Below are 72,089 nucleotides of genomic sequence, written 5' to 3'. Positions count from 1 at the left end.
AATTAGGGTAGTATGTTTTATTTATTAATTTGAGGGCGGTTAACACATGTACGCTCCATACATGTATATATACTTCCGAATGTATCTGTTTATCATTATCAATTCATTTTATGAACAATTCAAGATCTACAGAACCCTAATTACGTTCGAACATCACAAGGAATTCCAACATAGTGGTATCAGAGCCACAACGATCCTAACATCGCTTCGTTCTCAAATCAACTACATACACCAAGGATCAAACGAAGATGAATCAGTCACAGGGAATTCAAACCCAGATTCCAAAACTCAATGGACCAAATTATTATCACTGGCATATACAAATGAAAGTGTTACTCGAATCGCAAGAATTATGGAATATCGTCGAAGACGGGTATCAAGAGTTGGGAAATAATCCAACAAATGAAGCAAATACAGCGTACCGAGAATCAATCAAGAAGGATAAACGCGCTCTGCACATAATGTTTCAATCGGTAAATGATACCGTATTCGAAAGGATTGCCATGGCAAATACATCAAAGGAGGAGGCCTGGAACATTCTGTATAAATCATACAGGGGAGAAAACCGAGTAAAAACTGTAAGACTTCAAACTCTTAGATGTGAATTTGATGCGTTAAATATGAAAGATGGGGAATCTGTAGAAGAATATTTCAATAGGATAACTCTAATAGTGAATCAATTAAGGATGAATGAAGAAAAAATTAGTGAACAACGAATTGTAGAAAAAATTCTACGTAGCATGACTCGAAATTTTGAGTCGGTTGTTATCACTATAGAGGAAACTAAGAACTTAGAGAATGTCTCCACCGAAGAATTAATGGGAATTCTGCAATCACATGAATTACGAATGAAGAGATACGAAGATCCTCCGATTGAACATGCATTTCAGATTCAGAATGCAAGTCAAGATAAGTTTCGATCAAATCGGAATAGTGGAATAGGAAGAGGACGCGGAAAATTCAGGGATCGATACACGAATTCTGTCAGATGTTATAACTGTCAAAAACTAGGTCATATCGCCAAGTTTTGCAAACAAAAGGAGGACAGCGGAAGTGCAGATAACATGTTGATCCATCAAGAAGACGAACCGGGTGAAAAGGAAACGGATGATTCAATGTTCATGATTCTGAACATGGAAGAAACAGTGAATGATGATCATTGGTATTTGGACAGTGGTTGCAGTAACCACATGACAGGAAACCGAGACCTGTTCATCACAATAGATGAATCGATCAGAAAGGAGGTAAGAACGGGAGACGACAAAAGGTTAGAGGTTTTAGGCAGTGGAGAAATCATGATTACAATACAGGGGCAAAGCAAAAGAATACAAGATGTATTTTATGTCAAAGGTTTGAAACATAACCTTCTAAGCGTGGGACAACTCATACGAAAAGGTTACATGGTTAAATTTCTGAAAGATAAATGCATTATAAAGGATGTAAGGAACGAAACTTTGGGTATCATAAGAATGACAAGCAACAAGATGTTCCCCCTCAATCCGGGAAAGGATCTAACGTTAGCACTAACAATGACTATCAAGGAAACCTCTACACTATGGCATAAGAGGTATGGACATGTGAATCTAGATACACTAGCAGAAATGGGGAACAAGGAGTTGGTGTATGGTTTGCCAAAGATTTCGAGGGACATAAATATATGTGAAGGTTGTATATCCGGTAAGCAAGCAAGGAAAGTCTTTCCAAATAAAACAAGATGGCAAGCGTCTAAACCACTTCAACTCATTCATTCCGATATATGTGGTCCGATGAGAACGGAGTCAATCAGTGGATGCAGGTACTTCGTTACCTTCATCGATGATTATTCTAGGAAAACTTGGGTTTATTTTCTTAAACTCAAATCCGATGCATTGAGCTACTTTAAACAATTCAAAGCATTAACTGAAAATCAATCGGATCATAAGATAAAGACATTAAGAACAGATCGAGGAGGAGAATACTGTGGTAAATTATTTCAAGATTACTTGAAAGAGAATGGAATCCATCATCAACTCACCACCAGTTACACACCCCAACAAAACGGGGTAGCCGAAAGGAAAAATAGAACATTAATGGAGTTGAGTCGAAGTATGTTGAACATAAAGAACTTACCCAACAAATTCTGGGCAGAGGCAGTAGCTTGCACTACATATATATTAAATCGAACAGTCACAAAGACTAGACCAAATACAACTCCATTCGAAACATGGAATGGAAGGAAGCCAAATGTGGAGCACTTCAAAGTCTTCGGTAGTGTAGCCTATGTTCACATACCTAAACAAAAGTGGAGCAAATTAAATGATAAAACGGAGAAGATGATATTCGTTGGGTACAGTGGAAATAGTAAAGGGTACAAGCTGTTTAACCCTCTAACTAACAAAATCACTATAAGCAGGGATGTGATATTTGACGAAAATAAAAGGTGGGTCATCAAAAACGAACAAAACGAGACTCCATTTATGATAATAGAGGACAACACGAAACTAATGAATCAAGTTACAAGTGATCAGTTTCAAACCGAGGAGGATCATGAATCAAATTCTGCCCAACAAGAAAGCATTGTAGATAACATGAATGCAACCTCCGATATGTCTGGATCACAGCAGGAACAACCAAGTCAAGACAGTAACGAGTTAGATCTTACATCAGATCAAAATCAACTTGATGAAGAAACTTCCTCTACCGATTCTGAAAATGAAATCATTCGCACGAGAAGCATCAACAGTGTGTACAGAGACTCAAGGGAGTTAACTAATGAGGAGATACTACAAAAGTATAATGAAAATCAGGTAATAAACTTCGTACTCTATACTAGTACAGATCCTACAACATACGAAGAAGCTAGTAAAGATGAAAAATGGATTGACGCAATGAACAAGGAAATGGAGTCAATCTACAAAAATCAAACGTGGGATCTGGTTGATCCTCCGACAAATCAGAAACCCATAGGAGTCAAATGGATATACAAAACAAAGTATGATGAGAAAGGAAATGTAGATAAATACAAGGCCAGACTGGTGGTAAAAGGATACAAGCAGAAATTCGGAATCGACTACCAAGAAGTATTTGCACCAGTTATTAGATTTGAGACAGTGCGTCTAGTACTGGCCCTAGCAGCTCAAAATGACTGGTACTTGCACCAAATGGACGTAAAAACAGCATTTTTAAACGGGAACCTGAAGGAACAAGTGTATATAGATCAACCTCAAGGATATATCAAACCAGGAGAAGAAGCCAAGGTATGTCATCTAAAACGAGCTCTATACGGTCTAAAGCAGGCACCAAGAGCCTGGTACAGCAGGATAGATACATACTTCATACAGCATGAATTTAAAAAATGTACATACGAACATACATTGTACATCAGAGATGCCATCGACGGAAAACTGGTAATATGTCTATACGTGGACGACCTAATCATAGCCAGTAACTCTATGAAGTTAATAGCTGAGTTTAAAAATGAGATGAAGAAGGAATTTGAGATGACAGACATGGGAAAACTACATTACTTTCTTGGCATGGAAGTTTCGTATGAAGATGGCAATATAATCTTGTCACAAAAGAAATATATGAAAACTTTACTTGAGAAATATAGAATGAGTCAATGCAATACAGTTTCGACTCCGATGGAATACGGGTTGAAATTATCAAAGGAAGATCCGGAAGAATTCATAGATGAAAGCATGTATAGAAGCCTAGTAGGGAGTCTGATGTATCTGACAAACACTAGACCAGACATAATGTTTGCAGTAAGTAAAGTAAGTAGATTTATGGAAGCACCAAAACGAAGTCACTGGGAAGCAGCAAAGCGTATACTCAAATATGTGAAAGGAACTCTAGATCAAGGGGTTACATATTCTAAGGGTGGAAAGCAGAAACTGATAGGATTTAGTGATAGTGATTATGCAGGAAATGTGGATGACAGTAAAAGCACATCAGGATACATCTTTCATCTAGGATCAGGACCTGTATCGTGGCAATCAAAGAAACAAAAGGTAGTTGCTCTATCTTCAACAGAAGCAGAATATATGGCTCTTACCTTAGCCGGATGTCAAGCAATATGGCTCAAAGGAATACTAGATGAATTACAAAGAAAAAGCAATTATCCAATACCTATCTATTGTGATAATAAGTCCACCATATGTCTGGCCAAGGATCCAGTATACCACGGCAAGAGCAAGCATATACGTGTCAAATATCATTTCATAAGAGACTTGATTAAGAGAGACGATGTAACAATAATGTTCTGTGCAACCAAAGATCAATTAGCAGATATTATGACCAAAGCACTGCAGCCAAAGGATTTCTTACGTTTAAAGACTTTACTGCGCATGATGCTCTGATGATCTAGCTTACGGGAGGGTGTTAGACAAGTATGATCAAATATATATAAGCTAGATATAATACATATTTATGTTACATATTAGTTTAAGTATTAATTAGGGTAGTATGTTTTATTTATTAATTTGAGGGCGGTTAACACATGTACGCTCCATACATGTATATATACTTCCGAATGTATCTGTTTATCATTATCAATTCATTTTATGAACAATTCAAGATCTACAGAACCCTAATTACGTTCGAACATCACAAGGAATTCCAACACACCTAATAAACCCAACGCCTCACACGCACCTCGGAAAGTTGTGTATGTAACACCAGATACGGTACGCACATCGGAGTAGGACTTGCAACCCTTTTGATAACAAAGTAGCAGACGCAAATAGAAAATTTCACCAGCTGTGGGATGTATGTACACAAGGCGTCCAATTGCTGTAGGTCTTGCTTGGGCTCTGCGAAGCCATACTTTTGCTGATAACTCCCATCGGTATCTAGATGGATAATCGTTATAGGTAAGGTCCAATCCATCAGACTCAGACTCCTTATTGTTATTAGAAAACCATTCGGTTAAAGTTGTTTTTCCAAAAGACAGATTATTGATGACAGATTGCAATCTGCTTCTCTCTCTGAAAGTAACATTTTGCATATTCTCTAAGTGAACAGCCAAGACTTGGACCGAAGGACTGCGTTCATGAAGTGAGAAATCCAGAATTCTCCATGAGGCCTCATGTGGGCAAATAAACCGGCCATCTAGGAAATTCTTAATTTCATCAATTATAGGAGGTGCATCGGACGATGTAGATGGTGAATAACTTTCAGACCTACGAACTGCAAATCTAATACGATCAGCTCCTTTGGAGATGTATTTAAAGAGGTACTTAATCATCATGTTCCAACCACAATATTCAACATTAATGTGTGCGTTGAAGCGGCTACATAGACGTTTATTATATGGAACAACATAACCGCAATCAATATGGGGGCCGTTTCTTGAAACATGAAAGTTTTCAGCACGTCTTTTGTAATGAACATAGCCATCCTTGTCAAACTGTGTAGCAGCCTGAAACGACTTTGGAAAATGCTTTGAACATTTGCCTTCATGCATACAAGGAGCGTTAGGATTGAGCAAACCGCAGGGGCCATGAATCATGCATTCAGTAATTGTCTTATACAAAACAGGCTCGGAATTTGGATCTAGGAATTCAGCAGTAATGTAACTATCTACATCAGAAGCATCCCGTATTTTATTGGTTTCCGTAACCCACACTAAAGTGTGACAGTGTGGTAATCCCCTCTTTTGAAACTCAATAGTATATAAGTCTGTATTAGGGAAGAAATAAAGGGACATTAGGTAAGATAGAGGAAAGAAAGTTAGCTGGAATGTTAGAAATAAGAACTTACATGCTGCCACTTCTCCAAATGTTTGGTCTTCTTTTATAAATTTTATAAATTCTTTAACTTTCATTTGGAACACCCGAGCTATGATGTCTGGACGGTTTTGTGAAGATAGGCAGCCAATGCGATGCATATATCTTATAATTTCAGGCCACTTGACATTGCATGTGAATGTGATGAAGTATTGCGGATTGCCATGGACCCTACAAATTGCTAATGCGTCTTGATCATGGTTGTAAAACAAGGTTTCCAAGGCCGAGTACTCCCCGAGTAGTCGCTACAAGGTAGGATGCCGAGGCGACTTTCTTCGACTCCGCCTAATTACTCGGAGTCGGTCAAACATGGTCAACCTTGGCCAAAATTGGATCTAGTAGGCCAACTCGGGCCTAATTTGACTTAAATAATAATAAAACATAATTTATATGCCTATCATATTAAGAAACGAGTATCATTTTCACATATTTTGTTATAAATATTAGTAAATTTATGTTATTTGACATATATTTAATCTCCAAAAAGTAATTTCTTTATAATTTAACATGTCCGAGTACTCCCCGAGTACTCTCCGTCTAGACCGAGTACTCTCAACTCCCCGGTCGACCGACTAGGGAGCGCCTAGCGACTTTTACAACCATGGTCTTGATAATGCTTATACATGTAACGTGGCCCACCGGTAAATGAAGATGGCAAAAAGATCCGCTTTCCTATATCACGACATTCTGTATCACCTCGTGAGAGGGCATCATACAGACCAGCGATATATTCTGAACGAAATAGATCTTGATTTGCATTATAGTAATCGAGTCGGTTCTGTTCTATACATGTATAAGCGTCCACTAAATACTGCTGAAAAAGTCGCCCACCATTCAAAAGTAGAGAATAAACACCTGCACGATCAAGAATCTGGTAACTATAGTACATGTTAGCGGTCATTCTTTTGTCTTTGTCGGCTGTACGCAATTTGAGATTCGGAGACCAACCTTCCTCCCCCATGTTGAATTGAAAGATACAGATCTTGTAATCTATGAATTAGGGTTTCGAATTCTTTGAGAGAATAATATGATTGTATTCGAAATTGGTAATCAATAATGTTAATACAAGAGATATATATATATACATGGCATAATAAGAGTAACTGCCAAAACTTATGATAACCTAAAAATAACATAATAATTATCCGAATAATAAGACTTATACTATCTAATATATATTTATCTAGCTTATATTCTAATACCCTCCCGTAAGCTAGATAGCTGCAACATGAAGGAGTTCTTTGAAATGGTAGAAATCTTTGGGCTGCAAAGCCTTAGTGAGAATATCGGCCACTTGATCTTTCGTTGAGCAAAAACAGACTTCTACTTCATCATTCTTTATAAGATCTCTAATGAAATGATACTTAACTCTTATGTGCTTGCTCTTACCATGGTAAACAGGATCTTTCGCCAAACATATGGTGGATTTATTGTCACAATAGACTGTAGGTGGACAGTCCATATTGAAACACAGATCATTTAGTATCCCCTTCATCCAAAGAGCTTGACAACCGGCCATAGATAAAGCGATGTATTCAGCTTCCGTAGAAGAAAGTACCACGACCTTTTGTTTCTTTGATTGCCAAGCTATAGCTCCAGATCCTAGATTGAAAACATATCCTGATGTACTCTTACTATCGTCCACATTTCCTGCGTAGTCACTGTCACTAAAGCCGACTAATTTTCCTTTGCTTCCTTTTGAGTATGTTATACCTTCAGTTACTGTTCCTTTTATGTACCTTAGTATTCGTTTTGCCGCTTCCCAGTGACTCCTTTTGGGCCTCTCCATAAACCGACTGACTTTACAGACAGCAAACATGATATCCGGTCGTGTATTAGTTAAGTATATTAAACTTCCGACCAAACTTCGATATATATTTTCGTTTACTTCTTCCTCTTGATCATCTTTGGATAATCGTTGACCATATTCCATAGGGGTAGAAATCGCATTACACTGTTTCATGTTGAACTTATCTAATAAGTTATTTGCATATCTCTGTTGAGATATAAAGATGTTTCCATTTTCTTGTTGCACCTCCATACCCAAGAAGTAATGTAAATTCCCGAGATCGGTCATTTCAAATTCCCTCTTCATAGAGTTCTTTAATTGATCTATCATATTCAGTGAGTCACTTGCAATGATTAGGTCATCAACATATAGGCATACTACCATTCTCGAGTTATTTGATATTTTTATAAACAACGTATGCTCGTATATACTTCTTTTAAAACCATTGGATCTGAAATACTCATCGATCCTGCTATACCAGGCCTGTTTTAGTCCGTATAAAGCCTTTTTTAGAAGACAAACCTTTCGTTCTTCTCCTTTCTTGACATACCCCTCTGGTTGTTCTATAAAAACTTTCTCATTTAGTTTTCCGTTAAGAAATGCCGTTTTAACATCCATCTGATGTAGATGCCAACCGTGACGAGCAGCCAAGGCAAGAACAAGTCTTATAGTGTCAAATCTGATTACTGGGGCAAAAACTTCTTGGTAGTCCACTCCATATTTCTGGTTATAGCCTTTCACCACCAACCGAGCCTTATACTTGTCTACTTTTCCGTGTTCATTGTATTTTGTCTTAAATATCCATTTGACCCCGATTGCCTTTTGATTGCCTTTTGGTTCCACTAGTTCCCAAGTACCATTTTTATGTATAGATTCTATTTCTTTATCCATTGCCTCCTGCCATTTGATATCTTTTACGGCTTCCGCATATGTAGTAGGGTCAGCATCTGTGTAGAGGGCAAAGTTGGTAACATTAGTTGGCATAGTTGAATTCTGTTCGTATAGTTGTCTCACTTGGGCATCTGTCAACTGTGATGAATGCTGATATATATCTCTGATGTCACGTGTTCTTAATTCTTCATTTTCTGAAGTAGTAGAAGATGTGTCATCTTCCATGACATTATCATGTTCATCATTTGTTTCATTATATGGATGTGTCTCAGGTGGGCTTTGATCTAGAGTAACAATATCTTGTGGCATGTTCACAGCAGTTGGTTCTCGAGTTGCCTGTTCCACTTCTGGATCCGAATCATGTTCTTGATTCACTTGAATGACATTAGAATTCACCTTTGTAGCTACAGATTCCCAATCTTGACTCTCATCAAATGTAACATCTCTACTAATGATAGTTTTATTTGTGATTGGATTATAAAGTCTGTAAGCTTTACTATTTTCACTGTATCCAACAAAAATGGTTCTTTCTACTTTGTCATCCAGTTTCCCTCGCTGTTGCTTTGGTATATGGGCATAAGCTATGCTCCCAAAGATTCTGAGATGATCTACACTCGGTTTCGTTCCGCTCCATGCTTCTTGAGGAGTTATATCTTGAACGTTTTTCGTTGTTGTTCGATTTAATATATATGTTGCACAGGCTACGGCTTCAGCCCAAAACGAGTGAGGTAGTTGTTTCATTTTCATCATGCTTCGGCTGAGTTCCATCAGTGTTCTATTTTTACGTTCAGCCACCCCATTTTGCTGGGGTGTATAACTTGTGGTTAGTTGATGATGGATTCCACTTTCTTTGAGAAAGTTCTGAAAATCATAGCTGCAAAATTCTCCACCTCTATCGGTTCGAAGCGATTTTATTTTGTACTCTATTTGATTTTCAACTAATCTTTTAAAATTCTTGAAATGTGTAAGAGCTTCTGACTTTAGTTTTAAGAAATATACCCAAGTCCTTCGCGAGTAATCGTCTATAAATGTAATGAAGTATCTACAGCCGCCTATCGAATGTGTTCTCATGGGCCCACATATGTCTGAATGTACCAGTTGTAGAGGCTTCGTTGCATGCCATCTTGCAGTTCTGGGAAATGGCTTCCTGGTGTGTTTTCCAAATAGACATCCTTCGCATATGTTACTTGAGGAGTTTGATATTTTCGGTAAACCCTTCACTGTATTGTATTTACTCATCATATGTATAGTTTCGAAGTTAACATGTCCATATCTTCGATGCCATAATACTGAGGTATCTTGTATCATCATGCTATAGGCTTTTGGTATATCATCATATTCTAGATTTAACGGAAACATTTTGTTTCCGGTCATTTGAACTTTCCCTACATGCATACCCTTTTGATCCTTTATAGTACATTCATGGTTATGAAATTTGACTTCATATCCTTTCTGCACTAACTGACCAACACTTAGAAGATTATGTTTCAAACCTTCAACAAAAAATACATTCGGTACCCTCTTCTCTATCCCCTTGAATCTGATTGAAACGTCTCCACAGCCCAACACTTCTAATTTTTTGTTGTCCCCTGTCCTAACTTCTCTTCTCTCCGATTCGTCTAGTGTGACGAATAAACTTTTGTCACCAGTCATATGGTTGCTACATCCGCTATCTAAATACCAGCAACCATCCTTTGTTGTTTCTTCTATGTTAAAGATCATAAACATAGTTTCCTCATCCTCTTCCTTTTCATGCATAAGTACATTGTTGATCTTTTCCGTATCATCTCTTTTTTGACAGAATTTCGCTATATGTCCTAACCGTTGACAGTTAAAACATCTAATCTGTCCATTATATCTGCCTCTTCCTCTACCCCTTCCTCTTCCTGCATTTTCAGATCTAAGAGATCTTGAACGTTCCAGTCCTTGACTTTGAACTTGAAACGCTTGTTCCATTGGTGAATCATCATATTGCTTTAATCTTAATTCATGAGATTGTAAAATTCCTAATAATTCTTCTGTTGTAATGGTACTCAGATCTTTGGATTCTTCGATTGCGACCACAACTGATTCGTATTTTCGAGTGAGGCTTCTAAGTATTTTCTCTATTATTCGTAGTTCTGGGACATCCTCTTCGTTTAGTCTTAATTGATTTACTATGATTGTGGTCCGATTGATATATTCTTCTATTGACTCATTATCTTTCATCCGTAATGCATCAAATTCACATCGTAAAGTTTGAAGCCTTACCGTTTTAACCCTGCGTTCTCCCCTATATGCTTTATGAAGGATATTCCACGCTTCTTTGGATGTTTTACTTGTTGCCACACGTTCGAACACCGTTTCACTTACTGCCTGAAATATCATATGTAACGCCTTCTTATCTTTCCTGACTTTCTCTCTGTATATGTTCTGATCGTTTTCTGAAGCATTGGCAAGGATTTCACTATATCCATCTTCGATGATTGACCAGAGATCTTGTGATTCTAATAAGACTTTCATTTGGATATGCCAGTGATAATAATTTTGCCCTAACAATTTTGGAATTTGAGATTGAATTCCTCCATTGGATGTTGTCATGTTGACAGTGATTTAATGGAATGAAATCAGGCAAAGAATATATAAGAACAGATCGAAAGGGATGAAAATTGTATGTATGAATCTTGGTGGCTCTGATACCACTTTGTTGAATTGAAAGATACAGATCTTGTAATCTATGAATTAGGGTTTCGAATTCTTTGAGAGAATAATATGATTGTATTCGAAATTGGTAATCAATAATGTTAATACAAGAGATATATATATACATGGCATAATAAGAGTAACTGCCAAAACTTATGATAACCTAAAAATAACATAATAATTATCCGAATAATAAGACTTATACTATCTAATATATATTTATCTAGCTTATATTCTAATACCCCAAAGGAAATAGAAGCGGATATTGTAATGGCATATAAGATGGATGGAGCTTACTAACTCTTTGAGGTATTCCGCCTTTTGAGTCAATGATGATGTCGTAGCCGCTAGCATTGAAGTCATCACCGCATACGATTCCACCTAACGTGTCTGGAGACGGGGCACCATATCTTCTATCAGGTACATTATTGTAAAGACGTATGGAATAACAACTGCCCTCTTCCGTGCTGCAAATCTCGCTAGCGTTTTTAAAGAGGCGAACATACTTATTGTGAGCATTTAATGTCTGGCTGAGAGTGGCGACAACAGTATGAGATAGGTTGTGTTGATCCGAGTTATTGAAAAAGCGAAGCCTGTTTGAAATCTCATTCTCTGTATCATATATATACATTTGCAAAAAAACGGGGTTTCTCATTAGGCGGAGGGCACAAAGATCTGATCCAATGTGAAACTTGGCCAGAGATTTTAAAAATGTAAGGACCACGACCATCATTAATGGTGTCATCGACATTTGCCCCAAATGAAGTCATGGAAAACATATTGTTATATGCCCTAATATTTTCTAGGAACTGAGGATCGCGGAAAAGTTGCTTAATAACAGGTGGTGGTTGAAGAGGAAAAGTTAAGCTAACAGCGCCTGATTTACAACACTGATTGTAGCGAGGATGACGAACATGTGCAGCGTGTAAAACCCTCTCGTTAAACCAAAATAGAGCGTTGCAATGTTCACAAATATATGTGCAATCTCCACAATCTGAATACGAAGGGAGCGCCCTCCGCATTGATCCAGATGACTCTGTAGTTTGAGAAGTGATCGAACGCAGCCTTTGCGACATCCTGCGGCGAGGAGGCGCGCTAGAAGTTTCACCTGTTTCGTAAGAGCTAACTATTCTCCGACGTTTACCATACGTGTTCGCTGGCGACATATTTTTTAAGAAAACAAAATGTGTACACGAAAAAGCATATAAAAAGTAAGAACGTAATGAAAATACTCTACTAAATTAAAGTTTTACCGGTATAAAGCTAGCTGAAGCTGCCAATAAGGCGCTAAAAACCTGCAAGAAAGGATGGAAAAAATGAGCAGCTCCTTCAGTTGGTGGTGTTAGGGTCTAGGGCGTCAATTTTGGACAGAGTGGTATTGATTGCTGTTGCAAGACGGGCTTCTTAGACACGAAAGGGGGAAAAAGTAGTGGATTTGTTAAAAAAACTCTTCATGAACAACGGAAACTCAAAACAATAACCTAAATTGTGAAAGCATACTTGCTGGAGTCCTATAGCCTTACGAAAGCGAACCGACAACTGGGTTTTATTCCTATATATTGATTTCTAATCAAATTCAACATAAAAAAAACTGAAGGGAAATAAATAAAATTTAAGAAGGAAAACTTACTTAAAATATCTTTCAGGTGTTCAACGCCCTCAGCATCTGGAACAACTGATGCGTGACAATTAGCAAACACCTATGACCTCCCTACATGCATCATAAAGCTTCTGAACAACAACTGTTTTATGTCCTTTCCTTTCTTTGACCTGCAATTTTTTCAATCGCCATTTGTCAATTATTCATACACACATAGTTATTGAAACTGCTAGACGCACTGAAGACACATAGGCCTCGCCTGGTCCTAGGCGTAAAGCGGGAAAAAAAAGCAAATACATGGACTCAAACGAACTTTTATGTATCTAACCCAAGACCTCAGATAAGAAAACCAACAATTTAGATAGCAAACTGATATGGGAACAGGGTATCTTCAAGAACATACAACAAAGCGACCTGTTAGAGTCGCATGAAGAAAGACATGGTTTTCTTGGTAGTCTAGATGTACAGATGTTTTCACCTTATGTCCACATGATAACATTGTAGATACAATGCAACTGCATGTTTTCAGCATAGCCTTTTGGTTAGCAACAACCAACAGATCTGGGAAATTTTTCGAGGGGGGGGGGGGACAAAAAACAGGTCAACCTAAAATGGGTTAGGTTGGCCCAAACATATGCCAGGTTAAAACAAATAGCATGAAAAAAGAGTGTGCCTATTGGCACACTAAAGTGCCTATTGGCACACCAAACCCTAGCAAAAGTTAGGGTTTATCTACGCTGCGTATTGGTCAATACGCAGCCTATAAGGTAAACCCTAGACGCTTCGTATTGACCAATACGCAGCGTAGATAAACCATAGATCTCAGTGCCTGATTACCAATCATTGCACAGAAAACAAGGTCCCTATACGCTGCGTATTGACCAATACGCAGCGTATACAAAACTGATGCACATTTGGGGTCATTTTGGTAGGTTTGAAGTGTCAAATTTTTGCCAGGTTTCTATACGCTGCGTATTGACCAATACGCAGCGTATATAAACTTGGTAAAATTTGACACTTCATACCTGGAAACATTTTGTGTCAATTTCAGAAACATAAGGGACCATTATTGTAAATCCTGGAAACATCAGGGACCATTTATCTAAATTATCAAACATCAGGGACCATTTTTGTAATTTTATGAAACTTCAGGGACCATTTTTGTAATTTTATGAAACTTCAGGGACCATTTTTATAAAAAATGAAACACCAGGGACCAAAGTGTAAATATATATAAAATCAGAATAAAAGGGGGTCTTCTTTAAAGAACCGGCCCTTAGCATGAATCGAACTCGTGACCTTTCATTTAGAACCGTAACGCCTTAACCAGTTTATCCTCCGTTCCGGAGCTTATCCTCCGTTCCGGAGCTGTTAGAACATGGAACTTAATTCTTATATGCAGTGACTACTAATACGCTGCGTATTGACCTATACGCAGCGTATACTGACAGTTTGTATACGCTGCGTATTGGTCAATACGCAGCGTATAAAGCCTTCTGAACTTTAAATTCACACAGAACCTGTTATGTTCCAGAGACACTCGTTAGAACATGGAACTTAATTCTTATATTTTTTTTATTATTTAGTCGACGTCGTCCGTAAGGCACGTACGGGCCTAACGAGCGTCGAAACTAAGCCCGTCGTTAAACGGACTTAGTTTCGACGCTCGTTAGGCCCGTACGCGCCTTACGGACGACGTCGACTAAATAATATTTTTTATTATTTAGTCGACGTCGTCCGTAAGGCGCGTACGGGCCTAACGAGCGTCGAAACTAAGCCCGTCGTTGCCCGTTAGGCCCGTACGCGCCTTACGGATGATAAATTTACAAAATGGTCCCTGAGGTTTGATGTGTTTACAAAATTGGACCCTGAGGTTTGATGAATTTACAAAAATGGTCCCTGGTGTTTCCAGGATTTACAAAAATGGTCCCTGGTCAATTTCTGAAACACAAGGGACCATTTTTGTAAATCCTGGAAACACCAGGGACCTTTTTGTAAATTCATCAAACCTCAGGGACCAATTTTGTAAACACATCAAACCTCAGGGACCATTTTTGTAAATTTATCATCCGTAAGGCGCGTACGGGCCTAACGGGTAACGACGGACTTAGTTTCGACGCTCGTTAGGCCCGTACGCGCCTTACGGACGACGTCGACTAAATAATATTTTTTTTATTATTTAGTCGACGTCGTCCGTAAGGCGCGTACGGGCCTAACGAGCGTCGAAACTAAGTCCGTCGTTAAAATTTTAACGACGGGCTTAATTTCGACGCTCGTTAGGCCCGTACGCGCCTTACGGACGACGTCGACTAAATAATATTTTTTTTTATTATTTAGTCGACGTCATCCGTAAGGCGCGTACGGGCCTAACGGGCAACGACGGACTTAGTTTCGACGCTCGTTAGGCCCGTACGCGCCTTACGGACGACCTCGACTAAATAATATTTTTTTTATTATTTAGTCGACGTCGTCCGTAAGGCGCGTACGGGCCTAACGAGCGTCGAAACTAAGCCCGTCGTTAAAATTTTAACGACGGGCTTAGTTTCGACGCTCGTTAGGCCCGTACGCGCCTTACGGACGACGTCGACTAAATAATATTTTTTTTATTATTTAGTCGACGTCATCCGTAAGGCGCGTACGGGCCTAACGGGCAACGACGGGCTTAGTTTCGACGCTCCTTAGGCCCGTACGCGCCTTACGGACGACGTCGACTAAATAATATTTTTTTTATTATTTAGTCGACGTCGTCCGTAAGGCGCGTACGGGCCTAACGAGCGTCGAAACTAAGCCCGTCGTTAAACGGACTTAGTTTCGACGCTCGTTAGGCCCGTACGCGCCTTACGGACGACGTCGACTAAATAATATTTTTTTTATTATTTAGTCGACGTCGTCCGTAAGGCGCGTACGGGCCTAACGAGCGTCGAAACTAAGCCCGTCGTTGCCCGTTAGGCCCGTACGCGCCTTACGGATGATAAATTTACAAAAATTGTCCCTGAGGTTTGATGAATTTACAAAAATGGTCCCTGGTGTTTCCAGGATTTAATAAAATGGTCCCTTGTGTTTCAGAAATTGACCAGGGACCATTTTTGTAAATCCTGGAAACACCAGGGACCATTTTTGTAAATTCATCAAACCTCAGGGACTAATTTTGTAAACACATCAAACCTCAGGGACCATTTTTGTAAATTTATCATCCGTAAGGCGCGTACGGGCCTAACGGGCAACGACGGACTTAGTTTCGACGCTCGTTAGGCCCGTACGCGCCTTACGGACGACGTCGACTAAATAATATTTTTTTTATTATTTAGTCGACGTCGTCCGTAAGGCGCGTACGGGCCTAACGAGCGTCGAAACTAAGTCCGTCGTTGCCCGTTAGGCCCGTACGCGCCTTACGGATGATAAATTTACAAAAATGGTCCCTGAGGTTTGATGAATTTACAAAAACGGTCCCTGGTGTTTCCAGGATTTAATAAAATGGTCCCTTGTGTTTCAGAAATTGACCAGGGACCATTTTTGTAAATCCTGGAAACACCAGGGACCATTTTTGTAAATTCATCAAACCTCAGGGACCAATTTTGTAAACACATCAAACCTCAGGGACCATTTTTGTAAATTTATCATCCGTAAGGCGCGTACGGGCCTAACGGACAACGACGGGCTTAGTTTCGACGCTCGTTAGGCCCGTACGCGCCTTACGGACGACGTCGACTAAATAATATTTTTTTTATTATTTAGTCGACGTCGTCCGTAAGGCGCGTACGGGCCTAACGAGCGTCGAAACTAAGCCCGTCGTTAAACGGACTTAGTTTCGACGCTCGTTAGGCCCGTACGCGCCTTACGGACGACGTCGACTAAATAATATTTTTTTTATTATTTAGTCGACGTCGTCCGTAAGGCGCGTACGGGCCTAACGAGCGTCGAAACTAAGTCCGTCGTTGCCCGTTAGGCCCGTACGCGCCTTACGGATGATAAATTTACAAAAATGATCCCTGAGGTTTGATGAATTTACAAAAACGGTCCCTGGTGTTTCCAGGATTTAATAAAATGGTCCCTTGTGTTTCAGAAATTGACCAGGGACCATTTTTGTAAATCCTGGAAACACCAGGGACCATTTTTGTAAATTCATCAAACCTCAGGGACCAATTTTGTAAACACATCAAACCTCAGGGACCATTTTTGTAAATTTATCATCCGTAAGGCGCGTACGGGCCTAACGGGCAACGACGGGCTTAGTTTCGACGCTCGTTAGGCCCGTACGCGCCTTACGGACGACGTCGACTAAATAATATTTTTTTATTATTTAGTCGACGTCGTCCGTAAGTCGCGTACGGGCCTAACGAGCGTCGAAACTAAGCCCGTCGTTAAAATTTTAACGACGGGCTTAGTTTTGGCGCTCGTTAGGCCCGTACGCGCCTTACGGACGACGTCGACTAAATAATATTTTTTTTATTATTTAGTCGACGTCATCCGTAAGGCGCGTACGGGCCTAACGGGCAACGACGGACTTAGTTTCGACGCTCGTTAGGCCCGTACGCGCCTTACGGACGACCTCGACTAAATAATATTTTTTTTATTATTTAGTCGACGTCGTCCGTAAGGCGCGTACGGGCCTAACGAGCGTCGAAACTAAGCCCGTCGTTAATTTTAACGACGGGCTTAGTTTCGACGCTCGTTAGGCCCGTACGCGCCTTACGGACGACGTCGACTAAATAATATTTTTTTTATTATTTAGTCGACGTCATCCGTAAGGCGCGTACGGGCCTAACGGGCAACGACGGGCTTAGTTTCGACGCTCGTTAGGCCCGTACGCGCCTTACGGACGACGTCGACTAAATAATATTTTTTTTATTATTTAGTCGACGTCGTCCGTAAGGCGCGTACGGGCCTAACGAGCGTCGAAACTAAGCCCGTCGTTAAACGGACTTAGTTTCGACGCTCGTTAGGCCCGTACGCGCCTTACGGACGACGTCGACTAAATAATATTTTTTTTATTATTTAGTCGACGTCGTCCGTAAGGCGCGTACGGGCCTAACGGGCGTCGAAACTAAGTCCGTCGTTGCCCGTTAGGCCCGTACGCGCCTTACGGATGATAAATTTACAAAAATGGTCCCTGAGGTTTGATGAATTTACAAAAATGGTCCCTGGTGTTTCCAGGATTTAATAAAATGGTCCCTTGTGTTTCAGAAATTGACCAGGGACCATTTTTGTAAATCCTGGAAACACCAGGGACCATTTTTGTAAATTCATCAAACCTCAGGGACTAATTTTGTAAACACATCAAACCTCAGGGACCATTTTTGTAAATTTATCATCCGTATGGCGCGTACGGGCCTAACGGGCAACGACGGACTTAGTTTCGACGCTCGTTAGGCCCGTACGCGCCTTACGGACGACGTCGACTAAATAATATTTTTTTTATTATTTAGTCGACGTCGTCCGTAAGTCGCGTACGGGCCTAACGGGCGTCGAAACTAAGCCCGTCGTTAAAATTTTAACGACGGGCTTAGTTTCGACGCCCGTTAGGCCCGTACGCGCCTTAAGGACGACGTCGACTAAATAATATTTTTTTTATTATTTAGTCGACGTCCTCCGTAAGGCGCGTACGGGCCTAACGAGCGTCGAAACTAAGCCCGTCGTTAAACGGCCTTAGTTTCGACGCTCGTTAGGCCCGTACGCGCCTTACGGACGACGTCGACTAAATAATAAAAAAAATATTATTTAGTCGACGTCGTCCGTAAGGCGCGTACGGGCCTAACGAGCGTCGAAACTAAGTCCGTCTTATATATAGTAACTGCGTACAGGCCGAGTGTCTCTGGAATATAACAGGTTCTGTGTGAATTTAAAGTTCAGAAGGCTTTATACGCTGCGTATTGACCAATACGCAGCATATACAAAACTGATGCACATTTGGGGTCATTTTGGTAGGTTTGAAGTGTCAAATTTTTGCCAGGTTTCTATACGCTGCGTATTGACCAATACGCAGCGTATATAAACTTGGTAAAATTTGACACTTCATACCTGGAAACATTTTGTGTCAATTTCAGAAACATAAGGGACCATTATTGTAAATCCTGGAAACATCAGGGACCATTTATCTAAATTATCAAACATCAGGGACCATTTTTGTAATTTTATGAAACTTCAGGGACCATTTTTGTAATTTTATGAAACTTCAGGGACCATTTTTATAAAAAATGAAACACCAGGGACCAAAGTGTAAATATATATAAAATCAGAATAAAAGGGGGTCTTCTTTAAAGAACCGGCCCTTAGCATGAATCGAACTCGTGACCTTTCATTTAGAACCGTAACGCCTTAACCAGTTTATCCTCCGTTCCGGAGCTGTTAGAACATGGAACTTAATTCTTATATGCAGTGACTACTAATACGCTGCGTATTGACCTATACGCAGCGTATACTGACAGTTTGTATACGCTGCGTATTGGTCAATACGCAGCGTATAAAGCCTTCTGAACTTTAAATTCACACAGAACCTGTTATGTTCCAGAGACACTCGTTAGAACATGGAACTTAATTCTTATATTTTTTTTATTATTTAGTCGACGTCGTCCGTAAGGCGCGTACGGGCCTAACGAGCGTCGAAACTAAGCCCGTCGTTAAACGGACTTAGTTTCGACGCTCGTTAGGCCCGTACGCGCCTTACGGACGACGTCGACTAAATAATATTTTCTTTATTATTTAGTCGACGTCGTCCGTAAGGCGCGTACGGGCCTAACGAGCGTCGAAACTAAGCCCGTCGTTGCCCGTTAGGCCCGTACGCGCCTTACGGATGATAAATTTACAAAAATGGTCCCTGAGGTTTGATGTGTTTACAAAATTGGTCCCTGAGGTTTGATGAATTTACAAAAATGGTCCCTGGTGTTTCCAGGATTTACAAAAATGGTCCCTGGTCAATTTCTGAAACACAAGGGACCATTTTTGTAAATCCTGGAAACACCAGGGACCTTTTTGTAAATTCATCAAACCTCAGGGACCAATTTTGTAAACACATCAAACCTCAGGGACCATTTTTGTAAATTTATCATCCGTAAGGCGCGTACGGGCCTAACGGGTAACGACGGACTTAGTTTCGACGCTCGTTAGGCCCGTACGCGCCTTACGGACGACGTCGACTAAATAATATTTTTTTTTATTATTTAGTCCACGTCGTCCGTAAGGCGCGTACGGGCCTAACGGGCAACGACGGACTTAGTTTCGACGCTCGTTAGGCCCGTACGCGCCTTACGGACGACCTCGACTAAATAATATTTTTTTTATTATTTAGTCGACGTCGTCCGTAAGGCGCGTACGGGCCTAACGAGCGTCGAAACTAAGCCCGTCGTTAAAATTTTAACGACGGGCTTAGTTTCGACGCTCGCTAGGCCCGTACGCGCCTTACGGACGACGTCGACTAAATAATATTTTTTTTATTATTTAGTCGACGTCGTCCGTAAGGCGCGTACGGGCCTAACGACCGTCGAAACTAAGCCCGTCGTTAAACGGACTTAGTTTCGACGCTCGTTAGGCCCGTACGCGCCTTACGGACGACGTCGACTAAATAATATTTTTTTATTATTTAGTCGACGTCGTCCGTAAGGCGCGTACGGGCCTAACGAGCGTCGAAACTAAGTCCATCGTTGCCCGTTAGGCCCGTACGCGCCTTACGGATGATAAATTTACAAAAATGGTCCCTGAGGTTTGATGAATTTACAAAAATGGTCCCTGGTGTTTCCAGGATTTAATAAAATGGTCCCTTGTGTTTCAGAAATTGACCAGGGACCATTTTTGTAAATCCTGGAAACACCAGGGACCATTTTTGTAAATTCATCAAACCTCAGGGACTAATTTTGTAAACACATCAAACCTCAGGGACCATTTTTGTAAATTTATCATCCGTAAGGCGCGTACGGGCCTAACGGGCAACGACGGACTTAGTTTCGACGCTCGTTAGGCCCGTACGCGCCTTACGGACGACGTCGACTAAATAATATTTTTTTTATTATTTAGTCGACGTCGTCCGTAAGGCGCGTACGGGCCTAACGAGCGTCGAAACTAAGTCCGTAACGACAAAACACTTTAAATAACCTGCCAGAATTTTTTATAACCTGCCTGAATTTCAAAATATAACATTTCAAAATATGTGAAACTGTTTACACCGAAGTTTGATATATACATAACAAAATACATTACAAAGTTTGTACATACATAACAAAATGATAAAATACTACTGCTGCTGCTCCTGATGCTGCTGCTGCTCCTGATGCTGCTGCTGCTGCTCCTGATGCTGCTGCTGCTGCCGCTGATGCTGATCCCAGTCCGCATCCGCAATGAAGGGTAGTGGAGGTAACCCGTCATGTTGTCGCTGCTGCTGCAGCGCCGCAGCCACCCACTCTAACAAATAATTGTTTCTCTCAACGTTTCGAAGCAGCCGCTCATGTGACGGGTCAGGACCGGGCATAACATGGCGTGGGAACTGGGGCGCCCCGGGTGGTCCACGCGGCTGTGGTGGCCGCGGAAGAACGGCGGCCGGGTCATGCGGCTCCGGCGGCTCCGGATCCCGCGGGGGATAAATCAGAGGGAACTCTTCTGGCAGTTCCTTAAGCTGGTATTGCGTGCCGTCCAGATTCTTTAACCGCTTCCCGCATGGAAAGTCTTTGGTAATATGCATCCCGTTTATTGTGTTCATCCCCATCCGCTTTGGCTGTGCCGCCGGGCCTACACGGCCGCGGTCGTTCTCCGGATGATAGCCCAACGAATAGGCTATCTTGGTCACGTAAGCGCCGCCGAATAGCATTCCGCGCTCCTGTCGATGATGCGCGGAGGCGAAATACTGCGCCAACCCGTAGGCGAGAGCGCACGGCCTCTTGTATAAGAGGCAATACAAAAAGAATAAGTCACCACTCGTACACCACTCCCGGCTTTTGTTTCGAGCAGTGATCGAAGTGGAAATCATCTTGTGCAAATACCTGCATAAATGGAAACCAGTCAGTAAATAATAATCAGACGACATCGATTAAATGGAAACCGTAAGTCGCGTAGGTCCCTAACGGGCATTTAAACGGCTGCAAACGCAGCCGCAAACGGCAGCGATTTCGCTGCCGTTTGCGGCTGCGTTTGCAGTCGTAAACGAGCGTTTATACGGCTGCAAACGCAGCCGCACACGGCTGCGTTTTCGCTGCCGTCTGCGGCGGCATTTGCAGCCGTAACCGGGCGTTTAAATGGGTGCAAACGCAGCCCCAAACGGCTGCGAAATCGCTGCCCTTTAGGGCTGTGTTTGCAGCCGTTTAAACGCCGGTTTACGGCTGCAAACGCAGCCCCAAACGGCTGCCGGTTTAGACGTCGTTCAAACGCCGGTTACGGTTCGACTTCGACTAAAAAATTAAAAAAAAATATGTTTAAAAAAAAATCCTGTTTAAAAAGAAATTTGGTTTAAACGGTCCTTGGAGTTTCAAAAATTGACACAAATGGTCCCTTTTTTGATATATTTACACTTTGGTCCCTGAAGTTTCAATTTTTTACAAAAATGGTCCCCGATGTTTCAAAAATTGACACAAGTGGTCCCTAACGAGCGTCGAAACTAAGTTCGTCGTTAAAATATAAAACGACGAACTTAGTTTCGACGCTCGTTAGAGACCTACGGGCCTTACGGTTCGACTTCGACTAAATAATAAAAAAATATATATTTTAACGACGAACTTAGTTTCGACGCTCGAACGGACCTACGCGCTTTACGAGCGTCAAAACTAAGATCGTCGTTAAATTATACTTTTTTTATTATTTAGTCGAAGTCGACCCGTAAGGCGCGTAGGTCCGTAACGAGCGTCGAAACTAAGTTCGTCGTTAAAATATAAAACGACGAACTTAGTTTCGACGTTCGTTAGGGACCTACGCGCCTTACGGTTCGACTTCGACTAAATAATAAAAAAATATATATATATTTTAACGACGAACTTAGTTTCGACGCTCGTTAGGACCGTACGCGCCTTACGAGCGTCAAAACTATGATCGTCGTCGTTAAATTATATTTTTTTATTATTTAGTCGAAGTCGAACCGTAAGTCGCGTAGGTCCCTAACGGGCGTTTAAACGGCTGCAAACGCAGCCGCAAACGGCAGATATTTCGCTGCCGTTTGCGGCTGCGTTTGCAGTCGTAAACGGGCGTTTAAACGGCTGCGTTTTCGCTGCCGTCTGCGGCGGCATTTGCAGCCGTAACCGGGCGTTTAAACGGCTGCAAACGCAGCCCCAAACGGCTGCGAAATCGCTGCCCTTTGGGGCTGTGTTTGCAGCCGTTTAAACGCCGGTTTACGGCTGCAAACCCAGCCCCAAACGGCTGCCGGTTTAGACGTCGTTCAATTTTTTACAAAAACGGCTGACGGTTTGATATATTTACACTTTGTTCCCTAAAGTTTCTATTTTTTACAAAAATGGTCCCTGATGTTTCAAAAATTGACAAAAATCAACTAAATAATTAAAAAAAGAAATTTTCTTTTAAAAAAATCTGTTTAAAAAAAACTGTTTAATAACTAACGTACCTGAAGAGCGGATCCTCAATCAGCGTACTCCTCCCCTTGGATTGGTGGTGGTCCCAATGACGGATGTCCGCGATCAGATCCCAAAACCCTAATAGCGTGGGTTTATCAATCATTACGAGCCCCTGTTTACACGAATGTTTATTAAACGTTAAATTAATATTAAATCTTAAATGTTATATATTAAAAATAATAATAATAACAATACAAAATTTGTGTTAAACGTACCTTCGTATAAAGATCCGTAGCAATCTCAGCCTCCGTATACAAACCGCTATGCACCGCAAACTGTGCAAGTGACATTTCGCGCGCCTGGCCAGCCATGCGAAAAGAAACCTCGGGCGGGGGAGGGGGCTGCGCGGGGTCCACAACCTCATTTGGCCGACGAGGATGAAACTCGAACGACGACAGAAACTCGACTAGTATCTCCCTGTAGGTCGGCGTAAACGATAGCTCAAACAGACGATCCCACGGTGAATCAACGGGAACAAACCCCCGCACCCAATCTTCAACCTCAAGCTTCCGGAGGGTTTTCCACGAAACCGCAAAGTGTTCACCAATATGCATCTTCCGAAGCTTCTCGCAACGGAGCGCAGCCTCGGACTCCAGAGGAAACTCCAAATACGGGTGATTCTCTAGAGGATCTGGCGGTGGACGCGCCCGCCGTTTCCGCTGCGGCTGCTCCGGAATATCTACTTCGAAATCCATTTCCTCCATTTTTCTGTTTTTAAAAAAAAAAACAATTTAAGTTTAAGTTTAAAAAAATATATATTTTCTGTTTAAAAATATATATTTTCTGTTTAAAAATATATATTTTCTGTTTACAAAGTGAAAGCATAAAGACAAGTGAAAGCATAAAAATATATATTTTCTGTTTAAAAATATATATTTTTCTGTTTTAAAAAAAAAAAAAACAATTTAAGTTTATGTTTAAAAAAATGGTCCCTGAGGTTTGATGTGTTTACAAAATTGGTCCCTGAGGTTTGATGAATTTACAAAAATGGTCCCTGGTGTTTCCAGGATTTAATAAAATGGTCCCTTGTGTTTCAGAAATTGACCAGGGACCATTTTATTAAATCCTGGAAACACCAGGGACCATTTTTGTAAATTCATCAAACCTCAGGAAACAATTTTGTAAACACATCAAACCTCAGGGACCATTTTTGTAAATTTATCATCCGTAAGGCGCGTACGGGCCTAACGGGCAACGACGGACTTAGTTTCGACGCTCGTTAGGCCCGTACGCGCCTTACGGACGACGTACACTCAATAATATTTTTTTATTATTTAGTCGACGTCGTCCGTAAGGCGCGTACGGGCCTAACGAGCGTCGAAACTAAGCCCGTCCCGCTCGTTAGGCCCGTACGCGCCTTACGGACGACGTCGACTAAATAATATTTTTTTTATTATTTAGTCGACGTCATCCTTAAGGCGCGTACGGGCCTAACGGGCAACGACGGGCTTAGTTTCGACGCTCGTTAGGCCCGTACGCGCCTTACGGACGACGTCGACTAAATAATAAAAAAAAAACAATTTAAGTTTATGTTTAAAAAAATGGTCCCTGAGGTTTGATGTGTTTACAAAATTGGTCCCTGAGGTTTGATGAATTTACAAAAATGGTCCCTGGTGTTTCCAGGATTTAATAAAATGGTCCCTTGTGTTTCAGAAATTGACCAGGGACCATTTTTGTAAATCCTGGAAACACCAGGGACCATTTTTGTAAACTTATCAAACCTCAGGGACCAATTTTGTAAACACATCAAACCTCAGGGACCATTTTTGTAAATTTATCATCCGTAAGGCGCGTACGGGCCTAACGGGCAACGATGGACTTAGTTTCGACGCTCGTTAGGCCCGTACGCGCCTTACGGACGACGTCGACTAAATAATATTTTTTTTATTATTTAGTCGACGTCGTCCGTAAGGCGCGTACGGGCCTAACGAGCGTCGAAACTAAGCCCGTCGTTAAAATTTTAACGACGGGCTTAGTTTCGACGCTCGTTAGCCCCGTACGCGCCTTACGGACGACGTCGACTAAATAATATTTTTTTTATTATTTAGTCGACGTCATCCGTAAGGCGCGTACGGGCCTAACGGGCAACGACGGGCTTAGTTTCGACGCTCGTGAGGCCCGTACGCGCCTTACGGACGACGTCGACTAAATAATAAAAAAAAACAATTTAAGTTTATGTTTAAAAAAATGGTCCCTGAGGTTTGATGTGTTTACAAAATTGGTCCCTGAGGTTTGATGAATTTACAAAAATGATCCCTGGTGTTTCCAGGATTTAATAAAATGGTCCCTTGTGTTTCAGAAATTGACCAGGGACCATTTTTGTAAATCCTGGAAACACCAGGGACCATTTTTGTAAATTCATCAAACCTCAGGGGCCAATTTTGTAAACACATCAAACCTCAGGGACCATTTTTGTAAATTTATCATCCGTAAGGCGCGTACGGGCCTAACGGGCAACGACCGACTTAGTTTCGATGCTCGTTAGGCCCGTACGCGCCTTACGGACGACGTCGACTAAATAATAAAAAAAATATTATTTAGTCGACGTCGTCCGTAAGGCGCGTACGGGCCTAACGAGCGTCGAAACTAAGCCCGTCGTTAACGACGGGCTTAGTTTCGACGCTCGTGAGGCCCGTACGCGCCTTACGGACGACGTCGACTAAATAATATTTTTTTTATTATTTAGTCGACGTCGTCCGTAAGGCGCGTACGGGCCTAACGGGCAACGACGGACTTAGTTTCGACGCTCGTTAGGCCCGTACGCGCCTTACGGACGACGTCGACTAAATAATATTTTTTTTATTATTTAGTCGACGTCGTCCGTAAGGCGCGTACGGGCCTAACGAGCGTCGAAACTAAGTCCGTCGTTGCCCGTTAGGCCCATACGCGCCTTACGGATGATAAATTTACAAAAATGGTCCCTGAGGTTTGATGTGTTTACAAAATTGGTCCCTGAGGTTTGATAAGTTTACAAAAAATGGTCCCTGAGGTTTGATAAATTTACAAAAATGGTCACTGTAAACCCTAATCAAACAAATCAAACAAATACCCCTAATTCACTGTAAACCCTAAGCAAACAAATCAAACAAACACCCCTAATTCACTGTAAACCCTAATTTACCTATGATACAGCCCTAATTTACGGATAAAATACCAAAAAAATCAAAATTACTTAAATAGGTTGAGTATATACCTCGTTTATACTTCGAATTCGCGTGTATACGGTCGGAAATACGTAGTCGCCTTCGTAGGGGTTCGTAGAGGTTTTGTATGTAATTTGGGGAAGAACATACGCTGCGTAGGGGTTTTCCTGATTTATATCAGAACCTATAAGCATCGTAGAGATCAATACGCATCGTATGCCGAAGTCTGAAATTACGGTTTCGCCCTTCTATCAGTGCTATACGGGGCTTAGTATAAGGGCAAAAAGGTCATTGTCCACCTCTATATACGCTTCGTATTGATCTCTACGATACGTATATAAGAGGTCATCACAATGACCTTTATACCCTTCTGTTTAGCCTATACGAAGCATCTGTAGAAGGGCATAAAGGTCATCATGATGAAAATTATATACGCATCGTAGAGACCCATATGAAGCGTATATAAAGGTCCGAAAATGACCTTTTTGCCCTTATATTTAGCCTCGTATAGCCCTAAAAGAAGGGCAAAATCGTAATTTAACATATTTATATTTTCAAACTTCAATTTGGGGGGAAAATTGTCCGCCTTTAACCTACGATGCGTATTGATCAATACGCTGCCTTGTTTAGCCTCATTTTACCTTTTTACCCTTGTTCTGAGGCTAAAGGTAGCCAAAAGAGGGGCTTTATTGTCATTTGGATAACATACGATGCGTAGGGATCCCTACGCACCTTAGAAGACCTTTTTTTTTTGTTTTTTTCTTGGTTTGTATTTAGAGAAACTAAAAATAATCCAAAAATTATGTTTATAAAAATTTGAATTATAAATTATAAATTATAAATTATAAATTATAAATTATAAATTATAAATTATAAATTATAAATTATAAATGAATTAAAAATGATATTATTTGAATTATAAAAATTAAAAATGATAAAAACTTTATAAATTAAAAAATTTCTACAATTTACAAAAATACAAGTTTCCGCTTAATCTTCGATAACATTTAAACTCGGTTCTCTGTCTTTGTCTCGGTCTGATTTAGGATGCATTAACTCGTAGTAGTGCTCTAACCGCGGTGTATACATTTCTTCCCACCGTTTCGCAGCTATTGATCGATGTGCCGACCACATCGGGTTCACTAAAGGCATGGGGTAGTCTCCTTCCAACTTAGCATGTATGAAGTGTCCCCCGTGAACATGTATAAGCGTTATCGCTTGAGGTCGTGGATCTAGTGGGGCATCCGTTAATGGGAAGATGGTAGAGCTCCATTCAATGCTTAGCACGTGGAGGACAATATTATACCTTTGCGCTATGAGAAGCCCTACCTGGGACATTTCCATCCAGTGACTTTGATCGCACCCTTTCACTGAATGCCATTCGATGCTCTTACGTATTCGTTTAAAGTCTCCTTCGTTATATGTTTCGAATACATGCTTCCAACGCGGTTTGTTATGGTCAATCTCCAGTAGTAAATCTCTTCGAATATTGGGCCATGCGTGTTCCGTAAAACCTAACCCGACAGCCACAGACCTGTACCCACAATGACCGTCTGGGGTCACATCTTGTATACGCGATATGTAAGAGCGAAACTCTGATGGAATTTGATTCTTAAACCTCTTAATGCATAACAAGTGCTCGTCCCCCTTTATTAATGGAAAAACCTTATCATCCCTCGTCTCCTTCTTTTTAGAACTTGTTGAACTGTTTGGTTGCATTTTAGGTTTTTCAGACTTCACAAACGAACCAGTTCCACGAGAGCCCTCTGACGGTACGTATGAGCTGTGTCGGGGTAAATCGTACCTATGCTTGGGGGAAGCGGTAATTACGTTGCTGTCCTCGCCACAGGAGCTGTATCTCGCAGCTTGGTCTAACCTCGCAGCTTCATCTAGCCTTTCTTGTACTTTCTTTGATGTAGGCCGACCGCGAGTGTTTTGCTGGACGATCGGTGGTTTCTTGGTTGACGATTTCGGGGTGAAAACCGCTTTTATCTTTGAAAGCATACTCTTTTGCTGAACGGGGGACTGCGCCTCTAAATGTTGCCGCACATTATTGAGCTCTGCTACAATATCGACCTCCTCGTCTACCAGTTTACAAGGGAGCAAGTCAAGCTTACGCCAGAATACATCTATCTCGTCGAGTTGTATTATACGCCCTGCACAGTTAAGTTAATACGGTGTGAGAAACAGCTAAATCGTACAAAATAACAAAAGGTTTGTGGTTTTAATATTTTTTACCTGTACGTGTGTAGTTTTCCAGCCTACAAGCACACGGCAATCCTTTGCTAAGCCACATATGGCAACCACATGATGCGATAAGTTTCCGCAACACATCCATCTTCCTCAGTAGCTCTTTTTCCAGCAAATCAAGTGCTTCATGGGAAACCTTTCCACGTAGGTTGTCCAACATTCGGTGTCTGTGGTGGTTCATCGTTTTTTCGATGCTCTCAGTGAAACTTTTTTGTATTTCATCGTACTGAGTTTCAACTATATCAATGATGCATCTTGCTATTCGCTCCAATGAACTCCCGCGCGTAATGTATCTTTTTAAATTTGCGTGCTGGCTCTCAACTCTGTTGGTGGTGCGCTGACCAAAGTTGCGACACTTATCGGTCCATGCATAAACGAACATATCTTTATAGTCTTTGAGCCAGTTTTCGTAGACGTAATCATAGACACCTGTAAAAATAAAATAATGAAATGTAAAAGCGTGTGTGAAATATAATAGATTGGGTGAGTCGTTTGTTGAAGGAACACTTACTTTCTCGGTTGGCAACCACGAGTCGGTTATACATTTTCTCCAAGTTGTACTTGTACATGGCCTCTGATGAAGATTCGCACAATGTCCGCCAGTACGACATAAATTTCCCCCAATCTTCTTTATCGAACCCTGACTTGCACTTTCTAGCTATATTTTGTTGGATGTGAAAGTGGCATAGAAGCCTTTTTGCGTTCGGGAATACTTTAGAACACGCGTTTATTAGGGCAAGCTCCCTATCCGTGACTATCACACGCGGCATCATACATTCATGCAATATTGACTTGATCCGCTCAAGCACCCACACGTAGTTACCCCTTCGTTCTTTACAAATAACGGCATGTGCGATACAAAAAGACTTCCCAGTCGACGTCATACCCACAACCTGGACAAATGGCATGTTGTAGAGGTTTGTTTTGTAGGTCGCGTCGATCAACATCACGTGCGGGAATGCACGCCACATAGTGATTGAATAAGGATGAACAAAGAAAATCTCTGTTACGACATCTGTTTTGGGATCTTGTCGGGTGTCGTAAATGAATCGGCGGTCATGCAGCAGGCTTTCCAGTGCCTGAATAGGATTCTTTCCGTCCATTATTGTCGCTCTAATTTTTTGTACCGCATTTTGCACGTCTTTCTGAACGTGCAGGCTGTCGGGGAACTGCTTTCTTAGGGTTTGAAATATGATACGTGGCTCCATGTTTTGAGCAGTTAGCTGCTCCAATAGCTTGTATTCGGCTTTAGTAAATCTTCGCACAAAAGCGTGGCCCAACAGACTCGTCGTAGGTTCGTGGTTATGGTTCGCACAGTCCACTTTTAACTCCCACGTGTCGTTCATCACGTCCCGGATGGCGAGTAATGAAAATGGACAGCCGATTTTTTTGCTACCAGCTTTCCTAACTGTTGCTTTACTACGGTGTTCACCACTACGGTCGCACACAAGCCATACCATCCCAGTAGTACCGCCAATATTTTTTGATCGGCGGGTAACAATTACGTAACCATTATCCTTTCCCGTTTCTTGTACCCAATTCTTCAAATCAGTTAGAGACATGAAACGCTAAAAAAAGTTACGTTAATAATAATATAATCGAAACTTCAGGGACCATTTGTGTCAAAAAGACATTAATAATAATAATAACAATAATAATAATAATAATAATAATAATAATAATAATAATAATAATAATAATAATAATAATAATAATAATAATAATAATAATAATATAATCGAAACTCATACTTCAGGTACTAATATGGTTATTATTGAAACTATTTTAACAGAATGATTTAACAAGGTTAACTTTCATATAAAGATTTCATCTTTAAACACTAACTCAGTTAGCATACTTAACTGAACAGTATAGGGACCATTTGTGTCAATTTTTGAAACTTCAGGGACTATTTTTGTCAATTTTCGAAACTTCAGGGACCATTTTTGTCAATTTTCGAAAGTTCAGGGACCATTTTTGTCAATTTTCAAAAGTTCAGGGACCATTTTGCAATTTTCGAAAGTTCAGGGACCATTTTTGTCAATTTTCAAAAGCTCAGGGACCATTTTTGCAATTTTCGAAAGTTCAGGGACCATTTTGTCAATTTTCGAAAGTTCAGGGACCATTTTTGTCAATTTTCGAAACCTCAGGGACCATTTTTGTCAATTTTCAAAACTTTAGGGACTGTTTTGTCAATTTTTTGAAACTTCAGGGACTATTTTCGTAAACTTTGAAACTTCAGGGACTTTATATTGTTTTTGGCACTTAACTGGACTAACTGAGTTCTCTAACTCAGTTAGTGGTCCCTTGTATTAAATGCTAACCTAGTTAGGATATAACTATGATTTAACTAACTAAGTTAGGTTTAAACTAACCATTTTGTTAATTAGACTAACTAGATTATTATTATAAAAAGAATACAATTTTTAATAATAATAATAATTATAATTATAATATTTTTAACAACAACAATAATAATAATAATAATAATAATAATAATAATAATAATAATAATAACAATAATAATAATAATAATAATAATAATAATAATAATTATAATTAAAGTATTTAACAATAATAACAATAACAATAATTATTATAATTATATTATTTTTAACAATAATAATAATAATAATAATAATAATAACAATTATAATTATAATAATAATAACAATAATTATTTTAATGTGATACCTCATTTACTTGAAATGGATTGCCCGGGGTAGATGGTTCATAAAGTGATGTGTTACGGGACTCATAACCATATCCACCATGTTCTTCGTATCCACCGTATCCAACTTCATCCCTAGATCTATCGTATACACTGTAACCACCTTCACCCCCGTATCCACTGTAACCACCGTCACCCCCATATCTATCGTATCCACCGTAGCCCCCATATCCACTGTAACCACCTTCACCCCCGTATCCACCATCACCACCGTATCCACTGTAACTTCCGTATCCACCTTCATCCCCGTATACCCCATAACCCGGATACGATTGCTGCGACGGGTAATATGGTTCATCAACAGGTGCATTCTCAACACCATATCCACTTTGTTGCACGTACGGAGATTCATACCCGTATCCGTAATCTGGACACACTTGATGCGCCGGGTAATTTGGTTCATCAACAGGTGGAGTGGGAGTCTTGTTCAAGTCTGGCAACTGTGTTTCTTGATTAACAGGGACTCCAGACACAACCTCCTCCTCCTCATTGGCAGCATTTGATCCCCATGTGTCGTTAGAATAACGATTACCGAAATAATTATCCTTCCAAAATGATGACATTTTAACAAGGTTGAACCAAAAACTAACAATTTACTGAAGAAGAAGATGAAAAGGAAAGCAAAGTATATGTCGGGTGATGGGTAACAGATATGAATGGAGGGATAAATAGACTTTCATCTGGCATGTCAATACGCAGCGTATTGATCCCTACTCACCGTATTACTTTATTCACGTGCCCTGGACAACATCGTATCAGGTCAAATCAGTCTATCAATACGATGCGTATTGATCAATACGCACCCTATGTAAGACTGATTTGACATGGTACTAGGTTTGACTGTCTGGTCGTCCACCTACCACTTATATACGCTGCGTATTGACCAATACGCAGCGTATGCAAACCCTAATTGTGCAGATAGCCTGACTTGGTGTGCAGATAGTGAGAGCCTGAAAAAATAAGGTAGCCTTCTTTTACACATGTGATCAAACCGTATGTGCAATCTGCACTATAAAACCATAAAAATAGACACATTAAGATACATATAGTGAAGCAAAAAGAATGAACACCAACTAGATGCCTTGTATTTATGGTGTGCAGTGGCTTGGATAACAAACAAAAACCTTTATAGTGCCCCTATCTTCATTAAACAGCAGAATGTCTATTTGTGCACATTTTGGGCCATGTTTATGTACCTCGAAGGAAGGAATGGGTTGACAAATTGTGAAAATAAAGTGGGTCAAGTTTTTCATTCGAAGACATTCAACAATCTAAAAAAATTGAGTCTTTTGCGGAAAAAACATATTTTACAGGAAAAATACGCTATTAAATATACCTAATATATAAATATATTTATAGATTTCTCTTCCGGATAACATTGGAAAATACGACAGCAGCTATAGACAGGGGCGAAGGATAAGAGGGGCGGGGAGGGGCGTCCCTCCCCCCCTCCCCCCGAATTTTTCACTCAGTAGCAGTGGCGGACTTATAGTGGTAATAGGGGTAGCACGGGCTACCCCGCAACTCCGTCCCGTAGTGTAAAAATACCCCTTAACTCCATTTTCGTAGTGTAAAAATACCCCTCAACTCCGTTTCTGTTATATAAAGGATATCCCTGATCCTAAAAAAAAAATAGGATACCCCTAACTTTTTGGGCTAGTTCCGCCACTGCTCAGTAGTGTTATATATGTAGTTTTCGTATAGAAATTTGTGGGTATATACGTTTTCGCCCCCACGGTTCTATACAAATTTTTGGGAATATACGTTTTCGCCCCCCCTACCGAAAAAGTCAAGCTTCGCCACTGGCTATAGAGGAATCCCATTATAAATGGCTGAAATCATATAACAAAATAGACCATAAATTACAAAGAAAACATTTTAAAACTACAAACTTAGATATTTAAAGGTTGATACATTCTAAATTCACAAACTTACATATTTAAAGATTGATACATTCTAAATTCACAAGCTGACATGTTAAAAAACTAATACATTCATAAATCACAAACTTTGCCTCCTGAAAATGAGGGGAAAAAAAAACCAAGTCACCATTTTTATGTTGGCATTTCCAAATCTAGACCCTGGGACGGTAGGGCACACACACTTCTGACCCGACCCGACCCCCCATACACATACACACCATCACCCCCTCCTTCAATTCGTAAAACTCAAATATTCACATTCACCCCCCAAATCCCCCGAGCAGAAACGTATTTTCCCCCAACAGAAACGTATTTTGAAGAAGTGTACCTGTTGGAGCGGTAATCGTCTGACGAAGGCGACCTTTCGATTTGAGGTAGAGCGGTGTTGATCGATGCTAGCAGGTGACGTTGATTCGGAGGAGAGCGGTGGTGAGCGAGGGTAGTAACATAGTTGCGTAGGAAAACTCAATTCGAGGGAAGGTTACCAGTAGCAAGCGGTGAGTTGAGTGACGTGGGTAACCTTGATAACCCACGTGCAAAACATCCCTGAAAGAACGACAAAAATAGTAGTACTATGGCGGGCGTTCCAACCGCATGGATATGTCTCTGATGCATACGTGGCCCGCAAAAAGGATAAGAGAGGGAACAATTTTGGATTCGTCAGGTATGTGGGAGTCGAGAATGTAGATCGTACTTTGGCGGCTATGAACACGGTGAAGATTTTCGAAGCTAAGGTAACGGTATCTCTTGCCAAATATGATAAAAACCATAAAAAGTTCATTTATACCTCCAAGATAATCGGTGAAAAAGTATGGAAACCAAAGGAAAATTTAAACCCGAATCCGCAACCTTACGGTGCCTTTTCGGGGAACGCGAGGGTTAGGGAAGGAGTCTCTTTTGCTAATTTGTTTCATAAAGATAATCAAGACAACAATCTGGGCTCAAAGACTCTCTCGGTTGACGGCAAAGGTGCGAAATACCCGCTGCATTGTATGGGTCGTTCGATCCATGGTGTTGCTAAGGATTTAGATTCCCTCAAGAGTTTGAATCAAGCTTTGAATAATGGAGGTATAGTTGATTATGGCCTGTCATATATTGGTGGTTTGAGCATTTTATTAACTTTAGGAAATCCGAGGATGGTTAAGGACGTAATAACAAACCATGTTGATTGCCTATCTAGTATCTTCAGTCGATATCACATTTGGAAAGGAGAGGATCTCCCGGTTGAACGGATTGTGAACCTCCGAATTACCGGAGTCCCAGTCCACCTCAGGGACAACACGCCGACCGAATTGGTGGACTCTTTGGAATGGTAGTCCAGGGCTCCTCATTCTCATGGTCGGAATCGAATAATTCGGTTAGTTCGGTCCTAGTGTTGGTGCCCCATGGGAAACGGATTGAGGAATCTGTGGTTATGAAATGGGAAGAAAGAAGATACGTTATTTGGGTCACCGAGGACACCTCAATGTGGAAACCCGATTTGGATGGTGATAATTCAATGGGCGATACCGATGTTAGCGATGCAGAAGAATCTGATGGTTATTCGGATAATGAAGATGGTGAAAATCAAATGGAGGAAGATTTCGAAGAAGGAGAGATTAGATCAGTGGGTCCGAAGGTTGATGATCGGAATGACAACGAACCGTCACCGGAATACGTCAGGCCAGAAGCAACCAACCAGGAGGAGGATACGCAACAGTCGCATGGGAATGTGGAAGGAACAACTCACGTTTCGAAGTCTATCGATGTAAATGATGACATTAATGTCACGATAAAAGATGGGAATGAGGCTTTTGGGAGCTTAAACGATGTGGTTATGGGAATGAATAGTTTGCATGGGGAATCATACATGGAACATGGGGATTTGAATACTGAAAATGTGGATGCGACAAAATTAATAGAGGATATTAATGTTGAAAGTGGGCCCCAATATAATTATGCACATGGGGATGATTTAGGTTTTGTACAAGAAGGTTTTTTTGATGGTGGGCCCCAATTGAAATTGAAATCTAATACTAGTGAAGTTTTAAAATATGGGCCACAAAATTCTCCTGGGCCATGTGCCCCACAAACAATTGGTAAACGTACTAGAGCTCAAAGAAGCCCACCTTCCGTGGGCTCCACCCAAGGACCTCATGTCAAGAGTAGACAGGATGGGAACAATACGGAAGAGTTATCTTTAGATCTAAATAGGTCCGCAGAGAACTTAGATCAGGGTGATGATGTGCGACCTAACTTTCCTCATGTTTTTTTGTCAAGCTCAGATCTCAGAACCCAAAATCTTCCGTCTGGGAATAATGTCTGCCCTGGTGGCTCGTCCCCGATTGCAGCGGAAATTGAAGCTACCGCGGAAATAGGGAATATTGTGGGTGTCAAGTTGCAGGGTTTTGAAGCAGAGATTCGTGAGACTCTCATCGGAGAAGGTGCTAATTTTGGTTATCAATGAATATTCTTTCAATTAATTTACGGGGGGTCCGAGATATTCGGAAATTAGAGTGGATTCGAGGTCTCAAGTCGAGTCATGGGGTTCAGTTTCTCGGTGTTCAGGAGACAAAATTAAGTGAGTCTGCTGGCTTTGCTTTCAACCAGATGTGGGGAAGATCAATATATCACATGGCAGCAGTGGATTCATGTGGTAGATCTGGTGGTTTGGTATCCCTATGGGATCCGACCGTTTTCTCCGGTAGTGAAGTCATAAAACATAGGTTCTTCTTATGTGTCTGTGGTGAGTTAATCCCAAATGGGATTAAACTGAATTTAGTTAATATTTATGCTCCAAACGACGCGGCGGCTCGGAAAACTCTATGGTCAGAATTGGTGGTTCTAAGAAACTCGAGGCAGGGTCTGTGGGTGTTCATGGGGGATTTCAACGACGTTAGACAGGCAGACGAAAGACAGAATTCAGAGTTTGTTCAGGTGAATGCAGATGCTTTTAACGATTTCATCCTATCGGCTTCTCTAAAGGAATATGATATGGGTGGCGCAAAATTCACCTATATATCAGATCGTGGGGATAAGCTCAGTAAATTAGACCGCTTCCTAGTATGCATTGGATTTATGGAAAAGTGGCCGGGGGCGGCGCTAACTGCCCTTGACAGGTTATATTCTGATCACAGACCAATTTTATTATCTACATCTACTTCTGATTTTGGGCACATCCCTTTTCGTTTCTATAACTCGTGGTTAGAGCTTCATGGTTTCGTGGAATTTGTTATGGTTAAGTGTAATCAATTTTCTTTTAATGGCCCTGGGGATTTAGCTCTCGCTACTAAACTTAGATGGCTGAAAGGTAAAATAAAAGAATGGATTGGGGTGGAAAAAACAAAGGGAAATGAAATCTATTCTGCTCGGAAAAAGACATTGGCTGATTTGGAATTAGCGGCTGAGGAGAGGAATCTTAATGAAGTAGAATTGAACTTGAGAATTGAATGTAGAAATTTTATGATGGAAGTTGACAAACAAAGGCAGGCAGACACTCGTCAGAAATCCAGAATTAGGTGGGCATGTGATGGGGATGAGAATACCAACTTCTTTCATTCAGTGGTTAATTCCAATTTAAGCTCAAACCGGATCAACGGGATCTTTATTGGAGAAGATTGGGTAACTAACCCTGTTATTATTAAGCAACAATTTTTTGCCTATTATTCTCAGCTTTTTAACGAGCCGATGCAAAATAGGCCAAAAATTGAGTGTCCGTTCTTAAAGGTTCTATCACCGGGTGATGGTGAGGATCTGATTCGGTCGTTCTCTTTAATGGAAATTAAGGAAGCTGTTTGGGAATGTGATGGCGACCGGGCTCCCGGGCCGGATGGGTTTAATTTTACTTTTTTGAAGCGGTGCTGGAATGGGTTGCAAGGTAACTTCATAAAACTGTTTGAAGAGTTCCATAATCATCCGGTCTTGCATAGTAGTTGCTCCTCATCTTTTATTGCATTGATTCCCAAGGTAAAGGATCTGTTACGTCCCTCTGATTTTCGTCCTATCAGTCTTATTGGTTGTATCAACAAAGTGCTGTCCAAAGTTCTAGTAAATCGGCTAAAAAAGGTTATTGGTAGCCTAATTTCGGAGGAACAGTCGGCGTTTCTCTCTGGTCGGAATATTGTAGACGGGCCATTGATGTTGAATGAAATTGTAGCTTGGATGAAGCACTCTAAAAGAGTTGGAATGATGTTCAAAGTGGATATTCATAAGGCATACGACTCTCTCAGTTGGGAATTTCTCGAATCTATATTATTGCAAATGGGTTTTCCAGTCAAATGGTGTGGATGGATTATGGCAATTCTCAGATACGCCAAAGCTTCGGTTCTGGTAAACGGTTCCCCAACGATGGAGTTTTCTTGCACGAGGGGACTCCGCCAAGGGGATCCTTTATCTCCGTTCCTATTTCTCATTGCTATGGAAGCTCTGTCAGGCATGATGAAGAAGGCATCAGAAGTGGGTATTTTCCGCGGTATCCGTATTAACAATTACGGGTCTTATTTATCTCATCTTCTGTACGCGGACGATGCGATTTTTTTGGGCGAATGGACGGAATCTAATATCCTTAATCTACAACGGATTCTTAGATGCTTCCATTTGTCTTCTGGCCTAAAAGTAAATTTGTCCAAATGTAGTCTGTTTGGAATAGGTGTGGAGGAGACTGAAGTCGCTAGGTTGGCAAATATTCTAAATTGTAAAGTTGGATCTTTTCCGTTTAAGTACCTTGGTTTGTATGTGGGTGCAAACATGAACCTCGTGCGGAACTGGAAGCCGATAGTTGACTTATTTAAGGGCAGGCTGTCCATTTGGAAGGCAAAAACACTGTCGTATGGTGGGAGAATTACTTTAATAAAATCGGTTTTGTCTTCATTACCGACCTACTTTTTCTCGCTTTATAAGGCTCCGTCTCAAGTTCTGAATCAACTAGAAAGTCTACGAAGAGTTTTTTTATGGGGTGGGACCGAGGAGGTCTCAAAAATGGCTTGGATGGCATGGGATAATGTGGTAGCTCCGATTGAATATGGGGGTTTGGGTTTCGGGTCGTTAAGGGACACCAATTTGGCGATGCTAGCAAAGTGGTGGTGGAGATTTAAGACAGAAAAAGACGGGTTATGGAGGAAAGTTATTTGGTCTATTCATTTTAATTCTAGAAATTGGAACCCGATTCCAGCAAAGCTTGCTATTACGGGACCATGGAAACAAATAAATTCTATTTCAGCTAGAATGTCGTCTTTGGGGATTGATATCTTCAGTGCCATTAGAGGGGTGCCACGAGGCGGTAAGGAGATTGCTTTTTGGATAGATGTTTGGGCAGCTTCACAGCCTCTACAGGTCCTGTTTCCGACTTTATTTCTGTTAGAAAAGGATAAATGGTGCACTGTAGCGGACAAAATTCGATCAGTCTCAACAGGTGTTATTTGGGTTTGGTCTTGGAGGCGAAACTTAGTGAATGAAGACGAAATCAGTGAATTTCAGCAACTGACCCATATTGTTCACCGTATTTCGGTTGCATCAGGTCCGGACAGTTGGTCTTGGAACCTTGATCCTTCAGGTTTGTTCAAAGTCAGCAGCATCAGGAAGTCGTTGGCAAATATTAATCGGGTTCGGCCTGATTATGTGGTTAAGTGGAATAATTGGATTCCAAAAAAAAGTTGGTTTGGTCGCATGGAGAGCTCATCAGGAACGATTGCCAACCAGAGACGCACTTCATAGGAGAGGTATTTTTGTCCAAAATTCGGAATGCATTTTGTGCCGAGAATACATTGAAACTTGCGACCACTTGCTAGTCTCATGTGGGTTCGCTCAAACAATTTGGCAAGTGGTTTCACAGTGGTGCAAGACACAACCAGTGATCGCCTTTAGTATACGAGACATCCTTGACGAACACAAAAGGTTTGGCGGCTCGGCTAAGAAAAAGAAGGCGTTCCATGCGGTATGTTTAGTTACGTTGTGGAGTATTTGGAATATTAGGAATGAACTAATGTTTGCTGGGAAGATTAAATCCATATCGTCCGCTGTGGAGGAGATCAAGGTGAAAAGCTTTGCATGGGTCAAGCACCGATCGAAGGATCAGACATTGACATGGGAGCAATGGAGAAATTTTGATGTTTTTTGAAATAGTGCTGTAGTAGATCAGCTCTGGTTTAAATTTGGATGTATCTTGCTAATTGGTGTATGTAACTTTGGTGTTAGCCATTGGCTAAAAGTTAATAAACGTTTTTGTTGGCCGTTCAAAAAAAAAAAAAACCTATAAACGGGAACTGTAGACAAGAGCATACCCAAAATGTTAATATAGTATAATAAGTATAATAGATGGGTTAGGGATTATTGTAATTTATACTATATAATAAAAGAAACCTGTTTTTGGACACTGTCATTTATTGAAGATGTCTACATTTGTAATTTTCTACCTTTTCATACTTAATATTATTATTTACCAAATTGACACTTTTTTATTTAGTTTACCCTTATCTCATATTTTATGGAAAAAAGATATCGATTATTCTCTCTTATTTTCATATTGCATTTTTTTTTTAAATTTAGTTTGTACTTATCTTTTCCGTTCAAATGGGACAGAAGTAAATTTATTGGGTTTCACATTTGTAATTAGTTATTTTTTTATTAAGATGCCATCGTTCTATTTGCTTATGTTCAAAATGATCAGAAAAAAAAAACTCAGTTATTTTTGTTTCTAGGAAATCATAATCCTTTTATTTGATTCAATAATCATTCTAGAACTTTTAAAACTAAAATATAATCTATCATAATTAAATTCACATTTCAAAACCCTCAAAATTCAACCATTCAATAATCACAATTACTCACACGTATAAGCCCATATATAATTTAACCTACTTTTAATAAAGGATTCCAATTAATTCTACATGAAATTTATAAAGACTTTTTGTTATACACTTAATTTCATATATAATCTAATCTAACTTTTAATAATGTATATATGTGTGGACGCTCGGAGGGCAAAAGTGAAATTGCACCAATTTTAACGTTATTTCACTAAATTTGTGAAAATAACGTTAAAAGCGGCGGACGGTTAATCATGTATCATCATCATGTGGTGGCGTTGATAGCAGAAAGATAAAAGGGAACATGCATTAATCGGTCTTTGTCCCGATTGCTAAGTGTTATGTGCCTTATGTCCAACGCTTGATGCAAAACTACTATCGAGTCGGGGGTCTTACTGAAAGCAGCCTCTACATCGTGCTCTCCTCAGACCCTACCTTAGCTTTGCTATTTGTGAGATTTATTGAGTATGATGATGATGATTTAGTATATGTAATTAGATTTATTCAACCCGTATAATACACGGGGTTTATAAAGATATAATTTTTTTTATTATTTAGTTTATAAAATTACATTTATCCAACCCGTGTAATATATAAGGTTACAAAATTATATTTATTTAACCCGTGTAATACACAGTGTTTTAAAGATATAACTTTTTTTTATTTAGTATATATAATTAGATTTATTCAACCCGTACAATACACGAGTTTTTATTATTTGGTATATAAAATTACATTTATTCAGTACAATACATGAGGTTCTTAGAGATATAATATTTTTTATTATTTAATATATAAAATTACATTTGTTCAACCCGTGTAATAAACGAGATTTTTAAAGAATAATTGTTTTAATTTAGTATATAAAATTACATTTATTCAACCCGTGTAATACACGGGGTTCTAACCTAGTTATAATATAAAAAAAAGCTAATCTTGGTTGAGATCAAATTCCGTTTATGTCTTCTTGGACATGAATTTCTTAAATAATCAATAACACGACACAAGTAGCAATTCATTCCTAAATCAATACGATTTTATAATTAGAACCGTGTAAGTTGTCAACTACTAAAAGAAATCAAATATAATAGTCTCTAGTTTTACTAGATACTTTATAGTTAAGGCTAAGGCTAGCTAAGACAATTTTCGAAAAAATAGATGAGTTAACGATTTTACATTTTTTGATTCATGTAATTTAGAATGTAATTTTTTTCATTGGCTAAGGCACTCATGGGGTAGCAAAGGGTGACACACCACCCCATGAGGCGTAAAGGGTGTGAGTGAAGGTTGGTTTGAGGGTGGTGAGCCGTGGTTTCAACCAGTTTCATGTATTTTTCTTTACTTAATTTAAAATTTAAATTTAAAAATAAACAATATTTTAATGGAGATGAATAGTAAAGCCATTACACACTCTAGTTATAATCATGTGACACACACCTATTAACGTGATCGAAAAAAAAAAAAAAACTATAACGCATAGCTTAACCACTTGGTTCTAGAAAAAAAAGGAGTGAATTGCAAAGATTGTCCTTTATCTTTATACACATTTGCAGGCGGTGTCCTTTAAGTTTAAAATTGACGAGTTTTGTACTTTATGTTTTAAAAATCCTACACGTTATGTCCTTTAGGCCTAACCTAGTTAATTTTTTCAATTAAATTTGATCATTTCAACTTTGTCATTTTATCTTTTAGGGACTAATTATATAAATAAATAACTTAAATAAGAATTCCATTTATCTCCTTGTTTACTTCATCTCTGTACTTCAACTAGTCCACTGCAATTCAATCAGACCACCACCACAATCTCCTTCACTACCGCCACAACCTGCTTCCACATGTTTCAACCATAACCACCACCACCGCCACAACCTCCTTCCACCACCGCCACATGTTTCCACCGTAACCACCAACCCACCACGGTTGCAATAACATCATCACCACACCTCCACCTCCACCTCCACCACCAAAATTTCATCCAAACACAAACCCCCAAATTTTCAGATTCAATTCACAACAATTTGGGGATTAGATAAAAAAAACCACCTTGCAAATCCCTCGTAGAACTAGGTTAAATCTAAATGTACCGATCAGATTTTCAGAGAAGCGCTGTTGATGATTAACAATGGAGATGAAGGCGGCGACGACGTGTGGTGGTGTTTTTGGAGATGAAGGTGGGAAAGTGGTGGGCGGCAGTTGGTGATGGTTTTTGATGGTTGATGGAGATGAAGGCGGCGGCGTAGATGAGGTGGTTCTGGTTGGGTGGTCGCTTGGAGATGGTGGTGTATGGCGGTTTGATGATGACGAAGGGGTGGAGGTGCACATCGACGGCGGTGTGGGGATGGTGGTGTGTGATCGTGTGCGTTGTGGGGACGATAAATCTGGCAACAATTGTGCATTGATTGGGTTAGTCTTTAAGGAAAATGATGGCAACAGAGGAGAGGCAGAGAAAGAGAGAGATGGAGGGGTTAAAGAGAGAAGGGAGAGAGAGAGAGAGAGAGAGAAAGCTAGAGAGAGAAGCAGATAAGGTTGTTTATATACACATATTTTATTTTTGTTTTATTTGTTAGTTTTTTAAATAAACCGGTAAAAAGACTAAATTACCCTTGGGTGAAATAATTTAACAAAAAAAATTAACTGGGTTAGGGCTAAAGGACATACAGTGCATGATTTTAAAAAATACAGTAAAAATCTCGTCAATTTTAAACATAAAGGATATTGCATGCAAATAGGTATAAAGATAAAGGACAATTGTTGCAACTCACTCAAAAAAAAAAAAAAAAAAAAAAAAGAAGGAAGCTAGCTATCTGTGAATTTTATGAACGACTTATATACAGACATTTCAAAGTCAACTGTGGGGTTTCCAAAATACAAAAGTAAGTTGTCAAAGGTTGGGAGTCTACTTTTTTAGGTCAAAATTGTCCAAGAATGAAAGTGATGTGTTTCCCTTCTTTCCGGTCTTCAGTGGCGGATTCAGTCAGTTTTTTCACTGGGTTCCTTTTTTCCAAATCATACAAGGTTTACACTACAAAAAAACGTTTTTTTCCAAATCATACAAGGTTTACACTACAAAAAAACGTTTTTTTCCAAATCGACTGGGTTCCTGGGAACCCGATAAACCCCTCTAAATCCGCCCCTGCCAGTCTTGACTGGTTACCATATTTTGTTTCTGTTTAATCACTAGGGGTGTGTATGGATCGGTTTTGCCAAAACCATAACCACAACCACGATGTTATGACATCCATCAATTATCCGTATTCGTAACCTATCCCGTTTTTATTTCGAAGTAAGTCAAAATTTTAATCAACAATTCCTTGCATGTAGTGCATCATAATGACTGTTTATATGGATAGTAGAAAATGGTAATTTAGGGATTTATTTTTATTTTTAAACAAACATGACTGTTGACAACGATCATGTTTTTGAAAACTACAGATTCCATCGCGGTATACACATCATGCTGGACCTGGGCTTTTGATCGATCACGAGGGGGGTGGGGGACTTGGGCGTTTTGGGGCGTGAATGGATGGGTTCACGCCCCAACCCCACTACTTACGGTCTAAGTTGAGACTACTACACAGAGATAAATTGATAAAGAACAAAAATCAAAAACATAATTCCATGCGTCATTTTGCCGTTTCAATAGGGGAAATTAAATGATTAATGGAGGAGAGTCAAAAGTCTTGACGGTGTTACTGAATGTTGAATGAATGGAGGAGAAAGTCAAAATCTTATGAAAGTGATGGATTTCTATATATAAAGATGCTTCAATTTGAGTTTGTGAACGTGAAAACTTGTTAATGGTATTCACATAACCCCCTCTTTTAGTCAAAATCTTCTTGTGTTGAACATTTAAAATGATTCTAGTCATTACTTTTGTGTCCGTTTTCCTATTGTGCCCACCTCTTCTATGCTCTGCTGCATATGCCAATACATCTAAGCCTACCTGCCCAGAAAATTTCAGCTGTCCAGATTTTGGTCCCTTCAAGTTCCCATTTTACAATACTAATGATACTCATTGTGGTTTGATCAAGGTTAACTGTACTTCAAGTAATCAGAGTATTCAGTTAGGAGGACACTCATTTCAGATTATTGCCAAAAAATCTCAGGGTCCTTCCGTCAAGATCCGAAACACCACATTTGAAAACCTAGTAAGAAGAAAAAGCTGCAAGGCTCTCGTGAATAATTTCACTTCTGCAACTCCTCACTTGTTTTCCATTTCAATCAGACCTCTCATGAGCATGACTATCTTCAAATGCCCAAAAGATTATGATACAAAAACTGATGTTTATTTTGACCACCCTAATTATAATAGCTACAACTTATGCAAACATCACAATATCCACTATAAGTATCATAGCAGCAATACAGCAGTTCCCACTGATCTCCCACATGATTGTGAAGTAATACAGCTGCCAAGGATAAAGCAAATGGTAAATGGAACAGCATCTATTAATCACACCGATATATTTTCTCTTCTCAGTTCTCGGTATTCAATTCGGTTCTGGGCACCTTCCTGTAATGAGTGTCTCAAACAAGGCAACTGTCTTCAGAGAAATTTTGAGTGTTTAGATGCCAAAAAGGGTATGCACATTCTTTTTCCTCTTTCCTCTTTGTCTCATTCTGGGTTCACCGGATATGTCGGCATAAACCTGGAACAAATTTACTGTCCTATATATATAACTTATCTTTTGTGGTTTGCAGGAAAACAAGATGAAAAACAAAATGGAAAACAAGATGAAAAACTAATACTGATCCTAGGTAACTTAACTTCCAATCACATTACTATACACACATACATAGAAAAAAAATGTACTAATGTTGAATTTTCTTATTCTAGTTCTCACCGGATCTGCTTTTATCCTCATCCTCCTGCTCTCTGCTGCCATTCTCGTACGTCACTATAAGAACTATATTTTTTCATATTTTTTATCAAAAGATAGATCTCCAAACCCTGAAGATGGAAGTCTCTTCTTTGGCGTTTCCGTTTTCTCCTACACGGAGCTTGAAGATGCCACCAAAAATTTCGACCCTTCTCATGAACTAGGAGATGGAGGTTTCGGAGCTGTTTATTATGGTGAGGACTTATCATTTTGTTACTAGTAAAATCTAATTACCACTTCAAGTATTCATACCTTCTTATTTTTATACAAGGTAAATTGCAAGACGGGCGAGAGGTTGCAGTGAAGAAACTTTATGAGAATAACTACAAGCGAGTCCAGCATTTCATGAATGAGGTTGAAATTCTCACCAAATTACGACATCCACACTTAGTCTTGCTTTATGGCTGCACGTCTCGACACAGCCGAGAGCTTCTACTTGTTTATGAGTACATTCCCAACGGCACCGTTGCTGATCACCTCCATGGGGAACAAGCAAATCCAAGCCTGCTAACATGGCCGATCCGTATCAAAATTGCCATTGAAACTGCCAGCGCACTAGCGTATCTTCATGCCTCTGATATCATACACCGAGATGTGAAGACGAACAACATTCTTCTTGATCAAAATTTCTGTGTCAAGGTAGCAGACTTTGGTCTCTCAAGACTCATACCGAATAATGTCACGCATGTGTCAACAGCCCCTCAGGGAACTCCAGGATACTTGGATCCTCAATATCACCAACGTTATCAATTAACAGATAAGAGTGATGTTTACAGCTTTGGAGTTGTCCTGATCGAACTAATATCATCAATGGCACCTCTCGATTTAAACAGGTCTCAAGACGATATTAGTTTGGCAAACCTTGCTTTAAACAGGATCAAAGCGTCTGCAATTGATCAATTAATTGACCCGGTATTAGAATCCAATTCGAATCCTGAAATCAAGAACATGATCACATCAGTAGCTGAGTTGGCTTTTCGATGCTTACAATACCATTCTGAGATGAGGCCTACAATGCACGAGGTGTTGGATGTGTTGATGGAAATTCAAGCGGAGAGAAGAATAGATGTTGGTGACAGTATCAAAGATTTGGAAACATTGAATCCGCCAGCTCTGTCCAAAATCAAGGATTCTGCGTTTTTGTTGAAAGATTTCCCGCCTTCGCCTGTCTCCATCAGTAGTAAATGGCAAAGCAATAACAGTGCACCAACTATGCTAAGCAGCAATGGAGATAGGTTGCCAATTAAAATGTTATCAGTAACAAATTAACTCAAGTATGTTAAAGTCTTTTAATTCATCACTTATGTATTCTAAATAACATATGTAAACATCCTTTTTCTATGTAAAGTTATGCTTTGATCCTTCAAAATACCGATTCAAACTAATTCCTTGAAGCATTACTAAATTCTCATGAGTCAATTCAATATAATTATAACTGAAACTAAGTTTATTTGACAGAGAAAATACAAATAAATCAACCCAGACTGGACGGAATTATTACATCTCTTAGTGCTGGTAAGGAGCAAATCATAATTACATCACTATAAAAGTATTAAATCAAAACTGACTTTGGGGGAACTTAAAAAATAAGGGATATTAGATAACTAAACTAATCCAGGTTAGAGGGAAAAAAATACCTTGCCAACTTACCAGTAATCCGTCACTATTATACAGTTTCGGGTAAAAAACCCCTAGGGACTTTATCACGCCATGTCAGATCCACCTAGACGCTACGTCATATGGGGGCTTTAACCCCAACTTGCATGGTGTGGTATAAAGCCCCCCCCCCCCCCCCCCGCGTCAGTATTATACAGTTTCGGGTAAAAAACCCCTAGGGACTTTATCACGCCATGTCAGATCCACCTAGACGCTACGTCATATGGGGGCTCTTTAACCCCAACTTGCATGGTGTGGTATAAAGCCCCCCCCCCCCCCCATTAAACAAAATTAAAACAAAAAAGATTTTATTGGCTGAAAAGAGGTGGGCTCCACCTGCACACCCCTTTTTGCTCGTTATTACGGTGGCGGACAAGGGTTGGCGCCCCCCTTTTAACAACCTGGGGGTGGTCGATGGCGGACAAGGGCGATAAACATGGACGATGTGGCGGGTGGTGCTAAGCCACATGGCATGGCCTTAGGCTTTTCAAAGGGTCTGTAAGTGGAAACAATTTTTTGATGGACTATCCCTCGGTAATCTGTCATTTATAATAACGATATGATTATTGTTTGTCAGTGAGATTGTTTTGCGACGTTGGATGTGTCAGTAATAAATTGGTTAAAATTACTATAATTAGAAACAACGATCGATTGTTTTCAAATTAAGATTTCAATCGACACCTTTAAAACCTCTAGATTTTATTTGTCCCCAAACCTCAGTCTTTTTAACATGTACACATACCTCCTTATTAATTGTTAGGGTATCTGCGCGGAAGCAACAACACACACCCAAACGATAACTTGCATAAAATAAATGAACACGAGAACACAAGGATTTACATGGTTCGGCTTCGATGTGAAACCTACGTCCAAGGCTGCAACCAGTATTTTTATTGCTTTCTGCCACTCACCACTCATGATGTGGAATTAGATATAAGGCTATCTATTTGTAATCAAAGATTAGGGTTACAGAACTTGTTCCCAAAGAGAACAAATAAATTGGCTATAACTAAATGAAATGAAATGGGTGATGTCTTCAGATTAATTAATTTGCTCCAAAATTGTCTTCTTTAACTAAACCGAGCCCAACCCAAATCAAATCTCCATGCATAACCCAATAATCTCCTAGTTTATGCTTGATAATCTTCAACCTGCCTTCCGCTATAAACACTTGTACCTCTTGTGGTCTTCCTCTTCTTTCAGGTTGTAGCTCCCCTAAGCTTCAACACATTAGTCATGACTAAAACTGCCACTTACTCGTTCTCTGCCCATAATAGCTTCCACTGACATGAACTGTCAGATCCTAGAACACCCTGAGAACAAACACACTCCGAATAAAATAGATAATCAACTGGAGAGACTTTGACAGTTGGAATATTGGTTCTCTTAACCCACTGTCATCTGTTATCTCTGACTGAAGCACAACCCGTGCTACTATTGCCACAAAATCCCTAATTGGATTATGTGAACCTTTCCTAGCATGCTCAACTTGAATTTTACTTATGGCTATGGGTTTGTCATCTACAAAACAAACCTTCTTCTGCATACTAGACTATGTGAACCTGATTTTGTTTTTCTTCTAATATGTAACAGTCAGTCCCTCAGACGGTAAACTGGTCATATACAACGAACCCCGTTTCTTTTCTTTGAGCTACAACTAGATTCTCTTTCATAGGCTTCCACTACTCGTTGTCAAACTTAACTTCATGGTCCTAATCATGCAACTATCCGACAGAAATCAACTGCTTCTTCAGACTTGGAATTACGTTGACATACTTTAAAGTCTATGAACCGACACGAGTCTTCATATCTAAGTCACCCATGCATGTAACCTCAGGAACATCATCGTTCGCCAGTCTTACGTTTCCAAACTCACCCTCTTTCAAACTCCACAATGCTTCATTGTCGTGCGTAGTCTCAAATGAAGCACCCAGATCCATAACCTAGAAATCCACACTGCTCTTCACGCTACAGACCAAAGCGTCATCATCTACCAAGTGGTTTGTTGCAGTGTTAATTTCTTCTTCTCATTTGGACATTGATTGCTAAAATATCCCACCTCTTTGCAATTCCAATAGATCACATCACTCCGAGCCCTAGGCTGACTTAACTTTCTGTTCCTGCTCTCACTACCTTTATTATTCTTTTTTCCTCTACTAACATTAAGTAATTCACACGATGATTAATCGAACTTTTCCTTCTGATATCGTAGCTCAGAATAGGATCCCGAGTCCCCTTAAAAGTAAATCCATCAATACCTGCTGAACTGGAAATCGTTGTAACAGTTTCGGACCAATTGTCTAGCAAAGAAGATAACAATAGTAAAGAATGAACTTTATCTTCGAATATGATGTCTAGTGACACAAGTCTAGCCAAAATCGAATTCAACTTGTTAATGTGCTCTGTAACTGAATTACATTCTCTCTTTGTTGTGTTAATCAGCTCTCGAATCAAGAATATTTTATTTGTTGCAGAAGGCTTTCTATACATGATAGAAAGGGCTAACGTCACACCCCTAACTGAGGTTTCCTTCATGATGTTAAATGCCACTGACTTCGATAACACCAATGTAATAGCTGCCCTGGCCTTTTTATCTTTCAATTCCCACTCTGTTGGTTCCAACTTTTCTGATCTAACCCTTGATAACACAATATCCAGATCTTTCTTTTTGAACCTTAAGGCCTCAATCTCCATTTTCAACCGGCTAAAAAAACAGGGTGACAATGATCTGCTGGGTTTGACAGCTTTGGCTGCCGGCGACTAACCCTAATCGAGTAACTTTGTCTGTGATCGTGTTTATCATGTGAATAGTGAGCTATAGCTCTTATACCACTTGTTAGGGTATACTCACGGAAGCAACAACACACACAATAACCTGCAAAAAATAAACGAACACGAAAACACAAGAATTACATGGGTTGGTTTCGATGTGAAACCTACGTCCACGGGTTGCAACCGAGATTTTTATTGTTGTCTGCCTCTCACCACTCTTGATGAGCGTGAATGCATATGTCTGTAGCTTGCGTCATATATCGAGTCTTATGTTGTTTAGTAGTGTAAATGATCCATTCGTACGGATGAGTCAATCCGTGCGAATGGGCGATGAAGTCAGTTCGTACGAACCTAGTTGATCCGCCCCTATGGGTTCGCACGGATCTAGTCTGTCTATATATAGGGGTTCAGGGGTCTTCATTTGTAACTTTTTGGCACAAGTAGCGTGTCACACCCTGACTTTTTGCGGAAGCGTGATTTGATGTGACTTGCTTAATATCATTGCATTCAACCATAACAAACATCTATATGATAAAACCATGATGTCATCCATAAATTAAGTTTCGAAATATTACAATCGTCATTGATTAACCACAAACCAAGACTTCAATTCCAAGTACATAAAACCCAAGTTTTAAGTTCCAATCTGGACTTAGCAAAACACACTACTAAAAGTTAGGCTTTGAACAATGTATCTTATCCAAGATAAGATACACAATCCAAACCCTTCGACACTGGATGACATCTTTTATTCAAAAACACAACTTGAAATCCTGAACGCCCGCCAGATCCATAATCAGTTACCTGAAATACATGTAGTTTGTAAACATCAACAAAAGTTGAGCGAGTTCATGTGATTTGTATGTGTGCACGAATCAACCTTGTAAACATTTGTAAGTATGTATGTATTTTTTTGTAAACTGGTATGAAGCAACAAGGAACAGATCAATTAATGTGTGGCTAATACATTAACATGTGTGAAACGGCGTAGGAAGGCTAAAACCTAGCAGATTTTGTATCGCGCCTCCGGCTGTAAGACATAGTCACCTCATGGGCCAAAACCCCGGTCCACATGGGTGAAGGCTCGCTACACCCAAATAGATCTATCACTCATGCCCCTCGGTCCTAACACGAGGATTAACGGTCTTAAGAGTGCGCCTACCCATTCACATGATCTAACAGTATTTTCCTTAGCTAACCATACCATTTGTATTTGTCTGTAAACATTTAGTAACATGTACTTCACCCCCGAAGTTATAAAACTGAAAACAGTTAAAAGAAAAGGGGGAACATGAACTCACAGTCTTGCATTCTTCGTAATCACAGTAACTCAAAGCTTCGCCTGGCGTACACGACTACCTACAACGTACTAATGCCTATTAGACGAGCGGGCCGTGCCTTGACTTAGTTTAAATTAGTATCTTTGAGTTGCGTTTCTTTGTGTCTTCGATATTATTCCAAGTTATATAATTATTTGTTAAAATAATAAATATTTTAACTTAAATTATATTTATTAAATTTTGGAATAATAGTTAAAACAATATATTTTATCTTGATACTTTTCAAGTATTTATACATGTATTTCCTTCCCAATGATGGGTGCATTTGTATTCGTATTCTTATATTTGTGTATTTTTGCCATGTATTGGGGTCGTATTCCGGAGTGTATTTATACGTACGAGAATAAGTATTTTCTTGTAATTGTTAAGTATTCTTATACTTAATTTTTGTATTAACTTTTCCGGAATAATTTCCTTAATATGAATACATCAATATATATTTTCAAAATATATATTTTGAGGAATATTATTTAGAAAAATTATTCATAATTTTTCTCTTGGCAAAAATATTTGTAAATCTCATACAAGTCTCAAAAATAATATATTTCCAAGTCTAACTTAGAAAATATATATGTACTTATTTTTCTCCAAAAGTAATATATTTCATGTTTATTTGAGAAAATATATATTTCTTCCAAAAATAATATATCTTCTGATAATTCCAAGAAAACATATTTTATTCACCAAAAATAATATATTTTCTTCTTGTCAAGATATATATTGTAATAATTGTAAAAATCATATTTTTGTTCTCTTGGTGTCCAAAATATTATTTAACAAAAATATACTTGTGAATAAGTTTTCCGGAATATTTTTGGGAGTTATATTCCTTTGTTCGGTTCCACCAATAAATTTGGTATTCTTTGTATATTTGTTCCTTGGAATTTTTGGTAATATTTTAGATTGTAATTTTTGGTATTTTGACGAGTTATATTATTTCAAGTCCTAAAATAATATAACTAATAAACATAATATACAAATAATCACACACATGGTGCCTTCTAAATATATATTTCCTAAATACATATTTAGTCACTTTTATTTATAAAAACAAACCTCCAATATTTGTAATTTTTGTAACAAAAATTATGGCAAACTTTATGTAAATACTCATGGTTTGAAATATACTTGTAATTGTTTGTTTCGAAATATTTTTTCCTAAGTGTTTAATTTTTAGAAAAATTTTGTCATAGTTTTCCCTAAAAATGGAGGTTTCCATACCTTGAAGGTATATCATTTTCTTTTGTAAATCAACACAATCAATCAACAAATCAATTTATACTTACCATCTTGCCAAAAATAAGCATAATCTACTACTTCATGAACTTGAAAATTTATAAAATTAGTAGTAACTTACTAGTGTATTTAGTAAGTCTTGTTACCCTTTAAAGTGTGGTTGATTCTTTAAAAACATCATTTTCAAAGAATCTAGATCTTTACAACTTATAATCATATTTTCTAAAAATGTTTCTTCTTGGATTTCTCTTGTTACATAAGTGTTTCTACACTTGTTTAACCACAAAAAATGAGGGTTATTTATTTAAGAACCAAGATTTAGTAAACTTTGTATTTTTAACTTGGTTTTTTGAAAACTCATTCTTGAAATCTTAGATTTAAAAGACTTACAACTCACTTTAATCATCATTTTACAAGAAAACATTATATTCTTTCAAGTTCATGTCTTTCATGAGGATGATCTACTAATCCTTCACACTTCATCCTCTCATCTTGCTAGATTAAATCATGATCTAGCAAGATCATATGATGATCTACATCATTTACATAAGAAATCAACAATCAACAAGTACAACAACACATAAACAACATGATTTCTTCATGATTTAAGCTTATGTTCATGTTCCATTCTCTTTCTCTTGATTCTTAGTGTTCTTCAAGATTAACATTATGTATCATTCTTTAACCAATTAAATAAGATGTAAAATGGAAAGATTAGTGTTCTTACCACTAGCTCAAGGCTAGGGATGATCAAGAGAAGAAAAGAGGTGGATAAAAGCAAATAGAGAAGGTCCTTGAACTTCTGAAAGCTCCTAGCTTCCTTATGCACCTTCTAATGCCTTGGTATGTATGTAGATTGTATAAGGAATGAGTGATGATGGTGGTTGTATTGTTGTTGGGTTTCGGCCGAGAAGAAGAAGAGAGGAAGAATGAGAAAGATGAGGGTGTTGGTTTGTTTTGAGAATGATAAGCTTACTAGTGGACTTACTTATAATCTTCCAACAATCATATAACCTTTGTATAATATGCTTCAAATGTAAGAACAAGATCTAATATTATAACTAAATAAAATCACAAGTGGGCCCTTAATGTTGGCTGATTACTAGGTGGGGGGGGGGTATAGGCTAGGTTCCAACTAGTTGGTTAGAATCCAAGTGTATAGTTAGGGATTTAGTTAGTTGATATTTATATAGTGTGTTATGATGTTCGGGGATCATAACTAGCTTGGTAATGTTAAAACAGTGCTTCTAGTGAAAATTTGGTGTTTCGAGTAGTGTCCGGTTGTTTGGTTGGTTACCGGTTCGTTAAGGTGCTAAACTATGCAGTTTAGTGCGCTTTATGTACCCTTTTATGACAGTTTCGATTCCCGACACTTAGGAAAGCCTTCAGGACCATTTAACCATATTTCCGCATGATATAAATGTGTTTAAATGCTGAATTTGCTGATTTTCTGCAGAATTCTGCAGTTTAAGTGAGTTTTAGGCACTTTCCGGTACTTAAACTATCTCTAGGAAGGCAATTTTGTGATCCTTACTTTCCTACACACTATACTAGTGTATTACTTGGTTTCTGGCTCATTTTGTGTCTCAATACAATGTTTGTCTATTTACTGAAATCGTCAGCATTTTTCTGATTTGTCTGGTAACTGTGCTGCCGGTGCTTTGTGCATCATTCGAATCAACAAAGGTTGTATGCAGTAATGATATGTCATTTGCAATATTTGATGCACATGTATGTATATGGTACTAATCAGAAAGCAATTCAAGTTGTCACCTAGCGAAATTCTATCAAATTCTTTTCTTAATAATTGTACGGATGCATGCAAATTTGACAGTTGTCACCTAGCGAAGTTCTATTAAATTCTTTTCTTCGCTCTGCAAAGCAATTTTATCAATGAAAAGAATGTTCAACGGTATCACTGTGTCTATGTTCACTTCCTACTCGGATTCCGCACGAGTTACGAAGATCAACTAAGCCGGTCGGAGTATTCGGAGCACCGAAACGGTCCTTACAAGTGGTATCAGAGCTTAGAGACCGGTTTCAAGGACAGAGAACACTTGATACCAGAGATTTCAGAGAGATTCAAGCCGATTTGAATCTGATTTCTTCATTCTTCTACTCATTCTTCTTCTACACATCTTTTTCAAACCTTAAACGCAAAATTAACGTCGAAGCCATGGACAAAATTGATTGATTTTTAAACATGATGTGCGAAATCATCACTTAATCAATCCTCAGAAAAATCAGATCAAAATTCGAGTTAATTCACATAAAATTCTTGAAAAACAACATGAAAAACGCAACTTAGATGTTCGCAACCTGCATCCGCACGGATTGACAATCTCAATCCGCACGAACCCACTTGACAATTGTGATTTTTGAAAGATTTAAGTGCATCCGCACGGATTGGCATTCCCAATCCGCACGAACCTGCTAAACAGTTGTTTTCAGAGAATTTAGTACATCTGTACGGATCAACATTCCTAATTCGCACGAACACACACTTTAGTGTTTGACCAGTCAACATTGTTTGATCCGCACAAAACGACATCCCCGTTCACGCGAAAAGTGTTTATTTGTACTTTCAAACTTGATTTGACCGTTTGTTGACTTTGGCAGATATTTTTCGGAGATTTCAAAGTTGGTAATCATGGAACCAGAATTCTACAATGAGTTCTACGAAACGTTCACGACTTCAACGTCATTTGCTACAACATCCACGCCAAACAATGTGTCGAATGTCATTTCTGAAAGTTTAAATGTTGATAATGCATATGGCACCTATCAAAAACCACCTAAACTCATGAATATAGAAGACTATAATAGGTGGAAAGGTTGATTCGAAAATTGGCTAAAAGCTTATGCATACAAAAGCTGGAAAGTGTTACAAGTAGGGTATAACCATCCAGAAAGTCCTCAAGGTGTTAGAATACCATTTACTGCATTGGGTAAATCTGATCAAAGTTGGTGATATACGGAGAGTTTTAGATTTAAAAGACCAAGACAGTGATCCTATTCAGGTTTCTGAAAGACTATGTAACGGATTATGGTTCCGAATGGGATACGCTGGAACACTGAACGATTCTTCCTATAAGTTTTTAGTACATTCTGTGATACATGCTTTATGTCATAGAAAAGGAGGGTATGATATCTCGATCGATTACATTACGTGCATATTAACCTCTTTGATTCTCAACAGGCCATACAACATTTCGCAAGTCATATTCAATCATATGGTGGAGAATGTCAAAGGTGAAAAGTTTCTGCAATATCCAAGATTCATACAAATGTTACTTGATGACAAGATCAAGAACTTACCGAAAATAGATAGTGACGAATTGGTGTTGGAGCACATGGATAATGAAACTTTGAAAATATAGCACGAAAAAATTCAGCACAAAAAAATATAGTACAAAAAATCCAGCACAAAAAATTGAGAAAAAATTTAAGACAAAAAAATTCAGCACAAAAGTATAGCACAAAAATCCAGTACAAAAAAATGTTATACAACATAGAAATACAACACATTTTTGTGGGGTTTTTTAGGAGTCATATTTTATATAACAATATGGTACTCAAATTAAAGATAAAAAACACTCGATTTTGATGAATTTTTTATGAAAAAATAATGTCGTATAAAAATGTTATGGACGTTTGAAAAATGAGGGTGGAATATGCATTTGGAGAGAGAAAGTCAATAAATAGGATTTTCACTCCTCTTTTTTTGTACATTTTCATCTTTAACCATTGATTTGAAAAATGAATGGTTAAGATTACTTCTCATCCTAGTTATGGAAAATGAACTTTTCATTTAATCTTACCCTATAAATTAATTATTTTATATGCAACAAAGGCTTGTACACGTAGCTTTAAAACTTGCTATACATATTTGTATAAAAGTGGATGCCATATGACATGTACCCATTGATCTACAAAAATTTATCCGCAAATCAACACACTAAAAATTGAATAGTAAAAACTCCCCACAAAACAGTTTTGTAAATTAATATATGAGAAATTAATTATTTTAACATATTAACTAAATTATTTATCTCAAATGAATAATTGAACGATGCAACTTACAACCCTAGTTATTTCCCAAATTATATACTAATAAAACACAAACTCAATGAACAGTACTTTTAAGCTTTTTTTTATATGTGGTTTTAGGTTATAGGGTGTGGGGATTATGGTTGGGATATGATTTGTCACCTAGGTACATGAATGGAAGGCTACACCACCCCCTTGGTTTTAGGCTATAGGGTGTGGGGATTATGGTTGGGATATGATTTGTCACCTAGGAACATGAATGGAAGGCTACACCACCCCCTTGATTGATCCACCATGGTTTGCATGGATTAAACCATGCCAACCATGGTCCTCCTTTCCATTTTTCAACAAATCATTTCCTTTTTGTTTAGAAAAAGATAATAAATAAGGGGCTAATGGTTTGGGTCATGACCATACCCTTAGGGTAGTGATTTTAGATGGTGGATTAAAGATTAGTTACATGACACTAACATGGAGGGTCATGGTGGTCATGAGGGTCATGACCACACCCTATAGCCTTAGTGGTTTTTTACATGTGTTATGTGGTTCTTTTATATATCTTAGACCGTAGCATATGGTGGGGCGTGAGTTGGGGGCATGGTTCGACACATGGAGTATGTGGCACCCAAGACCAAAAGCCAATTTCAAAGGGGTATGGTGGGGCGTGGAAAAAAAACAATTTCAAAGGGCTAGTGCTCCTGGCCAACGAGGTTCCGCCATGTCATGTTCGTAGCCCCGCCCAACGCTCGGGCTGAAACCCCCGCCTAAGGGGCCACGCCGAAACCCAAGCTCACCCGGGGTGGTGATGTGGGCGTTTGTATCCAACCCCCGCCCCATACCCCATAGTCTTATGTAACTTGCGTTTGTCTTTTATCGATGTAATTCACATGTCCGTATTTTTTGATCATATCAAGATTTTTTTTCTCTATGGGTTGCTGTAATTAGTGTAGGTGAACAAAATAAACCGATACCGATCAAATTCCTGCTGTGTTGGTATATTTTTAGTCATATCATGATTTTTTTTCTCTATTGGTTGCTATAACGAATGTGAGTACTGTAATTAAACGAACTGATACCCGCCCACCGCGCAACGCGCGGATTTAATAACACTAGTTATATACTAATAAATTATAAACTGAATGAACAGTAAATTTAATATATATTAATTAAATAAATAGTGATTTCAATTAATTAAAACAAACTAAATCAATAGTGATCTAGGAAATATAAGAATATAGGGTATGGGGCGGGGTTGTGATGTGGGTTGAGTACAAACGCCCAATTCACCATCCCGGGTGGGCTTGGGTTTCGGCGTGGCCCCTTGGGCAGGGGTTTCAGCCAGGGCGATGGGGCGGGCTATCAAGATGACATAGCGGGATCTCATTGGCCAAGACAAGTAGCCGTTTGGGCTAGCCGTTGGCCAACGGCTATGTGTTTAAAAAAATATCTATTCACTATAAATACTCACACTTCTATTCATTTTTTTACCACAACTACTCCACCTCTTCTATAATGATCTCTATCTTATTTTTAAAAAAAATTCTCATCCAACCACAATACGAAAAAATGAATCCTCATAATCGAGGTTTTGACCCGAACAATCCGTGGGCATTCCAATAAACACCTAGCCCAGCATCCAATCGTCCAATTGCTCCCTTTTTAATGCACTCCACGATGCCGGATATGACTGGTTACGCATCGTTTATCTCGAATCGTTTGAAGAATGATGTCAGTCAGTTTACTTACTATGTGTATAAAAGGTAATCTAAACTGTGCAATTACTTGTATTGCTACGTTGTTACAGGACGGTACCAATTGGTACCGAAAATACCGTTACCGAAATCCCCAAAAGTATGTACCGGTACCGAATATACCTGGTACGGTACGGTTCGGTACCGGTTGGTACTGGTACAACACCGGTATTTGAGGGTAAAAATCGGTGAACACCGGTGCCGAACCGGTACCGAAAATACGTTACGTTTTAGTTCGAGCTACTTTTTGTTATTTGACATGTTTTGTCATTCTTATAGAACGATTTGGTTTAGCGCGCCGCAACGCGCGCGCATGATAAACAACTAGTTAGTTCTAGAATCCCTAATTTACCTATAATCCTAGAATCACTATAGACATTAATTTAAGTTCATTTTATTAAAATAGTATCCTTGAACTATTGAGTTTTTTTCCAAATTAGTGTTGGTAGAGAAAGTATTTACCATTTTGGTGTTTTTTGAAAACTATTTACCAAAATAGTGTTTTTCATCTATTTTGTATTTACCTTTTCTTTTAGTTAAAATACTAGACTTTTTTTTCAATTAGTTCATTTCCTTTTGTTCTTGTTTTTATTCGTTCAATCCAGATTTTTTTTATCAATCAATCCATTATAGTGTCTTTACCTACTCGTTTTGATTTTTTTAATCAACCCATATCAAAGAGTCAAAGACGAACTACAAAAATCATCACAAATAAGTTTAAAGAAATAAGAAGTATACAATTACTAATCAACTATTAAAACTTGACTCACTATCTGGTTCATATTATAAACATGTTTGCTAAGTGAGGACGATCATTTTTGTCTCGTTTTGAATTCAATGTAATAATACTAGATATATTAATTTGGTTTTATTATGTAAATAAAAACAATCTCAATTATAAAAGTTTTACTTTATTATAAAAAGCTATGGAATCCCATTATATTATCATTAAGTTCGACTTGCTGTTCCACCGTATATTACATATTAATTTCAAGTTGTCAAATTTTCTATTCTATAAAAAATTGAAGATATAAAAAACAAACACAAGGGTACACCAAGAAAATGCGATCCGGATTCAAATAGAAACTTCAGTTTACTCCATTAATTTTATATATTATTATTATTTATTATTTATTATTTAATAAATAAAAAGTAATTTTGATAAACAGTAAATAGTTTTTACTCCGTTCTTTTTACATATTATTTAATAAATAGAAAGTAATTTTGATAAAAAAAAAGTTTTGGTAAACAGTGTAATTTTGATAAACAGTAAATAGTTTTTACTCCGTTCTTTTTACATATTATTTAATAAATAGAAAGTAATTTTGATAAAAAAAAAGTTTTGGTAAACAGTTTTCAAGGAAAGGTAAATACAAAATAAATGAAAAAAACACTATTTTGGTAAATAGTTTTCAAAGAACACTAAAATGATAAATATTTTCTCTACCAACACTAGTTTAGAAAAAAAAAAACTCTTGAACTATTTAGCGTAATTTCTTGGAATTTTCCTTCCACATCAACAATTTTCGTGTGATTACTAGCTAGCTTATCAGGTGAGTTCATAGATCTTTTTACCTCTTCTTGAGATGATACATTGCTTAAACGTTTATGCAAATTCATTATTTCATGGCTTAGGCGTATGAAACTTGTTGGTTTGCTTAAACGTGTGCATTCATTAATTTAGGCCAAACCGTCCGATAGTATATTATAGCGCTATAGGTGTGATGACTCATCTTCACTTCCATTTGGTTTTGTTCATTTACACATTTTGCTCAACACATTTGCTCTTTGGAAAGTGGAAGATATTGGAATCCGTTAAACATGTCAGCTCAGGTTTGAATGTGCCCATTGTGACCCATACTTATTAAATGCAATATGATTATTGTTCCACTTATGCCATATGAATTGTATAATATTTTATTTACATGATATGCTATAAAACCTTTGTTGCTTATTGATGACTGTCATCAGAGTCAATCAAAAACCTAATTAAACTACGTAGATAGCGTAAGTAGGGTATCTGTCACACCCTGACTTTTGCGGAAGCATGATTATGTGTGACTTGCTTAATATCATTGTATTCAATCATAACAGCAACTATATGATAAAATTAAAGATAGCCATCCATTGAATAAGTTTAAAAACATAGCAACATTGTCTTGAAACATAGACTTCAAATTCGAGTACAAACCATGCGACTTGTTTAAGAGTTCACAAGGACTCGACAAAAGACATTACATAAAACCAGGCTTTGGAAGATGTGTCCTGTCCAGGATAAGACACACCACCCAAACCCTAAGACATCGGATGACATCTTTTATTCTCGACATAACTTGAAACATCCTGACGCCCGCCAGATCCACTTTTAATTCCCTGAAATACATGTAGTATGAAAACATCAACAAAAGTTGAGCGAGTTCATGTGTTTTGTATCTGTGCATGAATAAACCTTTGTAATCATTGTATGTATGTACGTTTGTAAATCCCGGTATGAAAGCAAACAAGGAAACAGATCAATTAATGGTTTGCAAGGCCATTAACATGCGTGCAAAGGCGTAGGAAGGCTCAAACCTAGCAGGTTTTGTATCGGGCCTCCGGCTGTAAGACATAGTCACCTCATGGGCCAAACCCCGGTCCACATGGGTGTGGGCTCGCTACACCCAAATAGATCTATCACTCATGTCCCTCGGTCCTAACACGAGCATTAATGGTCTTAGGAGTGCGCCTACCCATTCACATGATCTACTGTGCATTCCATAGCTAACCATACCAATTGTAATTGTTTGTAAACATTTTGTAACATGTACTTCACCCCCGAAGTTATAAAACAAAACAGTTAAAAGAAAAGGGGGACATGAACTCACAGACTTGCGTTCTTCGTAAACACCGTAACTTAAAGCTTCGCCTGGCGTACACGACTACCTACAACGTACTAAGGTCCATTAGACGAGCGGTTCGTGCCTTGACTTAGTATGGATTAGTGTCTTTGAGTTACGTTTCTTGGCATCTTTAATATTATTCCAAGTTATAATTATTTGTTAAAATAATAAATATTTTAACTTAAATTATATTTATTAAATTTTTGGAATAATTGTTAAAATAATATAATTTAACTTGATATCTCTCAAGTATTTATACATGTATCTCCTTCCCAAGGATTGGTGTATTTGTATTCGTATCCTTATATTTGCATATTTTTGCCATGTATTTGAGTCGTATTCCGGTGTGTTTTTATACGTACGAAAATACGTATTTTCTTGTAATTGTTACGTATTCTTATACTTAATGTTATATTAACTTTTCCGGAATAGTAATATTTCTAGTAAAAATACATTAATAAATATTTCCAAAATATATATTTTAAGAAATACTACTTAGAAAAATTATTTATAATTTTTCCTTTGGCAAAAATATTTGTATTTTCGTATAAATTCCACAAATAATATATTTCCAAGTCTAACTTAGAAAATATACATGTAAATCCATTTTTCATCCAAAAATAATATATTTCAAGTTTACTTGAGAAAATATATATTTCTTTCAAAAATAATATATTTTCTAAAAATTTCAAGAAAAATATATATTTTCACTTGCCAAGAATAATATATTTTCTTTTTGTCAAAAATATGATATAGTCTTGTAATATTTGTAAATATCATATTTTTGTTTCCTTGGTGTCCAAAATATTATTTACCAAAAATATACTTGCGAATAAATTTTCCGGAATATTTTTGTGAGTTACATTCTTTTGTTCGGTTTCACCAATGTCTTGGGTATAATTTGTATATTCACATTTTTGAAAATTTTGGTAATATTTTGGATTGTAATTTTTGGTATTTTGATGAGTTATATTATTTCAAGTCCTAAAATAATATAACTAATACACATAATATACAAATAATTACATACATGGTGCCTTCTAAATATATATTTCCTAAATACATATTTAGTCACTTTTATTTATAAAAACCAACCTCCAATATTTATATTTTTGTAACAAAAATTATGACAACCTTTATGTGAAAAATCCATCGTTTGAAATACACTTGTAAATATTTGTTTAGAAATATTTTTCTAAGTGTTTAATTTTTAGAAAATTTTGCCATAGTTTCCCCTAAAAATGGAGGTTTCGATACCTTCAAGGTATATCATTTTCTTTTGTAAATCAACACAATCAATCCATAATCAACAACAAACATCCTTTACTTACCAATTTTGCCAAAAACAAGCATAAACTACCACTTCATGAATTTGAAAATTTACAAAAATTTGTAGTAACTTACTAGGGTATTTAGTAAGTCTTGTTACCATTTAAGGTGTGGTTGATTATTTAAAAACATCATTTTTTAAAGATTTTAGATCTTTACAACTTACAATCTTATTTTCTAAAAATGTTTCTTCATAGATTTTTCTTGTTACACATATGTTTCTACACCTTATTAACCACCAAAAATATGGTTTATTTATTTAAAATCCAAGATTAAGCAAAACTTGCATTTTTAACTTGGTTTCTTTGAAAATCACTCTTGAAATCTTAGATTTACAAGATTTACAACTTACTTTAGTCATCATTTTACAAGAACACAACATATTCTTTCAAGTTCATGCTTCTCATGAGGAGGATTCATTAAACTTTAACACTTTCATCCTCTCATCTTGCTAGATTATGTTTTTAATCATGATCTAGCAAGATCATATGATGATCTACATCATTTTCACAAGTAAACAAGTAAATCAACACATAAACATCAAGATTTCTTATGTATTCAAGATGTTCATGTTTTAAGTTCAAGTTTCTTAGTGTTCATCAAGATTATCATTATGTATCTTCTTTTAACCACTAAGATAAGATGTATGATGTGGAAAAAGTAGTTCAACTAAATAAACTAAATTACCCTAAATTAAGACTCAAGTAATAAAAATCTAGACTCTTTAACCTGACTAAACTACTCACCGGCAAGTGTACCGGTCGACTCTAGCACAGAAAAGTAAGTCCGGATGTCGAACCCACAAGGACTCTAATGAATTACGTTAACGACTAAACTTAGACTAGACACTGACACGACTAAACAAATATTGTGTTGGGGGGGGGGGGTTACTAAAATCCTAAAATTGTGATTAAATTGAAATTAGACTAAGACACGAACGAAACTAGGGTTTTACTTCAGATGAGATTTAGGACTACCTAGACTTGAATCCAGTTTACCTATGAATGGACTTCTAACGGTTTTATTGTTGTATGGACACGGGATCGTAAAATACTAAACCTTAAGGTATTTCAATGCTAAGACTTCCCGACCCTTCTCAGGAAGAAACCTAGGAAACCCTACAAGGCTGTTATGAATACCGACTGTTAGATTTCCTCTCAGTCCTCTAACGATTCTAAAATGCCCTAATACGACTATCTACCTCTCAGCGCGACAATCTAAGGCAATTCTAGGTTCTGACTTGGTTTACTAGACACAAATGCAATTAGGGAACTAACATCGACTTCTCTCAAAATCTAATTTAGCTATATACTGCACCGCGACCTAATAACTAACTCGAGCCTCTCAGCGACAAGTTAAGCAGAATATTTACTTCTAATTATATTTTAATTACTGTTTCTAAGGCTATCGGCCGATTTACCCAAAGATCACCTGAACCCGCAAGGATGCAAATAATCAACACAGATCTATTATGTGAAAGACATCCACCAAAATCTATGTGAAACAGTAAACACTCCACAATCAAAAGTAAATACGCACACGCACCAAATCAGAATATCTAGAACACGTTACTTTCAAAGTCAATCCATAATCAATCAATAAAAACCGTTAAAAGATCCAAACATAAATTAAACCATCATCAAATCTAGGTAGTATCTAAAATTTAGCCAAGAATCATGGTGTTCAAAACAAACAAAACAAGTCTAAAACAAGAATTCATCGTAGAGTATTGAAAACGCGAAAATAAGGAACACCGGGAGATAAAACCCGAAAGAACTTCACTCTCACGATCCAAGCTTCGACTGATTGATTCCCGTTAGGCAAAATACTCCAGAATGCTCAAAATCACCTCCGAAATTCGTCCTAGGGTTTCTTGATTCGTAATCAGAGTTGTGTTCAGTTTCTTGGACATCAATCAACAAAAACCCTAATTTTCCCGGAGAAACAAGGCCTCGCGTGACGTCTAGGGGGGTCGCGTGACGCGGCGCCTCCCTCTTCCAATTTTATTATTTTTTTATTCCATTCTGATTTCTAGCCTTTCCGACGCGCGTACGAATCCCGATTTTCTTCCAAACTGCTCGGTTTTACTCGTTTTTCAACACTTTAAGCTACGGGACCTGAAATCAAAGCTTAACGTCAGCAGTATCGCAGTTCTAACCTAAACTAGACTCTAAACGACTGAAAACTGACCGAAATATACACTATAAACATATGTACTTTACAGTACATCAAACATCCCCACACTTACTCTTTTTTCGTCCTCGAAAAAGAATTATGCAACGGAATCAGAGATAAATATTCACTTGTGTCGAAAATTATAGGTATAATTAATTAAAACCAAGGCTTGCGTTAGCTGCGATTGCGAATATACTTTATCCACTTTAAACCCGAATCCAATCCTAAACCCTTAGCATGTGATTTTAATTTAAGTGCGGTCAATCCACCTAGGGTCTCACACTAGAATCAACAGTCCACCTACTCCCGCCTCAAGCTTATAGGACTAAAAGAACGATCATTTGACCAATTCCCAACCGTCTTATATCAAAACCAAGAGAGTTTACAATCAAACTTTTTTTTTTCTTTTCTTTCGTGAGACTAGACGGTGCTTTCCCTAGCCAAGAGGCAATCCGGCTGTAGAGTCGCTATCCCCAACCACAGATTACTTAGGTTTCGGTACTTATTTATTTATTTATTTATTTTTTTTAGCACGGTCGATTTCACACACCCTAGAGGTAATTCGGTTGTAGAGTCGCTATCCCCAACCAAAAACTACATAGGAATGCATTACTTTTATTTAGTTTCTAGCTCACTTTTTATTCTATTTTTTCTCTGATCACAAACTCTAACAGTTTTAACTTATAACGGTGCCCCTTATACTATTATTGGCGGTTTTAGTTTCCCATATCTCCCAGGCGAAAACCCACTAGCGGACCGACAATTAAGGTATATTAGCTCAAAGGGACCTTAAAACCAAACCCGGGCCTATCCACATATCCCTAACTAGACGCAAGCTCGATTTATTTAAATCTCATATTATTATTATTATTCAAACCCAAGCAAAAATTTTCCTTTTCTATCATTTTCCGCTTTATTTTGCAAACTTCTTTATATCGAAAGACATTTTCTGATTTTTCAATTTTTTTGGATTTTTCAATTTTTTAATTTTTTTTTGTATTTTTTTAATAAAGACTCGATTATTTACATGTATTCCCATCCCCACACTTAGAGATTGCATTGTCCCTAATGCAAGAACGAAAACACGACTCGACACTACCTAACTACTACTAAATAACGACCTAAACAAAAACTAGACGACGAAATAAAAATAAAAATACAACAACAACAAGAAGGAAAACGACTTAACTGAATATGTGAGACTGTCAAAGTGCCAGTCGTTTCCACATAGGCCCTCCAATACCGAACGTGCTCAGCAAATAATACCAAACTCTCTCTCACACAAACGGAAAGCGGCTCCACACCATCAACCTAAACATAAGTACCATACCAAGCATACTTCTACAAACGTTTATCGTAGCATCATCCGAAGTTCAAACAGAAAATAAAAATATGTCCTACGAATACAACCATATCGAACTACTGAAACAGCATAAATAAAATAAAACATGAAAGGATATATATGCTGCTGCAGTCTGCTACATCACTCCTCCTCAGAATCCTCCTCCATCTGCTGGGTTCCCGAACCGCCAGCCTGTTGCCAACCAAACTGACCACTATACGCATAACCACTCTTACCCCCCCACTGGTCATACCCCGGATACTGACCATAAACATACGGGGTCTGCTACTCGCCTCCATAAACTGGTGGAGGTAATAGTACTGCAAAGGGTGGAGGAATCGGAGCATATAGTGACATACCCGACATCATGTACTTGAGCATGTTGTCCTGTCGGTGGTGGCTCTGCATGGTCCACTGGTGGTCAACCCGTATCCTGCTCTCAATCTGATCAAACCTCTGCTGCGTGTAGTCAAAAGCAGCCTCAAGAGTGAACGGGTCGGGTCTCGGCGGTCTAACTGGCTGCTGTGGAGGAATCTCACGCCTCTGTCGAGGTGCCGGCTGTCGTGGCGGAGGAGCACCAACCTCGTAGTTCCACTCTAGCGGGTCCGACTGTGTAAGAATACCCGCCAACTGTAGGTTTGCAACATCCCAACGAACCGTTGGCATACCCACATTCATCTGCTCAATCTTGTACTTTGTAAGGGCCCGAATATTCTGTGCCAACCGAGCTATATAAGGCCCAAGATCCATAGCAGCCCGTTTACCTCCCCGACGAGGCCTATTGAACGACCACACAAAGAAACTAGCCAAATTCCAATTTCGCTTTTCAACCATGCACATCAACGCGAAAATATCTAACCAATTCGCTTTATTCTCGCCCGACTTCCTCGCTACAACCGTCGTCGCCAATGCCTTCAAAATATACCTATATATCGGATCACGAACCGATGTGATGAGGTTCGTTTGAGCGAACGGTTGAGACACAATTGTATCCCAAAATCTTTCCAAATCCACCGAATTCAAACACTTCGTCCGAGGGTGATTGTACACACCCCTTAACCCATTCACAAATTCATCCATCTCCACTTCTTCCGGTGTGTAAAAACCCAGAGCTACTCCAAACTGAGCCATATTCATTTCATAAAGATTTCTACCCAATGAGAACGATACCGCATCCTTTTCAGCAAAAGTACCCTCTTTGTGACGGAAGGTACAATGAAACTCAATTGTAAGTTCGGTATACTGCGGCCCGTTACAAGCATCCATAGCCATCCTCAACCTCGGCCCTAACAATTCTGCCACCCGCTCACTCGCTCCCATACTTTGTAACCATTCCCAATCCATGACACGATGCTCCAATGTCTGAGTTACCACATACTTTTTGAGCTTCACCCTCTCTTCGGTACCCTCTTCAAAATCCAATACCGGATGATCAACCAACCTCTCAATCCGGGCATACACTCTCCTGTCATTCCCACGATACTTGATTCTTCTTTTCCTTGGGTTTGACGACGAACCTGCACCTGACATGTTCTGCAAAACAAGAAAGATTTGACAAGAGAAACAATGCAGATTGTTAGTACTCACAAGCTATTTTTGGTATTTTTAATTTTTAAATTTTTTTTTATGAAATAGCCGTATAGCATTTCATTCGCGGCTAATTTCGAAAACATGGGTTACCGTTTACAAAAGCTTAAGTTACACATCATTCTACCCGAATAGAGATTGAGTGCGGGCAAAAAGTTGTGAACTTGTACATGCATATAAGTAAACCCGACACTAGACTCAAACTACTACTCTAAAGACACTACTAAACTCAATAACTCGAACGAACTACGACTCAATGTACACTATCTCCTCCCGGCACTTTAATTGTCCTCAATTAAGCATAAGTGCCAAAATATCCCCACACTTGAGGCTAAAGCACGTGAGAGTTTGACATTTTAAACCTTGACACAACTTTGGTGGCAACAAAATCTGTTTAGAAAACTAATTTCATTTGCAAAAATCAGTTCAAAAACTTATTTTTTTAGCAAGAATTCATAGTTATACCCAAACAAACCCGTAAAACTCAAACGTGTTGTCTACTTGTCCAAACATACCCCTCATGTCTCAAACAACCTCAAGCAAACCAACCCGAACCATCCGCAGACCCGATTGGTATGTAAACATCCAAACATAACCACCCGCATACCACTAACATGACAAAAAGCTCAAAAAATCCCAACTTTATGACCCTACACAAACCCTAAAACTAAGACATGACTGACCCGACACTAAAACGAAGCAATAAAGCTACCTACTAGCAAGAAATCACAGAAATCATACCTTGGATTCGGATTTAGCAAGAAAAATGAAGTCTTGAACTTTTGGTGCACGAATTTGTCCAAAAAACGTGAAAATGGAGCGCGAATTCGGGTGAAATTGATGGTTAAGATTGTGGGGAATGTGATTGTGGTGATTTAGGAAGAAGAATGGGGTGATTTGGTGGAAAAATGAGTGAGTTATGAAGATTTTTGTTCAATTCGCGTTTAGGGTTTGGAATTGGGGAAAAAGGTTTCATTTCAGCGACAGGTTCACTTAAAACGATTTTCAAAAGGTTCATGGGGGCTCGCGTGACGCGTTGGGTCCAGGGTAAGGCCTCGCGTTACGAGGTGGGTCCATTTATAATTGTTTTTGAACCTTTTGCCCTCGCATGACGCGAAGGGCCTAGGCGTCGCGTGAGGGGTCGTTTTTCACAGAAGGTTTCGTCCAAAAATTTGTTTCATGCCTTAGAAAAATTTTGAAACTCTTCCCAAACCATCCAAAACCCTCAAAAATTGTTCTAAGTGTCCAAGACACTTACCTGGGACCTCTTTTCTGATGCTTTCTCCGTTCCGTAGCGGTGATGAAACCTGCAAAATTCTCAATGACACAAAACAAACACCGAAAAACTATGAAAAAGACGACAAATTAAGAAATTTACAAACGGTACATACTCTACACGCGAAGCTTTTCGCACTCACTGATCGGTGAAGGTAGGTGGGTCCTCTAGAGGAATTTCTTCCTCTTCGGTAGTATCAATAGGACCTCCCAAGTAGTGTTTCAATCTATGACCATTTACCTTCCACACACCTTTGTCGACTTCATCGTATAATTCAACCGTGCCGTATGGAAACACTTCTTTCACCACATACGGGCCACTCCATCTCGATTTCAATTTCCCTGCTATTAATTTCAAACGTGAATTGAACAAAAGCACTTTATCACCTACCTTAAACTCTTTCAAACCTCGCAACCGCCTATCATGCAATGCCTTGGTTTTCTCCTTGATACTCCATGATCGTTCATAGGCAGCATCCCTTAGAGCTTCCAACTCGTGAATCTGGAAGAATCTCCTCCTTGCGGCTTCGGTAAGGTCAAGGTTTACGGTTTTTAATGCCCACAACGCCCTATGCTCTAACTCTACCGGAAGATGGCAAGCTTTGCCATACACGATCATAAAGGGTGTCGTTCCTAACGGTGTCTTATAGGCGGTACGGAATGCCCACAAAGCGTCGTCGAGCTTTTCCGACCAATCCTTTCTACTTTTTCCTACCGTTTTCTCTAAGATTCTCTTCACCCCTCGGTTAGCATTCTCTACTTGGCCACTAGTTTGCGGGTGGTATGCGGTAGAAAGACGGTGAGTGACACCGTAGCGTGCAACTTTCCATGGCGGAATTGCAAAAGTGCGTGCCACGGTCACTTATGATAGCTTTAGGGACTCCGAAACGCGTGAATAACTTTTTGAGGAATCTCACCACCACTCGGGCATCATTGGTGGGCAAAGCTTGAGCTTCGACCCACTTCGAAACGTAATCAATGGCCACGAGGATGTACCTATTCCCACTAGAGGATGGGAAAGGTCCCATGAAATCAATACCCCATACGTCAAAGATTTCCAATACTTGGATGGGATTTTGAGGCATTTCATCCTTGGATGAGATGTTTCCGGTACGTTGGCAACGGTCACAAGTCCTAACAAACTCTACGGCATCCTTAACTACCGTTGGCCAATAAAACCCACTATCAAAAACCTTTTGTGCCGTCACATTTGCTCCGTGATGGCCTCCCGTTAAACCCTCGTGCACATGTCTAAGGATGTCTAAACCATCCTCCTTTGAAACGCATCTCCTAAGCACTCTATCTCCACCTATCCTAAAGAGGTATGGGTCGTCCCAAATATACTTCCTAGCCTCCCTAAGAAGCTTTTTCTTTTGTTGGTGGGACATACCCCTCACAAGATCTTCGGTCGCTAAATAGTTTGCCAAATCCGAGAACCATGGTAAACCCTCTACCACGGCGCTAACAAAATCTATGGTTTCGTGTGGAAAGGTATCTCCTATGGAATCCTCACGAACCTCTTCTCTCTTTGGATCCTCTAAACGTGACAAATGGTCGGCGGCCACGTTTTCCGCTCCCTTTTTATCCTTAATTTCTATGTCGAACTCGGAGAGCAAAAGAATCCATCTAATAAGACGCGGCTTTGCCTCTTTCTTTTGAAACAGAAATCGCAAAGCGGAATGGTCGGTGAACACGGTGGTTTTGGAAAGCACGAGATATGAGCGAAACTTATCAAACGCAAACACTACGGCTAAGAGTTCCTTTTCCCTTGTGGTATAGTTCTCTTGAGCATCGTTTAGAGTTTTGCTCGCGTAGTAGATTGGATGAAAGTGTTTATCGATTCTTTGACCTAGGACCGCACCTACGGCATAATCGCTTGCGTCACACATGAGCTCAAAAGGTAAGCTCCAATTGGGCGAAACAAGTATCGGGGCACTCACAAGTTTTTCTTTCAAGAAGTCGAACGCCTTTATGCACTCCTCGTCGAAGATGAAAGGTACATCCTTCTCTAAAAGTCTAGTCATCGGGCGTGTGATTTTGGAAAAATCTTTTATAAACCTCCTATAAAAGCCCACATGACCTAGGAAGCTCCTAACGGACTTGACACTAGTAGGTGGAGGCAATCTACTTATGGTATCTATATTGGCCCGATCCACCTCTATACCCTCTCTCGACACCTTATGTCCTAAAACTATCCCCTCCGTCACCATAAAGTGACACTTCTCCCAATTCAACATAAGATTTGTCTCTATGCACCTCTTAAGCATCCTATCAAGATTTAAAAGACATTGTTCAAAATTGGTGCCATAAACCGAGAAGTCATCCATGAAAACCTCCATGGAAGTCTCAAGCATGTCTTGGAATATAGCGACCATGCATCTTTGGAAAGTTGCCGGAGCGTTGCAAAACCCAAAGGTTTGCGGCGATACGCATAAGTGCCGTAAGGGCATGTGAACGTCGTTTTATCTTGATCCTCCGGGGCGATGGGGATCTGAAAATAACCCGAAAATCCATCGAGAAAACAATAGAATTGTTGACCCGCTAGACGCTCCAACATTTGGTCAATGAATGGTAAGGGGAAGTGATCTTTCCCGGTGGCGTCGTTTAACTTTCGATAGTCTATGCATACACGCCAACCGGTAACGGTACGGGAAGGGATTAACTCGTTCTTTTCGTTCATGATCACCGTCATCCCACCCTTCTTTGGGACGACTTGGGTCGGGCTTACCCATGGTGAATCGGAAATGGGGTAAATCACCCCGGCATCTAACAACTTAAGCACTTCTTTCTTAACGACCTCTTGCATGTTCGGATTGAGTCGCCGTTGAGGTTGCACCACCGGCTTATAGTCATCTTCCATGAGTATCCGGTGGGTACAATAGGCGGGGCTTATGCCCTTAATATCCGAAAGGCGCCATGAAATGGCTTCCCTATTCACTCTCAACACCTCTAATAACCTACCCTTCTCTCCCTCCTCTAACTTAGACGAAATGATGACGGGAAACTCGGTACCCTCACCTAAGAAAGCGTATTCTAAGTTGGACGGGAGGACTTTGAGTTCTAATGGGGCGGGCTTCTCTATAGGTGTACTCTTACTCTCACTCTTAATTTCACTCAATTCTAATACTTCGGGGATCCACTCGTCCTCGTCTACCTCTTCACTCTCACTAACAACCTCCTCTACCTTCTCAACTACCTCCTCTATCCTACTCTCAACTAGGTCGGCTCCACTAATATAGTCAAAGCAATGGTCAACACAAGATAAGAAAGACTCTATGAAATAGACCGAATGACAAGGACTACTAAGATCATCGGAACCACTAGGGTGTTCCATGGAGCGTGCTATCTCGAAAGTGACCCTCTCCTCACCGACTTGAAGTGTGATTTTCCCGTCAAAGACATCGATGATGGCCTTGGCGGAACACAAGAATGGGCGTCCTAGAATGATGGGAACCTTTTCGTCGGCTTCCATATCAAGAACGACAAAGTCTACGGGGAAGATGAACTTATCCACTTTGACTAAAAGGTTTTCAATAATGCCACGTGGATACTTAACGGATCTATCGGCTAGCAACAGAGACATGTGTGTAGGTGACAACTTTCCTAGACCTAACCTCTCATACAAAGAATATGGCATTAGGTTTATACTCGCTCCTAGGTCGGCTAGGGCCCTACACTCGGTATCACTCCCAAACAAGCACGGGATGGTAAAAAGGCC

At 39.1% G+C, this 72,089-nt stretch overlaps 2 protein-coding genes and 1 long non-coding RNA gene across 3 annotated transcripts; 1 reads left to right on the top strand and 2 right to left on the bottom strand.

Moving 5' to 3' along the window:
- Positions 1 to 6,698: 6,698 nt before the first annotated feature.
- On the bottom strand, positions 6,699 to 12,314 carry LOC118489306. The gene is made up of 3 exons (XR_004887170.1): positions 11,373 to 12,314; positions 10,048 to 10,051; positions 6,699 to 6,720 (listed from the first exon to the last, which is right to left on the bottom strand). It is a non-coding gene; the product is annotated as an uncharacterized LOC118489306 (long non-coding RNA).
- An 8,514-nt stretch (positions 12,315 to 20,828) lies between these two features.
- LOC110921759 lies at positions 20,829 to 31,709 on the bottom strand. The gene is made up of 5 exons (XM_035986232.1): positions 31,359 to 31,709; positions 23,487 to 23,979; positions 23,262 to 23,383; positions 21,028 to 21,696; positions 20,829 to 20,835 (listed from the first exon to the last, which is right to left on the bottom strand). Exons 1-5 carry the CDS (start codon positions 31,361 to 31,363, stop codon positions 20,829 to 20,831), a joined length of 1,296 nt encoding a protein of 431 aa, XP_035842125.1. The 5' UTR covers positions 31,364 to 31,709.
- Positions 31,710 to 43,953: 12,244 nt separating this feature from the next.
- On the top strand, positions 43,954 to 46,306 carry LOC110924374 (LEAF RUST 10 DISEASE-RESISTANCE LOCUS RECEPTOR-LIKE PROTEIN KINASE-like 1.1). The gene is made up of 4 exons (XM_022168389.2): positions 43,954 to 44,680; positions 44,801 to 44,857; positions 44,937 to 45,173; positions 45,251 to 46,306. Exons 1-4 carry the CDS (start codon positions 43,954 to 43,956, stop codon positions 46,246 to 46,248), a joined length of 2,019 nt encoding a protein of 672 aa, XP_022024081.2. The 3' UTR covers positions 46,249 to 46,306.
- Positions 46,307 to 72,089: the final 25,783 nt, after the last annotated feature.

This window comes from Helianthus annuus, chromosome 17, assembly GCF_002127325.2.
Source record: "Helianthus annuus cultivar XRQ/B chromosome 17, HanXRQr2.0-SUNRISE, whole genome shotgun sequence".
In the NCBI taxonomy this organism is placed as follows: Eukaryota; Viridiplantae; Streptophyta; class Magnoliopsida; order Asterales; family Asteraceae; genus Helianthus; species Helianthus annuus.
This window is presented reverse-complemented; position numbering and strand designations above follow the sequence as displayed.

Bases quoted from the DNA above. Each gene is read 5' to 3' on its own strand.
- LOC110921759 (XM_035986232.1), bottom strand. The intron at 23,384-23,486 runs GTACGTTTAACA...TCGTGTAAACAG, and splicing joins CTACGGATCTTTATACGAAG to GGGCTCGTAATGATTGATAA. The intron at 21,697-23,261 runs GTACGTTAGTTA...CCATTTATGCAG, and splicing joins ATTGAGGATCCGCTCTTCAG to GTATTTGCACAAGATGATTT.
- LOC110924374 (XM_022168389.2), top strand. From the start codon at position 43,954: ATGATTCTAGTCATTACTTTTGTGTCCGTTTTCCTATTGTGCCCACCT. The intron at 44,681-44,800 runs GTATGCACATTC...TGTGGTTTGCAG, and splicing joins GTGTTTAGATGCCAAAAAGG to GAAAACAAGATGAAAAACAA. The intron at 45,174-45,250 runs GTGAGGACTTAT...TTTTTATACAAG, and splicing joins TTTCGGAGCTGTTTATTATG to GTAAATTGCAAGACGGGCGA.